Raw genomic sequence first — 72,089 nt, 5'->3', positions numbered from 1 at the left:
GGAGAATAAAGTGTAGTAGATGGAGAGTCTGCTCCAGGTAATTCATGTGCCTGCATTTAAGCCTAGTGTGACCACATAGTGTCTTCTGAATCAGGCGAAACTCTGCAAGGACTGGACCATTGCCTGGGGGCAGTAATGGCAGAGAAACACATGTGAAGTGACAATAACATTGCACCAGATATTCTCCACTTTGAGAGGCTGGGGATACAGTACAACTAAGAATTTTGGTCAGGTAAAAATTAATTCCTTCAAAAAAACCAAACTAAACTTATTTATCACGTTTTGAGAAAGGGGGATTCTGTTTGGAGTCCTTGTTATCACCTGCAGCTGCTGCTTCCTCCTTTCTGAATTAAGTCCACATGAGTCATCCCACCCAATCAGGGATTATTATTTGAATAATCAAATAAGGGAGAGGTTTTTTTGTGGGAGGGGGACACTGTTGAACAAAAAATGTAGCCACAAAAAGCAGTTTTGGCTCAGCCGTAGGTGATAGCGAGCATGGTTCATTTGAAAGCCCTCTTCCTCACTCTAATCATGGGGGAATATGATGAAGGACACCAAATTTGTGTGATGATCTCTTAACTCTTGTATCTGTGGCTCTGATGAGAATGGTGAATAGCACCCAATGAGGTCACTTCTTGAGCTGATTGTAATGAGACCACAAAATTGCCCAATTACCTATTCACACAAATGATTGTCAAAATCAGAGAGAAGGGGGGGAGGGGGAGCTGTGGAATTAATCCCCTCCGCTTGAGGGCCAGAAGTCACGCTGTGTTGGAGCAAAGAACTTCATTTGAAGATTTTTAAAAAAGGTACTTGCAGTGTTGAAACTGCCAAAGACATTCGCATAAAGAGAGAGGCTAAAAGTGTCGGTGTCAGAAACCCACCCAATGAATAGAGATCCAAGAGTCAAAGTTGTCTGGCCTTAAGCTTTTTCTGGGGAGGGGGTGAATTAGTGCGTTACTCCCATTCCCTTGACCAGATGTGATATCTCAGGGCACCCTGGTAAAGGGGTCTTGGGTGGAAGTTCCTGCCCTGAAGCTCGAGGTGAGCAGATGGGCTAGAGGACGTCCAGTGGTGGCTAGGAGAGGACCAGCTTAATTGACCTGCATCATGAGGTGGCCCTTAACCCAGGGACAATCCTGTTTAAATTTCAGCCATCAGGTGGGATGCTGATTCAGAATTCCTACCCAGTGCCTAGGCCAAGGCCTACCTACATCTGTAATCAATAAATTTGTGGCCAATTTTAACTCCAGAACATTGTTGCACCACTCCACTGCTTCACCTCTTCCCGTCCCTGGGTGCACTGCATCTGGGTCTGCAAACTCATCCAAGGAATAGAGACCGAAGAGTTAATTCATGATATGTAACCCTATTAATAAATTTAGTATCATATTACTGTCCTTGTTCAATGTACGCTGAAGATGCTTACCATAATCCAAATCATTTTATCCATGTGGTGGCAGCTGCTTAAATATTACATCAGCCTTGCGGACTCAACCTATGGAAGAACGACTCCACTCTTCAAATAGACACCAAAGAAATCCACTCTCTTCCCAATTAGCTGGGATGTTGAACCTGTGGTTTTTTCAGATGTTGTTGGAGCCAGTGTGGTGTAGTGGTTAAGAGTGGTGGACTTGTAATCTGGTGAACCAGGTTCGATTCCCCGCTCCTCCACATGCAGCTGCTGGGTGACCTTGGGCTAGTCACACTTCTTTGAAGTCTCTCAGCCCCACTCACCTCACAGAGTGTTTGTTGTGGGGGAGGAAGGGAAAGGAGAATGTTAGCCACTTTGAGACTCCTTTGGGTAGTGATAAAGCGGGATATCAAATCCAAACTCTTCTTCTTCTCTTCTTACAGCAACCCTCATCCCTGACCATTGGCCATGCTGCTTGGGGGTGATGGGAATTGTAGTCCACAACATCTGGAGATGCTACAGGTTCGCTATTGTTGTAGTATATCACACTTATGTTATAGGGACGTGGGTGGCGCTGTGGGTTAAACCACAGAGCCTAGGGCTTGCCAATCAGAAGGTTGGCGGTTCGAATCCCTGTGATGGGGTGAGCTCCCGTTGCTCGGTCCCTGCTCCTGCCAACCTAGCAGTTCGAAAGCACGTCAAAGTGCAAGTAGATAAATAGGTACCGCTCTGGCAGGAAGGTAAACGGTGTTTCCGTATGCTGCTCTGGTTCACCAGAAGCGGCTTGGTCATGCTGGTCACATGACCCGGAAGCTGTACGCTGGCTCCCTCAGCCAATAAAGCGAGATGAGCGCCGCAACCCCAGAGTCGGTCACGACTGGACCTAATGGTCAGAGGTCCCTTTACCTTTACTATCACACTTATGTACATTGAGTCAGGTTATTTGTGCTGACTGCTCCAATATGCAGTGTCTCTCCAAGTTTCCAGACAGAGGCCTTTCCCAGTCCTGTTATCTGAGATACTTTAACTTGAGGTGGCATGGATCATTCCTGAAACCTCAGTTGTGTAAACCATGTGTCCCAACATTAAGCTATGGTCCTTCCACAACACACTGAACTGAAAGCTACTTTGTGAAGCCTTTGTTTTTTGACCTCATATGTGTCATGTTGGATCATAGCGATATAATTTTCTTTCATATTCAGAGGAGCATGGCTGTTTTGAAAACTGAACAGTATGAATGCGGCCTCTCACAGTTATCCAAGTTATTCATGGGTGGGGATGTTTGTGAAATTTTGCCAAATATTCTCAGAGAGGGGAAATGTAATTTTCCAACTATTTGATGGGTGTCTGTGAAAAAGAAAATTCCCAGAAAAGTTATGAGAAAACCCCTTTTACAAAAATAAAAATTGGCTCACTTAATGTTGAATGAAATGCTATTGCTCATAATGATAGATAAAGGAAGCAGTGGGGAATAGGGTCCAAGCCCATCCCTTACTCCAACAATATCAAGATACTACAGGTTTGCTCCACAGTTGTGCTCAAAATCCCCCACCCTATATATGAGTGGATAAGTTGGGAGGGCCATTTCACTGAATATTCTTGAGTGGGGCCTAGAACTCTTCAGCAGCCTACGGTGATCCCACAACTGGATATTCTCAGAGAATTTCTAATAATATTATTTGCTGAGAAATTCTGGCTCATCCCTGCATATAGTAACAGTTTGGTTCTTGATAATCCAAGGTAAGGTCAACAGTTTGTACCACTCATAATACAGCTGATCTTTTATGTTATATCCAACTAAGTGATACTTAAAGTAGACCTGCTGAAATCAATAAATTTGTTAGTCATGAGAACAATAGTATATGCTGACAATTCTTGGAAAATGCTAAGAGGTGAAAATTGACTGTGCTATTGAAAGCACCTGGTGGTTCTTGAGATGTATTGATGGATATCATAAACAAATCATGGGAAATGTTCACTACTGGTAAATGATGGAAATGCGTATTAGATAAATACCAGAGCATTACAACATTTCCCACTGGTCTCAATAAAGCATAAGAATTGCAAGTAAATGTCAACATTCATTGAGTTTCTAATATTTTTCGCAAACACACGCTGTCCCTGGCTAACACCAGGTGATAATTAAAAACTCACAAAAATCTCCAAGCAGCTATAGTTTCTAACTTAGCTGGCTCTATCCATTAACATTTTAAGCTTCAGCACTATGCAAGTGCTTTGAATATGGTTTCCGTGGTAGAGCAATTGATCAATTACTGGAAGACAGTGTGTTTAATTGTAACCTTTTATTGCATTAACATTACCCAAGAGAAAAAGCAATCCTCGAGATGCTTCATTCCTGAAGTGTCAATCTAAACTGACATATCCCATTGTACAAAGACTTGGTTATATCCTCTTGGCACAGCTATAATTACAGTTAAGCTAGTGAATGCTGTTACCAGAGCAAAGTATTTTATTGTCAGCTCAGAGGCATTTATAATTGCTGGTACTTGTTTTGAGGCTAGTGGGAACCCATCAAAAGGCAATGTTGGTCTACATTGTACCTCACCCAGCCAGCAGATAGCTTTTCCATGGACAGCTGTATTTGTAGTTTTGATGCACAAACTGAGAGAGATGCCAATAATGTTTAAATATCTCTTACATGAAGAATGCTTCTTTCCCCCTAAGATACTGGACTCAGGAGTTGCAGTATGTAAATTATCAACAGGTGTCTACATTTTCTCTAGCAAGGTCAGATTCCATCTAATATAAACACACCGCGACCAAATGAGCTTTTTCTCCCACAAGCTGTTTGAAACGTCCTGTCAAGACCGCTTACAAAAATTGCTGTCTTCCGCAGATGCACAGCTTTTGCCAAAGGCTCTCCCCTTACTAGAGATGGACTTTGTATTAATATGAAGCAGGCTTGTAAGGCCAAAGTGTAGATGCTGGAGGAAAAAACCCCTCGCTGGCTTTAATGCTCTTCATAATACAGAAAACCTTTCTCGTGAAGCCACCGAGTTATATATAAATTGCTAAGCTCCAACTAAGTGGTTGGGGAAAGGTCTGTTCATTTGCTTTCAGTGCTTTTCAAAATTGACCCATGACATCTGTGATCCAGCTATCTCGAGAATATGCAGTGCAAGTAGAAATTCACAAACCTGGTTTTTCTCCATTGCCCAGGGCTAGTGGCTAAGAGGGAGAATGGTCAGTAGACAGAGCTGTTTGCTGGCTTACACAGGTCTTCCAAGCAGCATGCCATAAACATGAGTAGGGCTTATGTCTTGCTTACTGTTAGTTTCTGTTTCCCTCACTGAGCAGCTGCTGGTAGTCACAAGACTATGTTTTCATTCCACAGTCCAGATACTGTTGGATTCCCACAGGAAAGGGAGAGACTGGATGTGACGTTTACTGTTTTCCTGTTTCCTTTGTACTGTCGTTTCTTTGTTGGAGTTGCTCTCTGCTTCCACAGAGACAAGATGTATATTTGTATGTTCTTGGTATAGCTTAGAAATAAAGCTTAGCAATGTAGCTATACCTGCCTCATCCTTTCATTGCGGACTCTGGATTATACTCTGCTGGGCTCAAGCCAAGATGAGCCGTATCAGCTCGAGGGCCGGAGCTGACTTTGATTAACATGCTAGATCATATTCTTGTGATGAAATTTCAACTCCGCAGCTAGTGAACCCACACTAATACAGGAAAGAGAACAAGAACACAGGATATCTGGGTGGGGGTAGCATTATTATCAATTTACGATGGGGTGAAAGGTTCACAGGCTATGAAGGACTTGCTCACAAATTTATTGACATTTGCACAACTTATGATACCTAGGAAGTGGAAGGGGCAAGCAGAATATAAAATGGAAGAATGGAATAAAGAGGTGTGGGATATAGCTATTAATGATAAATTAACATGTGCCGTTAAAGTAAGATGGGGAATACGCAGGAGAAATGATTTTGAGGAGATATGGAAGGTGTGTTTGTAGAATTTGTACTGTTAAAACAGAAAGGGGTCAAACCATTGCAAGAAGTGTTGAAATTTTGGAGGTTGGATAGTTGCAATGGAATGGACTCGGTGGTGGGGTGCACATTTTTATTCTTATTTATTCTTATTACTTTGTCAAAAAAAGAAAAGAATAAAAGAATATGGGAGGGGGGGAGGGAATGAGTAGGTAGAAGAGAGGGGTAAATCATGATTCTTTCCCTCATATCTTGAAATGCTATTCACCTTGGAAATGGGAACAAAAGTTGTCCCGATATCCACTTAGTGTCAAGAGAAAAGTTTAATTAGATCCTCACTCCTCAAGCTTATCTCAGGCTTGTTGCATGTTAGGGCAAACCAGTAAGAGGTACAGTCAACCTGACTTTTTAAGGCTAGCATCTTGTGACTTGAGGCTACAGTGAGATTGATTCGATTTTACCTACGGGGGGGGGACCACAGATGCTCATTTTTAACATTTTCTTTTAAATTTTAAAAGTATTTTATCAAGTTGTGGCCCCCAAAACACTGAAATATATTTAAGTGGAATGCAATCACGTACATGTAGATTCAGATTTAAGTCTCGTTGTGTTAAATGATTCAAGATGTTCAGTGTCTGTGCGTCTTTACCAGCTGTTGCCTGCAACCTCCGGCATGGTGCAAAAACTTATGGCAGCAATTGCAATTCTCACCCACATTCAATGAAAACTGAAAGAACTGTGTCCCTTCGTAATCAGTAGTTCCCAAACTTCCAGGGACCACCTGAAAATTGCTGAGGGTCTTTGCTGAGACCATGTAATGATTTTTATGCCTGAGGTAATTGTACCAGACGTAGTGTGATTTTTTAATTATATATTTATTGCTTTTATTTCTTGCGTTGCATTTTATTGCATTGCAATTTGAATTCCACAGACTGGGAGACAGCAGCTGACTCCAGGAGACAAAGTGAATTTCATGGCCAAGTGGTGATTTTCATCCTGATCTCTCTAGTCCTGGTTCACTTGTATCCTTGTCTGTTATTGCACATTCTGGGGGGAAAAGAAATGAATATCACGGGAGTGGATTGCTGGATAATGGTTTCTGATAGATATGGAAATCTATGGAGTCCTGTGTTACACCTTTAAGACTAACCAGTTCAGGCCACAATCCTGTACATATCAGGGAGCAATCCTATGAAATTCTGTGGGGCTTGTGTCTGAGAAACGCACAATTTCCACACTAGAAATTGCGACAGCAGAGACCCCTTCTTTACCTAGGGAAGACCCTTCAATGCCAAGTATTATTAAAACTGCAGTGTGTTAAATGTCCACTGTTTCTTTGCAAAGGAGGAGGATATGGAGAGAACCAGAATAGATGGAAGCCACAAAACTGTTCTCTCAGCCCAGAAGCAACAGTTATAGTAGGAACCCCTTCTGAATCCAAAGTAAGACATTTTTCAGTTTCATTGGGCGCTTTTTGTAAAACAGTAACACTTAAGGGAGGAATATGCTGAGAAAACCAGAATCTGGGCATGCACCTGTGAATTGTCATTGACCACACACCCCTGACAATCTAGCAGCCCTACCAAGTCTAGTGGACATCAGATGCCACTGCATTGTCATATAGAGGAAGTAAAAGGTTTGCTTCATGCTTGCAAAAGTTGTTGTTGTTGTTTAGTCATTTAGTTGTGTCCGACTCTTCATGACCCCATGGACCAGAGCACGCCAGGCACTCCTGTCTTCCACTGCCTCCCACAGTTTGGTCAAACTCATGCTAATAGCTTCAAGAACACTGTCCAAGCATCTTGTACTCTGTCGTCCCCTTCTCCTTGTGCCCTCCATCTTTCCCAACATCAGGGTCTTTTCCAGGGAGTCTTCTCTTCTCATGAGGTGGCCAAAGTATTGGAGCCTCAGCTTCAGGATCTGTCCTTCCACTGAGCACTCAGGGCTGATTTCCTTAAGAATGGAGAGGTTTGATCTTCTTGCATTCCATGGGACTCTCAAGTGTCTCCTCCAGCACCATAATTCAAAAGCCTATCCTGATTCTATGTAGCCCATTCAGCTAAGCCTTTAGATATGCAAGGCTGAGATAACAGAACTTCAGTGCTTGAAAATGTGCCATTTGAGCACAGAACTACTTTTGCAATTTTGAATTATGGTGCTGGAGGAGACTCTTGAGAGTCCCTTGAGAGTTTTCCAGTCTTCTTTAAACGTATGTTCTTCTTGCTCTCATTCTGTATGTTAAATCTGCAAGTTGTGCATATTCTGTCAACTTGAATTGCCAATCCTCTTTAGTTGGGACCTTGTTTACTTTCCATTTTTGGGCTAACCAAACATGGGCTGCAGTCGTTGTGTACGTGAATAACCATTCTTGGTATCTTGGGATTTCAGTCTGGGTTATTCCCAGCAAAAAGGACTCTATTTTTTTGGGAAGGGGGAGTATAGTTTCTCACTATATTTACTTCCAGGTCAGTGCAATGTTAAGGTTTTTTCTTCTTCTTTTGGTGGATTTTGTGGGTCTGCTTCTGCCTAGAGGGAAATGCAAAGCTTGCTGCTGCTGTGGTTGTAGGCTGCAATCTTTCATGTTTTAATAATGCTGATTTTAGAGCAATCGATTTCAATAGCGGTTGTGTAACTCATTGCTTTCCAGAGTTAATGCCACATTAGGTTGCATTGGTCTCTTCTTCTAGTGATGGTAATCATTTCTGTTATAAAGCACCTCTGGGTGTTTACATGATTTGGTATCATACAAATTTGTTTGTTAATGTGGCGCAGCATGACAGCGAGATGCAGAATGCATTCATATGGAAGAGGAGACCAGATGGTTTGGTAACGATGTCTGGAAAATTTTTACTTAACGCTGTCAAAAAGGCATCTTGGCGAAATGAAATTATGGGGATATTTTGCGCAACTGTTGGCAATGTCACCTGCAACGTGTTTTGGAATATAGATATATTACACAAGTCTCCCACAAAGAAAACCATTTGATTTACAAATATTGAAATTGTGGCTAGCAGGACACCTGTGTAATCTCACATGTGCCTACTCAGAAGGAAGTCCCATTAAGTTCAATGGGGTTACCTGCCAGGTAAGTCCGCTCACCTTTTTGGTGGATGGCTTTGTGGCCTGACCATTCTGTTTGTCTGTGTGTTTACTCATCTATTAGGGAACTGCATGTCATGGAGTCTTGGCACATGAGTATAGGATTATAAGAAGAACCCCTGTTGCACCAGGACTATCTGGTCCAGCATCTTGTTTTCTACAGTGGCCAGCCAGACATGTCTGGGAAGTTCACAAACAGGACATGGCAGCAGTAGTTGTTGTTTGCAAGCAGCTGGTGCTCAGATGCATACCGCCTCAGAAATGGAGGACTGCAACCTAAGAATGTCTGCCATAATGGCCATGAGACACAATGAATCACTTTTTATTTGAGGGGCAGAGGGATTTGGATTATAAGATAATCAACCATATGTTGATGGTAGAGCACATTCATCCATAAAGAAGGTCTCAGGTTCAAACTTTGGGCAACGGGTTGCGAAAGATGCAGTGGAACCCTCCCAATGAAAATGCCAAGCATTTTATTTTCCAAAAAAAAAAATTCACCCTCAAACTCTCAAAGCCCCACACTCTTTCTTATCTCACACACAATTTACGCACCCTTCAATTTACAGAGGTGTTTCCTTCACTCTCCTGTTTTCTGGCGAATCAGCTCTCTGCACCATTCGGCCAATCCCAATCCAAAAGTATAGCTATGGCAAAGAGTTGCCTCTCACATTTTTCTAAGAAAAATACGCACATAACTGACTGGGCTGTGGGAAATTCAACCCAAGTAGGAAAACTGTTACTCCATCTGTTGTTATGAGGCCTGTGCAGCAGAGCTACTATAGCAGATATGGAAGGAACCCCCCAAATATACGCCACCATTTGATGTTTGATTTCGTGTCCAAAAGCAAGCAGCATAAGCAAAAGCTATACACAAATGGAAGTTCCCAGCAAGCTGTGCTGGAGTGTAAATAGGCCTGTGACATACAACAATTCCACACGTCTGTTCTCAAGGTGGAACGGAATATCCTAACAATGGTCACCAAATTTCTCTCCACAATGCCCCTGGCAATGCAACATCCCGCTGCCCTGACTCAGCAGCTCACCTGAGGCACAGGTGCTGCACCCAGCTCTCTGTGAACAGGCCAGCAGCCTGGAAGTGCAGGGAGGGAGTAAGAGAGACACAGCTTGGTAGAAGACCACAGTTAGATATGACAAAAAGTGATGGGAATTGCCACACCAACTTGATGAAAACGGGGTTTTGTTGGGATGAACAGTATTTAGCAATGCTAAAAGATGATAGAACAAAACAGCTCTAAGATAATAAAATATCCATATATCAGCAGTGGTGGAGCAAGCCGATTGGGCGCATGTTCCCTGCACCCAGGGGCAGGGCCAGCCACCTGCGGGGGCAGGGCTAGCCATCCATAGGGCAGGGCAAGCTCGGGCAGGACACTCCGCGGGGCCTCTGAGGTGTGATGGCCTGGGATTCGGACTCAGAGGCTGAACCTGAGGAATCCCAGCCTGCGCAGGAGTCCCCGCCTCCAGAACCAGCTGAGCCAGGGCTGGGGCTTGAGCCTGAAGGGTCCTCACCTGTGCTGGATCCTCAGGTGCAGGCACCAGCTGAGTCTGCTCTGGCTCCTGAGGTGATGGAGGACCCATTGCCTGCAGGTGCTCCACTCCCAGCCCCGTCAGGGGAGGCTCAGGTTGCCTCTGGGTCCGGTAACCCTCCAGCCTCTCCTGAGCTGCAGAGGCTCAGGGAGGAGAGGCGGAGGGAACTAAGTTCCTGCAGGAGGAGTGCTCGCCTCCAGGCCAGGAGAGGCGAGTCACCTGTGGACTGGGGCCGCCCTATGCCTCTGGGCAGATAAAAGCCAGCCAGCCCCAGTCCTAAGTTGCGGGAACAACATTGTTGGTAGCCAGTTCCTGCCTGCACCCTGTCCTGCTGGATCTACTGACCTCGCCCGACTTCCTGCTTTGGACCCAGCTTCAACTTTGACGAACGACCTCAATACTGCACCCTCAACCTCGGACTGGACTCGGACCATGCCACACGGAAACCCATGGGACCACCACACGAGGAGTCTGCCTGCCTCCTCCCATTCAGCTGCCCTACAACTGAGGGGGAGGCGGCAGGTGGACCGTTTGGGGCAGCGAGGAGTCTGCCGTGCCCAAGACATTGCGTCACTCCTAGGAGAGATGCATGGCTCAGGCTCACTGCAGGCCCCATGGTGAGTGACACCTGGCATTTTGGCACCCCCCCTCTGTGGTGGCGCCCGAGGCAGCCTACCCCCATTGCCCCCTTCCTCCGCCCCTGTATATCAGTCATCTGAATTGAAAAAATATATACACACAAATATATACTAATTAAGGAGGTGGCGCAAGAAAACCCTGATATGCCACCTGGCAGTGCCATCACTTTATAGTATAGGGGCTACCAATCTTTAAAATAAAGTGCAGTGTGGCTCATTTACATTTTAACTAACCCAGAATGCTTTCACTGCAGAAAGAGTAGGAGGTTCAATAGCTTATTCTGACTACCACCTCCAACCTTATCTGGAGAGAGCTCTTGGCACTGCTATTAGTGCCTTTGTTCCTTTCCCATGGTGATTTTAGTTTGAAGTTGTGTCATCATGACACTGCAAACGGACAACAAAATGCAGCCTTTTATGCCAGCACACAGACCTGCAAGCTCTTGATGTGTTCTAGGATGGGCAATTTTTGAAGATGAGTGTATTTTTCATATACAGCAGGGAGGCTGCGTATAAATCGAAGCTGCTTATCTTTCTTTACAACTGATTTCCCAGACTTTGCGGGCGCTTGTTTTCCTGGCATTTGATGAGCGATAAGCTCCTGCTACCTGCAGAATGCAGAATAAAAAATAATAAAGCCAAACTCTCACCTGTGCTGACCCTCGAAGTAATTGCAGCGCACAACATTTCCTGCGGTGATTAATAGCTGTGACAGCTACCATTTGGCTGAATAGTTAATACGGGTAATAAAGAAACAAACAATTGCCACTTCTGCCATCTGCGATCCGGCATCAATGTTTTATAGAACCAAAGCTGTTTATGAAGGAGCATCTTTATTTTTTATTTTTTTAAAGGCTTCTTATTTCTAAGGCTAGCCTACTTAGCCAAAGCTCAAGACCACTGCAAGCCAAAGTTTATTAACCGTTACTTCTGCTGTGTTGCAGAAAGAGGGTGGGGTGGCAGGGATAACAAAGAACTCAACAAGTATGTTGCGATTCTAGTTTTAAGCTTTTTCTTTCTTTTCCAGCATTTTACCTCAGCCCTCTTTATTGTTAAACTCAGCTCACTGTGTGATAGAGACATGGATGGGGGCGGGGCCATAAAAGAGGGTGGGGCTGGGGAGGAGTCACCTTCAGCACAGGACCCAGATGACCTCATTTCCATGAGGGCCTAGAACAAGGAAGAACAACCTATGGTCCTCTATATGTTGTTGGACTTCAACTCCCATCTTCTCTGTTCATTGGTCATATAGGCTGGGGCTTATGGGAGTCCAACAACAACTAGAGGGCAATGTGTTTTCTTTTTTCTTTTCTATAATTTTTATTAAATTTTCTGTTTTACATTTTAGAATATTCATTTAAACAACCTTAAAATATCAACTTCCCTGCTTCTCTTTCCATGGTTCATTTTACATAGCATAAATCCCGGCATATTTTATATAAACTAAACCATTCAGTATTCCATTATTGCATCCATCAAAACTTATTGACACTGTTGAATTTATCTGAATGCTGCCAAAGTTTTCAAATGTATACAGTTTCCCCCCCATATACAGTGGTACCTCTGGATGCGAATGGGATGCCCTGTTCGCATCCTGAAGCGAACGCAACCTGCATCTGCGCGGGTCGCAATTCGCCACATCTGCCCATGCGTGTGATGTCATTTTGAGCATCTGCGCATATGCGAGTGGCAAAACTCGGAAGTAACGCGTTCTGTTACTTCCGGGTCGCCATGGAGCTCAACCTGAAAACGCTCAACCCGAAGCTACTTTAACCCGAGGTATGACTGTATTCAATAAACATTTTCCAATCTTCTTGAAACTTATGCTCTTCTTGTTCTCTTATTCTGTATGTTAAGTCCTCAAGCTGCGCATATTCCATCAATTTAAGTTTCCATTCTTCTTTAGTTGGGACCTCACCAGTTCCATTTTTGGGCTAACGAAACATGTGCTGCAGTGGCGCCATACAGAAATAACCTTTTTTGACACCTGGGATTTTCCATCTCCATTATCCCCAATGAAAAGGACTCTGATTTCTTTGGGAAAGTACTTTTAAATATTTTTTTCAATTCATTATGAAATACTTCCCAATGCTCCTTCACTCTTTTACAAGTCCACCACATATGATAGAACGTACCCTCAGTACCCTCATGTTTTCTACTACTCCTGCTTGTGAGTATGAGCAACCTCCTGGAGCTTATCCTACCACAATGTCTGTGGTCTTACCATCAAGCTGAGATTGTGAGGACTCCCCTCCAGAAATGGCCATTGAGCTACCACACCTAAAACATTGCTGGAGCTAACACTTGTAAAATCGGGAAAAGCCTCCTATATTTTTGATCGAGACTCAGCCGCAGCCTATCTAATGCCTTAGTGAACTGAAGCAGTATATAAGCCCTTATTTTTGTTTGAGCAACAAACCTGACTTCCCATGAGCTTGAATTAGAGCTGTCCAAGGTCCTGATCATCTCAACCTTTCTGCTTGGGCCTAAACTTGTTCCAGAACCAACCTAGAGCAGAAGAGAGGCAGAGCCATGGCAGAACCTGTTGAGGCTGGAAGGAAGCCTGAATTGCTTTTCAGTTCTCACTGTGGGCTCCTGGCAGTGCATGGCTATATCGGTCAGACCACTAAAATACCTTGACCCAGGGTCATTGGGCTATTTTGTGTAATCATTGGCAGATGGGGTGTAGGAAGTTGAGAATTACAGCTTAGATGAATAAATCATTGGAAAGGACTTTTATTCAGTGGTCCTGAATAAATGCTGATAAACACTCTGGTATGTTATCTGTGCTTTCTCAGAAAATAAAATGAAAATGAGAAAAAAGTGTAGCGCTGAATCTACACATTCTTTGAACATGGCCCCTGGGAAGAATGTGGTTTTGTCTTTATGAGAGGATGGAAATTGTTCTTCCCTTAAACTCCCTCAGGTACTCATGTTCTCTCAAATGAGAACGATACAATTCCACATATTGAATTGCACTCTTTTGAGGGGGGAGAAAAGGATGAGTGCAATCGGAAGGGATTCACGACAGATGTCGATCTGCAGTTGCCAAACTTGTCTCCATTGTGATGAAGTATAAAAATGTGCTCATTGACTATGGGGTTACTGTTTTGCATTCCAAAGGAAAAGGTCTGTGTCATCTTATCTGACTAGTCGCTTCTCTGTGAAAGAAGATGGGGAAGCTGGCCCAATGGAAAATATCCTTAAAATTCAAAGGTAGCATTAGCATATCACAATCTCCTTTCTGCTTAAGATGCCCTACAGGTTGAAAAAAATCCTATTTAGCCATGGAAGCTAGAGCAGCATGGGTTGTAAGCAACATCCTAAGGTCACTAGCTAGCAAATAAAGCAGTAAAGCAGCCACCAACATCATTTGGGCAACGTTTTCTACAGCACAGACTTAAGCGCATTGCTAACAAAAGTGCAGGCGCACACCCAAAGTGTGGTTCAGTGAGATCAGCCAAGGATATGCATAATAGCAAAGGATGTGTGGTCTGGAAGCCCAGAATTTTCAACACATAAGAAAAGTAAAAAGCAGGATTCATAACTGGAAGCACAAAAAAAGGAGAAGCCTGTCTGAATAGTATAGGTGGCATTGTTCAGCTGTACAAAAACAGCTGTCTCCTGAGAAATCTCTATGTGGGACAAGAAGCTACACTTAGAACTGGATATGGAACAACTGGTGAGGAGGAATTAAAAAACCTTTTAATGAAGGTGAAAGAGGAGAACGCAAAATATGGTCTGAAGCTCAGCATTAAAAAAATGAAGATCATGGCCACTGGTCCCATCACCTCCTGGCAATTAGAAGGGGAAGAAATGGAGGCAGTGAGAGATTTTACTTTCTTGGGCTCCATGATCACTGCAGATGGTGACAGCAGTCATGAAATTAAAAGACACCTGCTTCTTGGGAGACAAGCAATGACAAACCTAGACAGCATCTTAAAAAGCAGAAACATTACTTTGCCAACAAAGGTCCGTATAGTTAAAGCTATGGTTTTCCCAGTAGTGATGTATGGAAGTGAGAGCTGGACCATCAAGAAGGCTGATCCCTGAAGAATTGATGCTTTTGAACTATGGTGCTGGAGGAGACTCTTGAGAGTCCCATGGACTGCAAGAAGATCAAACCTCTCCATTCTTAAGGAAATCAGCCCTGAGTGCTCACTGGAAGGACAGAGCCTGAAGCTGAGGTTCCAGTACTTTGACCACCTCATGAGAAGAGAAGACTACCTGGAAAAGACCCTGATGTTGGGAAAGATTGAGGGCACAAGGAGAAGGGAACGACAGAGGACGAGATGGTTGGACAGTGTTCTCGAAGCTACGAACATGAGTTTGACCAAACTGCGGGAGGCAGTGGAAGACAGGAGTGCCTGGCGTGCTCTGGTCCATGGGGTCACGAAGAGTCGGACACGACTAAACAACTAAACAACAAAAACAGCACCATTCACATTGGGAGGGAAGCCTTCATTTGAACAGAAAAGGACTGTGTATGTATGTTACTTTTCAGTGACCACAGCATAGCAGAAAAGGAATAAACTCTCCCCCATGCCCCGGGTTCCCTCTGCAGCTTTTATTTACCTTTTTAAAAACATGCATGTTAATCGAATTCATACAGTTAACATTTCCTCTGGTTTGGCTCAGTGTGGCTTTTAAACTAGAGTACTGAAGCAGGTTCACAGGGTGCTGGCAAGTATGATTTGTTCAATCATTTGAATTTTTTGATCAGGAGTGCCCAAGTTCTTCAGTTCAGTCTCATGGTCTGAATTTCCTGGTTTCTGTTTATAAAGCTCTGCTGAAGTCTGGGTGAAGCAATTGCTGCAGCTCCTTCTGTTGCATACCATAAAACTAGGAAATGCTTGCCTGGTCTTTGTTAAATGAGTTCAAATCAACAAGTCAACAACAACAACGAAACACAGCCAAAGCCATAAATCATGCAAAATATGCATTTTGGCCTGTATTTAATATTGATTTACTTATTTCTGATTAGTTTAGCTTTAGTCATTTTCCTGAGTTCATACATGTTCATACATTCATCAAACAGAGAATGGCATCGTTTTATATTAACTACAGGAGACAAAACTTAGTCCTACTACAGTGGTACCTCGGGTTACATACGCTTCAGGTTACATATGACCCAGAAATAGTACCTCGGGTTAAGAACTTTGCTACAGGATGAGAACAGAAATTGTGCTCCGATGGCGTGGCGGCAGCAGGAGGCCCCATTAGCTAAAGTGGTGCTTCAGGTTAAGAACAGTTTCAGGTTAAGAACGGACCTCTGGAACGAATTAAATACGTAATGTCAGGGAACTGCCATCGGAAGAACAGGAGATGAAAGGGCTCACAGAGGTTGGGAGAGACTTATCAGCTGAGGAGGGAACCAGCAGGGGGAGAGAAGGAGCTCCAAGGGAAAGTGAGTCGGAGGGATGGCTCAGAGACACTTCCAGCGAAAACAATGGGGAGGTTTCAGGACCTCCTATAGGGACACCCACTCCTCGCCGGAAACTGTCGCGCTGAGAGTCCAGAAGGCGCGTTTCCGTTAAGGAGCTTTTATGCTGGAGGAAATTCCGTAAACGCCCACTGTCGGATTCTACCAGCGACTGACGGAGCCATGCTTAAGGAGCTCCGTTACAGACAGAGGTTTGTGGACTTAGCCAAACTCTGAGGGACTAAGAATTTCGCGCACAAGCAGCTCATCATCCCATCACACGTAACCAGAGGTACCACTGTACTAACATTTCACAGATTTAAATTGCACCCACACAATTTTTTTTTAACTAGGGATGTAAGAAGACAGCAATTTTCATTCCAACTTGCATTCATCACAATCAGCACTGTTTCCATTTTGCTGCTGTTCAGGTTCTGCCGAATGCATATATTCCTTTCAATGTAAAGGAAATATCTGTACAATATAAAAAGTAGTTAATTATATAACGTTTGCAGACATAACAACAGTAGCATTAACAACAATATGAACAACCAGCGATCATACTAGCATGACTGGTTTCTGTTCCTGACCACAAAAGAACACATGAACTGCAGCAATTTACACTTCCCTTTATGTCAGAATTATCTGGCATCTCTCTATGTAACACCCTCTGTTCTCAGAATCATTGCTAGAGCATACCTTGTTATGATTGCTGTGAAGCAAGCCAATCTAACAAGGTTATTGGGGAATATTCACTTGTGCAAGCTGGTCGTGTGATGTCAAAAACCCATGTTCTTGCTGCAACAGTTTTTCAACACTTAAAAACATGTTTATGGTGTATGTCTGCTACTTTTATTTTTAAGATAAAAGATGAATGGATAAACTGGAAAACATATATGCAGCACTTTAAACATATTTTTCGAAAATGTCAGCAGAACCCTGAAGAATGGTTGTGGGAAGAGAATTGCTGCCCACTGAGCAAGCATTCGGTTCGCTGATTTGCACATTTGTCATACAAATTGTGAAGCTAGATTCACACCATGGGTGAAGAACCCACAATGATGTCTCTTTTCATATTTCACCTGCCTTCACCCCTGGGATTCATAAATATACATGTGCTTTAGAAATGAGATGCAACCACCCCTCACTTAGAAATTTAGCAACTAGAGAGATCAGTGAAGGGGCTGAAATTTCAAGAATTGCAGCTCTAGTGCACGTTAACAACACACTGTCTCACCAGAGTGGTGCATACTCCGGTTATCTCCCACTTGGACTACTGCAATGTGCTCTACATGGGGCTACCTTTGAAGGTGACCAGGAAACTACAACTAATACAGAATGCGGCAGCCAGACTGGTGACTGGGGGCGGCCACCGAGACCATATATCACTGGTCCTGAAAGACCTACATTAGCTCCCAGTATGTTTCTGAGCACAATTCAAGGTGTTGCTACTACCTTTAAAGCCCTAAATGGCTTTGGCCTAGTATACTTGAAGGAGCGTCTCCACCCCCATCATTCAGGCCAGACACTGAGGTCCAGCTCCGTGGGGCTTCTAGTGGTTCCCTCCCTGTGAGAAGTGAGGTTACAGAGAACCAGGCAGAGGGCCTTCTTGGTAGTGGCGCCCACCCTGTGCAACGCCCTCCCACCAAATGTCAAGGAAATAAACAACTATCTGACTTTTAGAAGACATCTGAAGGCAACCCTGTATCGGGAAATTTTTAATGTTTGATGTTTTATCGCTTTATTATTATTATTATTAATATTCTGTTGGGAGCCACCCAGCGTGGCTGGGGAAACAATAATAATAACAACAACAACAACAACAACAACAACAACAACAACAACAATAATAATAATAATAATGTCAGCCCCAAATGACTTGGAAAAGTCCAGCGTGGACAAGAGTTTACCAGGGACATAAAGGTAAAGGTAAAGGGACCCCTGACCATTAGGTCCAGTCGTGACCGGCTCTGGGATAGCGGCGCTCATCTCGCTTTATTGGTCGAGGGAGCTGGTGTACAGCTTCCAGGTCATGTGGCCAGCATGACTAAGCCGCTTCTGGCGAACCAGAGCAGTGCACGGAAACACCATTTACCTTCCCGCCGGAGCGTTCCCTATTTATCTACTTGCACTTTGAGGTGCTTTCGAACTGCTAGGTTGGCAGGAGCAGGGACCGAGCAACAGGAGCGCACCCCGTCGCGGGGATTCGAACCGCCGACCTTCCGATCGGCAAGTCCTAGACTCTGTGGTTTAACTCACAGTGCCACCCGCGTCCCATACCAGGGACATATATCAGATATAAAAACTAGGAACAACAGTTATATACATAGGTGCCAACTCCTAGGGGCCAAGGCAGTTTTGCCACCCAAAATACTTTCTTTGAGGGGGCCGGGCCCCCTCAATGTTCGGAGGATGTTGCACAACATTGCATGTGTGATGTCAAGACATCACACAATGTTGCGTCGACCTCCAGATCCTCTGGAGAAGCTGGTGCCTCTGGTTATTTATGTCCTCCCCATTAGCAAAAACACAACACCATGTTAACTATTTAACAAAGGCAACTACAGTGGTACCTCTGGTTACGTACTTAATTCGTTCTCAAGGTCCGTTCTTGACCTGAAACTGTTCTTAACCTGAAGCACCACTTTAGCTAATGGGGTCTCCCGCTGCCGCCACGCCGCTGCCGCGCGATTTCTGTTCTCATCCTGAAGCAAAGTTCTTAACCCTGAGTGTGGCGATCACACAGGGTCCCCAGACGTTTGACGGTCTATTAATCCCTGTGCCACCGCTATGATCACTTCCCCGCTGCCACCAACCCGTTTCTCTCGGGTACACACCAAGTCCAGACAGTTGTTAACATTAAAACAAATAATCAAGTTTATTTTATAAGCATGAACAAGTTTATGGTTTCAGATAATTTTTCTTGTCAGTTTCTTAACCTTAGTTTCTATACCGGCCTATACCTTCCTAATAACTGCTAACTGATTATCCCAACTGTCTATCTGACTCCTCTTAACAGTTTATCTCACTCTCTCACATCAAAACTAGACCAGCCCACAGAGTTATCCTCCCTCTTCCTTTTCCAACTCCGAACTGACTTTTCAACAACTCCAACTCTAACTCTAACTCCTCCCCTTGGGTTCCCACTGGCCAATCACTTCACACTCATTTAACCCTTTCCTTATGACCCACCTAGGAAGGCAAACACCACACTGAGGTACTATTTCTGGGTTAGCAGAGTCTGTAACCTGAAGTGTATGTAACCTGAGGTACCACTGTATTCTAGTGCAGACAGGATATGTGGGATTCAGTTTTGAGTCCCATTCCAACGAGGCTTTTTTTGGTGTGGCCAATCACTGCAAACATCTGAATGTTCATTCGCATCACAGCATGCAGGAAATTAACAACGTAATGTCTGCTATTTTCTAATTTCTTCCTCCTCACTCTGCAAACGTATTCCCAGGTGCCTCATTCACTTTACAAGCAGATGCGAAGGCTCATAAACTCAATTACAGCCCAAAGGAACGAGACATTCTGAGAACTTTCTGTTGCTAAGGTAACCCACCCTCCATTGGTCGATGTTTACACTGAGTCTCCGGGTCTCTCGCTTTGGCAGTCGTGAAAATACATATGTAAGGAACAGAAGCAGAGAAACCATAAGGTATGGCAAACTTCTACAGCCACTAAGTGCTCCGGTTGGGAGCAGTAACTGCAGGACACAAATTCTGTTCATTGAAACTAGGAATCCATCTGCACTATGCATTTAATGCACTATGATACCACTTTAGACAGTCATGGCTTTCTCCAAAGAGTCTCCCGGGGACTCCTCAGCGCCTAGGACTTGCCGATCGTCAGGTCGGCGGTTTGAATCCCCGCGGCGGGGTGCGCTCCCGTCGTTCGGTCCCAGCGCCTGCCAACCTAGCAGTTCGAAAGCACCCCCAGGTGCAAGTAGATAAATAGGGACCGCTTACTAGCAGGAAGGTAAACGGCGTTTCTGTGCGCTGCTCTGGTTCGCCAGATGCAGCTTGTCACACTGGCCACGTGACACGGAAGTGTTTGCGGACAGCGCTGGCCCCAGGCCTCTTAAGTGAGATGGGCGCACAACCCTAGAGTCGGACATGACTGGCCCGTACGGGCAGGGGTACCTTTACCTTTACCTTTAGTAATAATAATGATAATGATGATGATGATGATGATGATGATGATGATGATGATGATAATGATAATAATAATAATAATAATAATAATAATAATAATAATAATAATTTATTATTTATACCCCGCTCATCCGGCTGACTTTCCCCAGCCACTCTGGGCGGCTCCCAACAGAATATTAAAATACAATAGTCTATTAAACTTAAAAAACTTCCCTAAACAGGGCTGCCTTCAGATGTCTTCTAAAAGTCCTTTGTGGCTTAAGGCCCTTGTATCTACAGGACCGCCTCTGCTGGTATGCCCCGCAGAGGACCTTAAGGTCCATGAATAACCATAGTTTAGAGGTCCCGGGCCCTAAGGATGTCAGACTATCCTCTACCGGGACCAGGGCTTTTTCAGTGATGGCTCCGACCTGGTGGAATGCTCTGTCCCATGAGACTAGGGCCCTGCAGGATTTAACTGCCTTCCATTGGGCCTGTAAGACAGAGCTATTCTGCCTGGCCTTTAATTTGAATTCAGCCTGATCTTTTATTTCACTTCTCTTCCCTCCCTCTTCCCTTTTATGAAGATCACCCGCTCTGAGACCCCACAGCTATTTCTCCCCTGGCCTCCTCGCTGGCCCAAGTAGGACCAATTCAGCCAGCTAGCCCTGGGGATTATCTAATGCTAATTTCCCCTAAATTGGTTTTTGAATTTTATTGTTATTCATGTTTTTATACTGCATTTTATGCTGCTTTTATAATTAAGTGTTTTAAATTTGTTGTTAGTCGCCATGAGCCCTTTGAACCAGGAAGAGTGGGGTATAAATAAAATACTATTATTAATATTATTATCAATATTAATATTAAAAGTCTGGTAGTTGTTTATCTCTTTGGCATCTGGTGGGAGGGTGTTCCACAGGGTGGTCGCCACTACCGAGAAGGCCCTCTGCATGGTTCCCTGTAACTTTCTCACAGGGAGGGAACTGCCAGAAGGCCCTCTGTTTCTGTTAACTGTTTTTGGCATGTTTGCATTCAACCTCCTAGACTATCTCCAGGCCGACAGCAATGGCCAGTAAACTACTGCAGCCAAGTAACCATCAGCCTGACTACCCAGTTGTTTCTATCTAGACTATTGGATGTTTATTTTTTGCTCTCATAATCAAAGCCTGAAGAAGAGCTGCATGTAATCTGAAAACCTGCTTCCACTGTTAAAGAAAACTAATTGTCAGGAACTGGGCAGAGGAGGAATGGTAGAGACCTCCTCCCCATCCTGACCCTTCCAGGGAGGAGGAAGAGGAAGACAGTATAGATTTGCAACAGGGGTTTGCGGGAGGTAGCAACTCAGAGGCGGATGAGGGGTGAAATTGGGGGATAATGGGAGAGGAGGAGCAGGCAGAGCAGCAGCTGGCTGGCACATTGTCATTAGAAAGCATTCCAGACCCTCCATCCCCCAGAACCTGGTGATCCTTAAAAGTAGGAGAGCAAAGAGCTCAAAGACAGAGGGCACACTGCAGCACCAGTAGAGGAGGTGATGAGAATGACGAATGAGGAAGTGGGAGAGACAGATGGTGGAGATTCACTCTGGACAACACCATTATCCAAGATGCTGGCTTCTATAGCCTCTCTCTGTAAAGTCTGAAATAAAAAAAGACTGTATGAAACTTTTCCTTGTCTTTATACTATTCTGGGCAACCAGCCAGGAGCCACTGACAGCATCCTGACAGCAGGGAGCAGAGAGCAATAGCTATTCAAACTACCTACCTTCAAGTGGGAGATATGGGGCTGGTGGAGATTCACTTGGGACAATCCAATTATCTGGGTTCTATAGCCTCTCTCTGTAAAGTCTGAGATAATAAAGGCACTGGCGGAGGAAGGTGTGTGTGTGGGGGGTGCGGTGGACAGCAGGTGTCGGCCATGAGGGTGGGTGATATCGCCACACCACCCACCCCCACTCACTGCGAGGGCGGCGCTCCTAGGCGCTCGCTGCACAGGTGGTGGGCCGCAAGGGATGATGCTGCCACGGGCAGTTAATGGCGCCCCCCGACGCTCGCTGCGCAGGCAGCAAATGGGTAGGGAAGTTTTCCGCGAGGGCGGCAAACGGCACCCCCCCATGTTCACCATGCGGGCGGTGGTCAGCTAAGGATGCTCGCCATGCGGGCAGCTAGCCTTGCCCCCACACCGCTCCAGGTGCCGGGGCAGGTAGCTCCGCCCTGAATAAAGGACTATAAGAAAAATTGCTCCTTGGCAACCAGCCAGGAGCTGTTGACAGCATCCTGACACCTAACAGCAGAGGTGAATGTTGTTCAAACTGACCTAAAACATAAGGTCAGTTTGCATGAAATGGCTTACCCACTGTAAGAAGGGGACTCTGTATCAGGCATATTTCAAGAATACGCAAACTCTTCAGCTGTTCTGGTTAAATAGGCTGCTGTTTGCTTCAGCAAACAGCAAATGGCACGCAAATTCATGAAATCTCAAAAGCAAAGAAATTGTGTGCAAAAAAACCCAGTCACTAAATTAGTGGGTGAGTGATTTATAAGTACTAGACTTACAAGCACTCTTCTCATAATTAACCCTCTTAGAGGCGACACAGAGAACTCTAATGGCACCATGAGGCGTTCTCCTGTTATTGTTTTGATGCTAAATACACAGCAGATAATTCTGTGTACCTATTGCATCGTAAGTACCAACTTATTCCTATTTGCATCATTTCTGCCTTAAAATACAAACACACCTCTCATAAACCTAGGTGTGGCCTGCACATGTGACAGAATTAGGTGGCAATGGTATGGTAGAAGAATGGGTGGGAAGACAGTTTTGAAAGCTCCTCTGTGTTAGAGTAAGCTTCTTGAAATTGGGCAGCAAAACGTGGGCTCATCTAAAACCTTTCTCTGTTAACTACTGGGGTGGGGGGTTACCTGCAAGGAGGCTTTTCCCGTGCAGGAACATTAAAGCACAGCACCACTGTCTCTGCAACCTGAAATGGCACAGTCGACGTTGCCACGTCAAGCTGCTGCAAGTGAAGACTAGGTCATGAGTTTGTCATAACTGCAATCAAAATCTATGTCAGACCAGAAAAACAACAACTGTGTCCCCACAACATATTCTGAAGGACAGTTTCCACCCCCATCGTTCAGCCCAGACACTGAGGTCCAGCTCCGAGGGCCTTCTGGTGGTTCCCTCACTGCAAGAAGTGAGGTTAGAGGAACCAGGCAGAAGGCCTTCTCAGTGGTGGCACCCGCCCTGTAGAACGCCCTCCCATCAGATGCCAAGGAAATAAACAACTATCTGAAGGCAGCCCTGTTTAGGGAAGTTTTTAATATTTGATGTTTTATCGTGCTTTTAATATTCTGTTGGGAGCCACCCATAGTGGCTGGGTAAACCCAGCCAGATGGACAGGGTGTAAATAAATAAATAAATAAATAAATAATAATAATTATACTCTCTTCACCAAAGTTGGGGTTTTTGTTTTTCACTGAAGATATAGATGATGTGATGGAAACTGTCTTGCAAATCACAACCTGCAAACAACAGGTTTTGAAAGAAAAGTTTGAAACGCCGAAGCAAAATTCTGCCTTATTATTATTATTATTAAACATTTTATTTAGGCGTACTTACAAACAAACAAAACAATAAGATACACACACTTAACCACAAAATAAACCGAAAAAGTAAGGACAAAAGGAACATAAAATACCACACCTGTGTGACTTCCTTCCACCAGCTCTCATCATCTTTAAATCATTTAAATTCTTATTTACATTGCATATCATTTATCACTGTAATTACTTCTTTTATGGTACTATTATAATATAACACCAGGTCATCCTTACAAACTTAGTCTAAACATATCAGCATGTTATCTTTAGAGCAGTGTTTGTTCATGTAATCTTCAAACCATAACCATTGTGCCCTTAATTTCTAGTGTGGTTGGTAATTCTGCCTTTTAATTTACCTTGACCAAAAAAAAATATTCATCAAAAACCCATCTGGTCCATAGGATTCCAGCTGCTTCTCTTTATGCTACCATATCCTTCTTTGAACAGTATTTAGACCTCTGATGTTTCTGCACAAGGGATCTCTGATCACAGATTTGCCACATTTTTCATAATCTGCAAGGTGCTACAGACCCATGATGCAATGTAGCTGTGACAGGACAATGCGTCTGCAAGCTGAGCAGCACTGAAATATTTCTATGTGCTCTTTCCTACCCCTAAATAGAGAAAAGAAAATATTTTTGAAAGGTTAATGGAATGGAAAAGCATAGTGTAGTTAGTAGGAGAAGGAACGGCAGCAAAGTGACATTTAAATGAGGTTTTAATCTGTTCACCATGGAAGAATTAAAACTTGTATTGTTATGCTTTGCTTTAGATTTCTTTTTGTGCATTTAGTTATTATTTCAGGCAAGCCTCCTACTTCCATATTGGCCACCAAGCTATAGAGAAATTACGATGAAAAAAACATCATATCCATGGTAGTTTCACTCTCATTTATCTGCAGTTTGCTTTTTATAACACGTCCTTCTTCCAAATGATTGTTTCTTATGCCTGCTGGCCATGAGGTTTATAAGGAAAGTGAACTTTATATTCATTTTGATTCTCCTAGTTTTCACCTTCGCTGTGGACAAAAAAATCCAACCTTAAAATGCCTTGGGGGAAAGAACAATTTCAAATTGTGTTGATACGTTATCATCCAACATTGACTTTTGCCTCAGATAAGGAATGATCAGTGTTGCCAGCTCTGTGACATTTCTCAAATTCATTCACAATTATGGAGCATGCATGCCCACACACACACACACACACACACACACTGTTTCCATATCTAAAACCAGGGTCTCTCCTTCCATTTAATGATTCATAAGCCAATTTTATATGTACTTAGCAAACTGATGGTTACTTGGCTGCAGAAGTTTACTGGCCATTGCTGTTGGCCTGGAGATAGTCTAGGAGGTTGAATGCAAACATGCCATTCTGATGTCATGTGTGATGTCACAAAGGGGATATGCTTTAAGTCTTGGTAAAGCCAGAAACAGTTAACAGTCAGACTGCATCTCAGCCCTGTCAAGATGGAACTCTATAATAGGTGATGAATATTTGGGGGATATATTAACTTTTACTATTAGGGGAAAGTTTTAGATTGGTTTGCCAGCTTGTGCCCCATCAAGTTGAGGCCAATAGATATACATTCACAGCCCTGTACCCATCAAATAATCAACTATATGTGTGACTTTGGGACTGATTCATACAACCACATTTCCTTTATCCACTCTATAGCAGCTTTTTCTCTGTATTTGAAAAAATAACGAAGGAGAAGATAAGGAACCAGAAATAATATTTGGAGGAGTATGGTGAGGATCTAAGCTTTACAAGTGAGGGGGCTAGGAAGATAGCTTTGTGGTCCAGCATAGGAATGATGGGTGCTTCATATTATTGAATTCCTGTTCCACAAAAAAGAAGTCTTCGAGCTCTTTGCTCTCCTACTTTTATGGCTCGCCGGGTTCTGGGAGATGGAGGGTCTGGAATGCTTTCTAATCTTCCTCTCCCATTATTCCCCAATTTCTCCCCTCATCTGCCTCTGAGCTGTGACCTCCCGCAACCCCCTGTTGTAAATCTATATTGTCTTCTTCTCCCTTCTCCCTGGAAGGGTCAGGATGGGGAGGAGGTCTCCACCATTCCTACTTCTCTGCCCAGCCCCTGACAGTAGGTGACTTTAAGAACGCTATTATCTCTCTCACACACTCAAATCTACATTATTGGGATAAAAAAAAATACTAAAAGGATTTGCTTTGAACACTCTCAAGTTATTTTCATTCTAAATAGTAGAATATTTCAAATATAACAATGCTAACAACTGGGAAAGAATGTTTGAGTTCAAGTGTGCCAACTTGAATAAAATATTGAGGGGGCTAGTTAAGCCCTGCCCCACATACTGTATTTTTTGCTCTATAAGACTCACTTTTTCCCTCCTAAAAAGTAAGGGGAAATGTATGTGCGTCTTATGGAGCGATGGCAGGCTGCGCAGCTATCCCAGAAGCCAGAATATTTTTTTTCTTGTTTTCCTCCTCCAAAAACTAGGTGCGTCTTATGGTCTGGTGCGTCTTATAGAGCGAAAAATGCGATGATTGATCACATGATGCTGTGTACACACACCATTTGAATGGCAAAGTTCAACAACTTAGGGGACTCTCTCCCCCAAAAAAAAATTTTATTGGGGAGTCTGAAGACCCCCTCGGCCTCTGGGAGTTGGCTCCTATGTTTGAGTTGGTAACTGTTAGGTTAATTGATGTCTTTAGGTGGATTCCTTCAGAAAGATTAAGGATCTTGACTGCATATTTCTATTTCATATATATGTATATTTCTATGTGTACTAGTTAATAAATCAGAATAATGTATTAGCATTGGTCTTAGTGGCTGCTCCCAGTCACCAGTCTGGCTGCCGCATTCTGGATTAGTTGTAGTTTCTGGGTCACCTTCAAAGGTAGCCCCACATAGACCGCATTGCAGTAGTCCAAGCGGGAGATAACCAGAGCATGCACCACTCTGGTGAGACAGTTGTTGGGAAGGTAGGGTCTCAGCCTATGTACCAGATGGAGCTGGTAGACAGCTGCCCTGGATACAGAATTGACCTGCGCCTCCATGGACAGCAGTTTTACCTGTTCTGTTTCTTGCTGTTTCTTACAGTTCCTTTATTTCTTGACATGGGCTTCCACCTTCCTCGCATCCTCTCTTGAAAACACTCAAGCATTCTGGACAATGACTCCCATATGGTGGCATTTTTAGGAGCCCCTAGGATACCAAAAACAGAAGCACCACTCTGGACAGAACGGGACTTGAGTCAGACAGAATCTATAAGACCTCCCACACTTTTGACTTTTGTATGATCTTTATCGGAAGCCATCAACTTGAAGAGCAGCATGTGTGTTTGAAGTAAGAAGTGCGCAATAATTTCATCTGCAGGCCAAAGCACGGAGTGTTCTTAGGAAGACATTTGAAAATGTAAATGTCAGGAGATGAATAATTAGATGGAACATACTGAAGGCTTTTCCTGTGGATTAATGCTATAGTATTGCGGCTGATCTTGTTTCAAAATATAGCCAGTATTGTAAGTCCATCAAGCTGTAATTAAACAATGAACTAGAGAATACCAGGGTATTATTTAACTATTGTTCACTCTGCTCCATTAAAAAAGTCACTTGCTTAAAATCATGAGTCGTTGCAACATAAAACACAATCCCAGTAAAGAGAGATAAAATAATAGAAAGAATCCGAACCTGATACAGTCAAAAAGGAAAAACAAGAGTTCAAATCTAAATTCACATGGGGCAAATGGTCTGCAATCATGGCTGCCATATTTCCTTACATGATTTAAACTTGCTTTATAAATAGCAATTTTCAGAAATAAATAACTATAGCTTGGAAAGAAACCCCTGATACAGAAATCCAAACCATGTGGTTTTTGCAGAAAGAGAATGTATTTAACTTTTTAAAAATCTAATTTGTCAGAGCGGCAAGCACATGTAACATTGCCTTATGTAATATTTGTTTGTCTTTGCTAGCTAACACTTGACATATTTTTTTCCAAATTAATTCCTAGGCATAATTCTGGACAGGATAATGGAAATAAGTCTTTCTCTTGGGGATTTATGTAATAGACAGGGCTATAAAAGCAATCTGCAACATCCTCCGCACACTGTGAATTTTTAAAAATGCATTTTCCCTCCCAATAACTGGAAAGTATAGTTTGAAAGTGTTGAACACTATGGGCGTTCCTTGTAGCACAAAATGCTGAATCATTAAAATACGAATTCATACCATGACTAGGTTTTACGAACCCACACCACTCAACTGTACCGAATTAAGCATGATATCAAGTATTCACAAAAACTGCCCCAGTGTGATGGCCTGGGAATCTGATTCAGAGGCTGAACCTGAGGAATCCCAGCCTGCACAGGAGTCCCCGCCTCCAGGGCCTGCTAAGCCAGGGCAGGGGCTTGAACCTGAAGGGCCCGCACCTGTGCCGGATCCTCAGGAGCAGACACCAGCTGAATCCGCTGTGGCTCCAGAGGTGATCAAGGACCCATCACCTGCAGGTGCTCCTCTCCCAGCCCTGCCAGGGGAAGGTGAGGTTGCCTCTGGGTCCAGTAACCCTCCAGCCTCTCCTGAGCTGCAGAGGCTTGGGGCAGAGGCGAAAGGAACTAAGTTCTCGCAGGAGGAGTGCTCGCCTTAAGGCCAGGAGAGGCGGGTCACCTGTGGGCCAGGGCCGCCCTATGCCTCAGAGGAGATAAAGGCCAGCCCACCCAGTCCCAGGTTGCAGGAGCAACATCGTTGGTTACCTGTTCCTGTCGGCACCCTGTCCTGCTTTCTGCCAGAGTTCCTGACCACGCCCGATTCCCTGCCTTGGACCCCGCTTCAGCCTCGGACCGGACACGGACCACGCTGCACGGTAACCCCCCCCCCCGGGACCAGCACACCTAGCTTCTGTTTGATGTCTGTGATGTCCTGCTTTCACCACCTCGCCTCTGCCTTCTCTAGGACAGCCAGGGTGGCTTCTGCCATAGGCTCTACCGCACACTTCTGGATACAGATATACCACTTTCAGCAGCTGTAGCAAGGCTGAGTAAGCCGTAAGAACAGGCCATGAGAAGGAAGAGTAGGCTGCTAGAAGCCCCAGGACTAGCTGCAGAGAGCCGGCCAAGGTAAGGCCACGGAGATGCAATGAGGTCGAGGGTATGTTCTTTCATATGTGGTGGACCTGTTAAAGGGTAAAAGAATATTGGGAAATAATGTATAATGAAATGAAAAAAAATGTTTAAAAGCACTTTCCCAAAAACAACAACAACCCAGAGTCCTTTTCGTTGGGGATAATTCAGATGGAAATATCCAGGGGTCAAAAAGGGTTATTTATGTATGCCACTACGGTGGCCCGTGTTTTGTCAGACCAAAACTGGAAAACGAGCAAGGTCCCAACCAAAGAAGAATGGCAACTTAAGCTGACAGAATATGCACAGCTTGCGGTTCTGATGTATAGAATAAGAGGACAATAAGAACATTAGTTTAAAGAAGATTGGAAAATGTTTATTGAATATATGGGGGGAAATCATGTACACTTGAAAACATTGGCAGCATTCAGATAAATTCAACAGTATAAATAATTTTTGATGGAAGTAATAATGGAATACTGAATGGTTTAGTTTATATAAAATATGTAGGAATTTATGCTATGTAAAGTGAATCATGGAAAGAGAAGAAGGAAAGTCATTGATATTTTAAGGTTGTATAAATGAATATTCTAAATTGTAAAACAGAAAATTTAATAAAAATTTTACACACACACACATGAAAAGAGTCCATGGATTGGGGGGTAGGAAAAAAACCAAGCAGTTCAGTCAGGGCAAGCGAGAGAAAGAGTCCATGGATTGGGTGGGGGTGTTTGATGGCTAAACTACTGTTTTCAGGATTCTTGGGGTAGTAGGGAAATATGCTTTAAATGTGTGGTGTGTACAGTGGTACCTCTGGTTGCGAATGGGATCTGTTCCGGAGCCCCGTTTGCAGCATGAGCAGGACGCAACCCGCGTCTGCACATTTGCACATGCGCGGGTCGCAATTCACAGCTTCTACACATGCACGTGATATCATTTTGAGCGTCTGCACATGTGCGAGCAGTGAAACCCGGACGTAACCCTTTCCGGGACTTCTGGGTCGCTGCAGGACGCAACCTGAAAAGACGTAACCTGAACCGAACGTAACAAGAGGTATGACTGTACTCCATTTCAGTTGCCCTCAGGTTGTCAGGTGACCCCATCTGCTTGCCTACCACTGTTGTTTTGCACATGCAGTTACTGGTAGCTGTTACTGGTAACATTTGCTTCATTGGTTGCGGGTGGCGCTGTGGTCTAAAACACTGAGCCTCTTGGTCTTGCCGATTAGGAAGGCCTGCGGTTCGAATCCCCGTGACGGGGTGAGCTCCCGTTGCTCTGTCCCAGCTCCTGCCAACCTAGCAGTTTGAAAGCACACCAGTGCAAGTAGATAAATAGGTACCACTGCGGCGGGAAGGTAAACGGCATTTCTGTGTGCTCTGGTTTCCATCACGGTGTCCCGTTGTGCCAGGAGCGGTTTAGTCCTGCTGGCCACATGACCCGGAAAGCTGTCTGTGGACAAACGCCAACTCCCTCTGCCTGAAAATGAGATGAGCGCAGTAACCCCATAGTCGCCTTTGACTGGACTTAACCGTCCAGGGGTCCTTTACCTTTTTACATCCTCACTATCCCAAATAACAGAGATTGGCTTGAAGTGCAGTTACCTTCCATTCACTCCTCCTGCTTTGCAGCTTTGGAAAGAAAGCTGACCTGAAGAACCCGATTTCACTCACTGTTTCATAATCATGGGGTCGTGATGGTAGGGTGTGAGATTGTAGCAAGATTTCATGTTCACCAGGAGGAAGAAATATTCCAAAATGTTGATGATGGAAGTAGAAAGCTATTGTTGTGATAGTCATCAACTATCTTGTATTTTATTCAGATGTTTTATCCTATGCTTCTTCCTTTGTCCTTTTAAAAAAAAATGCTAACTGCTATTTTATTTATATGTTGTTGTTTTTTTATCCTGGTCTGTGACCGTAATAAAGTTCATTCATTCAGGCACACATAAAAGTGGGCTCTCTAGCTTACCCTTAAAGACAATCTCTCTGTTTTTCTCTGCTTGTCCTGGCTCTCAGCAGGACCACTTCTACAACATGCCACCACTTTCTTCAACTTTATTTATTTATTAAAAACAAACAAACATGAAATACAGATGTACGTAAAATGACTAGCTAGTGTTCCATCTGAAGTTTAATTTGGATGGTTTATTTCCTGACAGAACCCCTATGTACATTTTATAGACGTGGCAGCAATTTATTCCGAGACTGTTTCCAAATAAATGGCAAAAGTTCATCTTGGAATGCCACCAAACCTTGGAGTAAGTTACATAACATGCCTCAGCTGATCATAAAGCATAAGATTTCTTAACTCCGTATACGTACACAATATATTTATCCTGCTAAACTGTCGGTCCTCAACACAGCAAGGCAATAATTATAGCTTTCATTAAATTATGCTAGGAATCGCACAATGAATTACACAGCAGGCTACGGGGTATAAAACATCTTGGTACCGCAGCAATGAACCAGGAACTAGAAGTCTTTTCATCCTGAGATCTGGCTTGCTATTGCTTTCATTTAAGGTCCTGACAATGGCAGAGTCCATTAACTATCCAGTTGATTGTCAAGTCAAAGCAATATAATCCACTGGGTTGTTGTTGCTGTTGTTGTTTTTAAAATGTGGTGGTGGTTGCTGTATTGTACAGGTTGCAGCCTCCAGATTCACACCGATGTTGCAAAACCTTGGATGCCCTGCGCATGCATGGGAATTTTAGGTTTCTGTACAGTGGTACCTCAGGTTACACACGTGTCAGGGAACTGCCATCGGAACTAGCGGAGGAGGCGAGGCTCCACAGCGATGCTGGAGAGGGGCCAAGCAGGGAGAGAGTTAGGTCTCCGGCTGGGGAAGAAAATCAGCGCAACACCAGGGATAGAGGGGGGCCGATGGGGGGAAGCAGAGAGGAGGCTCCAGGACTCTTCGCAGGAGACCAGCGAAGAGAGCACAGGTCCTCCGCTGCCCACACCCACCCTGCGCAGAAGACTTCCGCGCAGGGAAAGTAGGCGGCGACTTGGCGTCAAAGAACTTCTTTGCTGGAAGAGGTTCAAGAAACGCCCACTGACGGATTCTGCCAGCGACTGAACAGCCATGGAGTGGATGGCTGTCCAGCGAGAAACGGTTTAACCAGGCAACCTAGCCCAGAGCGGCGGTAACTTACGCACAAGCAACCCCTAAAGCCATTACAACACGCTTCAGGTTACACACGCTTCAGGTTACAGACTCTGCTATCTCAGAAATATTACCTCGGGTTAAGAACTTTGCTTCAGGATGAGAACAGAAATCGTGCTCCAGCGGCGCAGCAGCAGCAGCAGGCCCCATTAGCTAAAGTGGTGCTTCAGGTTAAGAACAGTTTCAGGTTAAGAACAGACCTCCGGAATGAATTAAGTTCTTAACCCGAGGTACCACTGTACATGCGTTGGCCCTAATTGTTTGTGTGTGTGCCATTTCAGTCAGCATGTGATGTGCAGCGTAAATTAATAATGCAGAGTTTTTAAAGAATAAAAGCTTTGCTTAGTTAAAATAAACTTCTTCATAAACAACATGGTTCCAAACAGTTCAATTGAGATTACATACTGACTCTGTTCACAACTGAAACAGACTGACTCTAACTGACATCTTACAGAGAACACAAAGTGAAACTGGCTGCTAAGTCATGTGTCAGAGTGACTCAACAGTTAGCAGTTAGGCCTGAAAAACTTTACTAGGTCCAAATGATTGTGCAGTCCCAGCACTTCCCAGCCTGCTTTGCTGCTTCTGCTCTCATGTGTCTTTGTCACATGACAGCATGGCCAGCCCAACACATTTAGCTGCTTGAGCCAAAGAACAAGATGGCACCAAGCACCCTGATCCTATTGTACAAACAGATGCTGACAAGGCTGGCATTATAAGTCTTAGTTCAAGACTGGAGATGGGATGGAATCCTCCATGACACATGAGGGCAGCAGGCTAGCTTAGGGGGCACAGGTCAGGAGACACGGTCCTTTTCTTCGGTACCTTGCAGCAGCACCAGAGATTGTCAAATGAACAGAGCAGCACATGTGCTCAGAAAATGTGTGCTGAAGCTTATGGCCTAAGCTGGCTGCCTCTCTGACTGCTCCTTCCATCAGGGGCCTTGTGCAATGTGATGTGTTGGGAGGAGCCAACCAGGCAAGACAGCCACATAGTCCAGGCCAACAACATGCAAAAATAGCTGCTGCTGTGGTATCAGATGTGGAGGAACACGTTTTACCATATGTGGTGGGAATGTAGAGAAGTTAAAGAAAATTTGGAAATGATATACAATGAATTGAAAAAAATTGTGCATTTGTAAAAAAATCACAGAGGCATTTTTGTTAGGAATTGTAGGACAAGACCTGCCAAGAAAAACAAAGAATCTATTTATGTATGCTACAACAGCGGCAAGAGTCTTGATAGCACAAGGATGGAAGAATGAGGAAATCCCAACGAAAGAAGAGGGGCAAGAAAAATTGATGAGCTATGCAGAACTGGCTAAATTGACATACAAATTGCGGGACAAGGACAACTGTGACTTTAAGGAAGAATGGGAACTTTCTACAAATTATCTAAAAAGACATCGAAATGAACTGGACTCCTTGGCAGGTTTTGAATAAACATGCACAAATTTATTGGTTGATAACATGATAGATAGACAATGCAAGGATATGTATAATTTTATAACATGCAGAGAATAATATGTGCAGCGAAATCAGAAAGAGAAGCTGAGGGAAGTCCCTGGTGGGGGGGAGGGAGGGATGGAAGGGAGGGAGGGTGGGAAAAAAGGGGGAAAATAATGTATGTGGTTTGATAATTTGTTATGTTGAAATTCCTTAATAAAAATATTTTAAAAAAAGATGTGGAGGAACAAGCAGGGGGCTTTTGCCATGGTCTCTGCCATCTGCTTCCTGAAGCAGCTTTCTCACACTGCCACACTGCGGTCCTTCCTGTTCTCATGGAAAGAGTTGTAGGGGTGTCTGGAAGAGTACAATCTCACTACAAAACCCATTTCCAGTGCGCACAGGAACCTAGGAAAACCAGCTGTACTCTGGCTGTCCAACACTGGCCAACAAAAACAACCCGGTGGGCCTGAATTACTTGCAAAGTAGAAATGATGGAAGTTGTCTAACGCTGTGCACAGGTGAACGGCATCTTACCAAAAATGCGAAAACTCATGGGCCATGCAGAATTAGACAAATTAACAGGAAGGATTTGAAACCTGCGGGACCAGAGATTCTTAGAAGATTGGAGCAAATATTTGAATTATTTAAAAAGCAATTGTAATGAACAGAGTACGCTAGTAGGACTGCAAGAAGTTCTGTAAGGAGGATTATGTGAACTATTGCAAGGAAGACTATGAAAAGAACTATTAGTTAATGATAATTACAAGTAATAGAGAAATTAAGAAATGCAGAATAAGTGATAAAGAACGGAAAATCTTCAGAGGTAGTTGATGGAAGTTTAAAATATTGTATAAGATAAGAATTTATGTTAAATGATTGTTGGAAATGATATGTTAAAAAATCAATAAAAATGTATATATAAAAAAGCGAAAACTCTTGGATGCATTCGAAACTCTTGGATGCCTTAAGCCTTATATAAGGTCCATATGGACATCTTAAAAGGTATTGCGCAAGCCAGTCATGCAAGGTGAGTATGGTCAGGCACCCAACATCTGAAGGAATATGACATGCCAGGGCGGGTTTGAGGCTTGCTGTAGTTTGTGCCATCATAATGCTTCCTTTTCTAACTCCAAATGAACTTGAAGAATCCCTGAAATGCAATTGTAGCTGTATAAATCATATCGATATCGTTATTGCAGGTTTATGCTGGTGGAGATCAGAGCAGAATTCACCTATAAAATCAGGATATAAACTTGTCCATACAGTAGAGCGGAAACCTCTCTATTAAAAAATAAATAAAATTGGATGCAGGAAAGAGAAGCTGTAGAAGGTTGCTGGGTTAAGGGATTTCGTTTCAGTCTGTCTGTGAGATTGCATTGCCCGTCTTCTGAAACACAATCCATTGTACCTTAGACTTCTGAAAGCTATGGCAATTAGATTGTAGCTGCCTCGATGCAGAGTGACTTGACAATGAATCATTTGGACGCTTGAAAGAATCAGCATTCCAGACAGAGCATGACTGCCAACAGACCTTTTCTTACGCAATAAAGACCCTTTGTGTGTTTTGAGCAATATCATCCGTCCTAAGAAGAGGGTTATACCAGTTCACCTTGGTCTTCAGCTATCAATCACTGCTCTTTCTGCATAAACTCTTAAGCAGAATGACCACTTTTAAAACTTGGGTTGCTAGTCAACTACTGTACTTTTTACCCAGAGGAAACCCAGTGAAATTAATGGACCTAACTTCACCATTATTGTCTCCCTGCTTATTTAACTTATATGCAGAATTCACCATGCGAAAGGCTGGGCTGGATGAATCCCTAGCCGGAATTAAGTTTGCCGGAAGAAATATCAACAACCTCAGATATGCAGATGACACAACCTTGATGGCAGAAAGAGAGGAGGACTTAAAGAACCTTTTAATGAGGGTGAAAGAGGAGAGGGCAAAATATGGTCTGAAGCTCAACATCAAAAAAACCAAGATCATGGCCACTGGTCCCATCACCTCCTGGCAAATAGAAGGGGAAGAAATGGAGGCAGTGAGAGATTTTACCTTCTTGGGCTCCATGATCGCTGCAGATGGTGACAGCAGCCACAAAATCAAAAGACGCCTGTTTATTGGGAGAAAAGCAATGACAAACCTAGACAGCATCTTAAAAAGCAGAGACATCACCTTGCCAACAAAGGTCCATATAGTTAAAGCTATGGTTTTCCCAGTAGTAATGTATGGAATTGAGAGCTGGACCATAAAGAAGGCTGATCGCCGAAGAATTGATGCTTTTGAATTATGGTGCTGGAGGAGACTCTTGAGAGTCCCATGGACTGCAAGAAGATCAAACCTATCCATTTTGAAGGAAATCAGCCCTGAGTGCTCACTGGAAGGACAGATCGTGAAGCTGAGGCTCCAGTACTTTGGCCACCTCATGAGAAGAGAAGACTTCGTGGAAAAGACCCTGGTGTTTGGAAAGATGGAGGGCACAAGGAGAAGGGGACGACAGAGGACAAGATGGTTGGGCAGTGTTCTCGAAGCTACCAGCATGAGTTTGACCAAACTGCGGGAGGCAGTGGAAGACAAAAGCGCCTGGCGTGCTCTGGTCCACGGGGTCACGAAGAGTCGGACACGACTAAATGACTAAACAACAACAACAACAAACTTCACCATGTCAATTGATGTCACTGGGCCCTTCATAGCTACAGACTTAAAAATGAAAGTTGACAGTCTAGGGCTTCTGTTGGCTGTGAGACCCATTTCTACCCCCTGTACTCAACTCTTGGTGTCTCTGCCTATAGTTATGAGCATTGCAGAGCCCCCAAAGAGCATCAGACTTTCTTGGAACACAGTTTGAAAACCACTGCCCTGAATCTCTTTGGGTCATGCTTTATTTTTGTGAAATATTCTGTGAAATGATGTTCTCATTTCTTAATTAGTCATGGCAGATTGCTTTCCCCCTAATTTTGATTGATAATATTGCCAGTTCTAAGGCATTTTTTCCTGGTTGCCTGTTCAGTTTCTGCCAAGTATTAAAAAACCAGCAGCTATTTAACGATCCACTGTTGATATTCAAGAAGATGAAGCTTCATTATTAGCCACTGCAAACAGTTTTGTGCCAGAGCCGGTATCATTGAAGCTCGCTGTTCCTGTTTTTTTGTTACTTCTTGTTTATGCAGAGTTGCCAATACATATCTTATGAGCAATTTATAACTTCACTTTTTTAAAAGAATACTTTGAGTGAATCCATATTTACATATATCAATCCAGTCTTTGCAGATCTGTTATCCAGCTAGAGAATTGATTCCTTCAACTGATTAAAGGTGGATTAAAAGATTCCCTCCCCATAATGCCTTTCCACAGCTACATCTTGTTGCATAATGCTGCTCTGCCTATGTGTACTGTCAGGGAACTGCCATCGGAGTCAGAGGTGGAGGGAAGGCTCCAGAGGGATGCTGGAGAGGGTCCCAGCAGGCAGAGAGGCAGCCCATCTGCTGGGGAAGGAAATCAGCGTAACACCAGTGGAGAAGGGGGCCAGATGGGGGAATCGGAGAGGAGGCTCCAGGACTCTTCACCGGAGACCAGTGGAGAGAGCACGGGTGCTCCGCTGCCCACACCCTCCCTGTGCAAAAGACTTCCGCGCAGGGAGAGTAGGAGGAGACTTGGCGTCAAAGAACTTCTTTGCTGGAAGAAGTTCAAGAAACGCCCACTGACGGATTCTGCCAGCGACTGAAACAGCCACGAGGTGAAGGGCTGTCCAGACAGAAAGGGTTCAACCAGGTAACCTAGCCAGGAGTGGCGGCAACTTACGCACGAGCAACCCCTATAACCATTACATGTACCAAGTATTTGGTGTTAAAGTCAAAAGTTTAATGTGCATAAAATGTTTGTTTGCATTGAAGTTGAAACTTGTGTAAAGGTTTGCGTTTGAAAAGCAGAGAAGTTTGCATTTAGCAAGAGGTTCCAGCTATGGGATCAATGAGAGAAGTTCCGAGACAGTGTCAAAGGACTTAAAGGACTGAACCACATAGCCTGCTAATTGAATGCAGTGTGTTACTTTGTAATTGCACTCAGTACCATTTATATGTAACTTGTTTTAAGATTGTATTGCAGTACAGTGGCACCTTGGTTCTCAAATATAATCTGTTCTGGAAGTCCATTCCAAAACCAAAGCGTTCCAAAACCAAGGCGCATTTTCCCACAGAAAGTAATGCAAAATGATTAATCCGTTTTAAAAACAACCCCTAAAACAGCAATTTAACATGAATTTTACTATTTAACGAGACCATAAAATGAAAGCAATAAACAATGCACTGCAGTCACACAATCAATCAATCACTCGGTAGCTGAACCACACAGCCACAAAACAAAAACAAAAAAGCCGCAAAAACAAAAACGCAAAATAAATAGCAAAAACAGACAGACCTCAGCATAACACTCAAAACGGAGCATGTCCGGCTTCCGAAAAATGGTCGCAAACCAGAGCACTTACTTCTGGGTTTGCAGTGTTTGGGTTCCAAGTTGTTTGAGTACCAAGGCGTTTGAGAACTGAGGTACCACTGTAAAGTTTAAAAACTCATTATTAGAGTGGAAAGCTGATTAATTTCTGCACAAGGTCCAGATCAGGGATTCCACTGAACAACTCTAACTAAAGAAAACCAGGCAGGTGGAGGCGGCCTGTGCTTCTTCAGAAGAAGTCCCATCTCTCTGTTTCAAAAGTATTACCAGGGAAAAAAATGTTTCATCACATATTTTCTTCTATGACTTTGGTTTTCTGCAGTATAACTCCAAAAGGTAAAGGTTGCCTTTCATAATAGCGAAAGTGTCTGGATGATTTGCAAGAGCAACGCTAGACTCATAAACTGTAAACTCCAGTACTTTAAAGCGTGCCCTAAAACTAGCAGGTAAAAAAATTAATCAAGAAGATCATACTATTCCTGTCAAGCCAGAGGCAAAAAACAGTAACAACTAAAACGAAAAAATACAATGGGCCAAAGATGTGGTCTAGCTTGTATTTTACTTCTACATCAGGTTGGTAGGATTTTAAACACTGTGAAGGGAAAGGAAGAAACACTGTCAACGCAAATGTTTTTAGACAGTCACTAGGTAGCCTACAATATTTTTGATGGAGAGGATCCAAACTCCCATTTTCACAGCCTAGTTCAGTGTTTGTCAAATTTTGTTATAGGGACCCTTGAGTTTCTCAGAAACTGATCAGTGGCTTGGGCATTTTATATTGTATGAATAACTCATCATTTGAGGGGCTTGTCTCTCCTTGTTTATTACCTATAAAACACAGATCTTCAAGGTGAAATGATGGTACAGTCCATAAAGTCATTCTGGGATGGGAATGATTGCTTCGTACAGTCATACCTCTGGATGAATACGCTTCAGCTTAAATATTTTCGAGTTGCACTCCACAGCGACCCGGAAGTAACAGAGCGCATTACTTCCGGGTTTCACCACTTGCGCATGCGCAGATGCTCAAAATGATGGCACGTGCATGCGCAGACGCGCAGTCGTGTCTTACGTTTGCTTCAGGATGCGAACGGGGCTCCGGAACGGATTCTGTTCACATCCAGAGGTACCACTGTATCTTCTGATCCCTTTTGGTCTACTTCACTTACGTTACTGTACTTTGCTCATTTTGTTTAAATGTCATGAGGCATTCCAAGACCCCATTAATTTCTGATGAAGTAAAAGAAAAAGAAAAAAAAAGGATTTGCTGCCAGGTTTTTTTTTTTTTTTTTTAAGGCAAGCAAACTTGAGGCTCGTCTATATATATTGTGCTGTGTTTCGCCAGTAACCGGAATCTTTATTCATAAAGGTCTAGCCTGGGATGCAGAGTATTTCTACAGTGTTTTCGCTTCCATGCTAAGTGATAAGTCAAAAGTACAAAAGTCCGCCTGTGGAATTCTGCTTTCTCTGTGCCTGCCAGCGTGCTTGCTCAACCTAGTCAGAATGTTTGTGAGACATCAAGCTTCTTACACCAAACCTCAACTTAAACAAGTTATGGTGCGTCTTGCCAGATGCAAGGTGGTTCTTTAAAAATGAGATTCAGAAGCAATACAAAGCACAAGTGAGTGAGAAGATTAAAGATTTTATTATAAATAGCAAGCAATATATACATACAGTGGTACCTCGGGTTAAGAACTTAATTCATTCTGGAGGTCCGTTCTTAACCTGAAACTGTTCTTAACCTGAAGTACCACTTTAGCAAATGGAGCCTCCCGCTGCCACTGCCACACAATTTCTGTTCTCATCCTGAAGCAAAGTTCTTAACCTGAGGTACTATTTCTGGGTTAGCAGCGTCTGTAACCTGAAGCGTCTGTAACCTGAAGCGTCTGTAACCCGAGGTACCACTGTACCAAGCATGCACTTCAATCTGCCACTTGGAAGTGTTAGTTTCTGTTTGCCACTGTGCAGTGCTTTGAGTCACAAGACTCTGTTTACATTCCAGAGACATTCCAGGCTGTTGGAAGTCTCACGGAAGACGGGAGACGGATGTGATGTTTATTGGTTTCCTGTTCCTTTGTTTTCCAGTTGCTCTCTCCTTTCACAGAGAGAGCATGTTTATTTCTTTTCTGTCTGCATAGTTAGGAATAAATCTCTTTGCAATGTAGCTCAGATTTTCTCGGCTCCTTCCCTGCGTGCTGCATACTCTGCGTAATGGGGGAACGTGCTTGGAGCCTCATCAAAGGCTCAGGTCATTAATCACGTCGGAGGACTCGACCGGAAGAGTTGCTCGGTCGAACGCAAGTCCGACAGGAAGCCCTCAAGAAGCGGTGAAGTGACTCCCCCAGGTAGCCTCAGGTTGCACAGCCGTGCGGTTAGATAAGTCCATGCACGAGCTTACCCAGAACTCTGCCCAAAACCATCCAATTTATAGATAGCTAGATAACTAGCTTGTGTGGCCTGGCTACATGCAGATCAGTCATTAGCCACCCCTCCCAATGCCTCACTTTCTCCAAACAATGTCCACCATCAAAGAAGGTCCTCATCACTATCTCTTCCTCCTAACTGATTAGGACATTATAGGTTGTTCTCATGCCAGCAAATAACTTAAGAGACAAGGAGAGTGGGAAGAGGGCAATTGAGTCAGATCACTAACTCCTCAAAATACAATTTATCTTCTGGATAGATTGCCCATACATGGTGGAAAGCTATAAACTGGATGATAAAACTATTACATTAACCACTGAAAGTTTGGACAAAATTGGTCATTTCTCCAGTATCATGTTTTGGGATATTTAAAGCATTCATGTTGTGATGTGCTTACCTTCCCACCTCCAAAACACCCCATTTGGGAGGGTGTTTTGCTAGCTGCTGGAGATCCAGCTAATGGCTCACCTGCCTGTCCGTTGAGTGGGAAGACGTTCTGCACCAGTGGAAGTCCATATCAGCCATCAGAGCTGAGTGGAGAGACATCTTGGCCCAGTCTATCCCTGCCAGTCCAGCATAGGGCTTTCGGAATTCTTCTGCCCATCATTTATCAAAATTTAATTTCCCAATTCGTTATTGTTGGGGCTTCTTTCTTGGCTGTAGCTATCCTGATTCCTTTTAGCTGTGCATAGTTAAGTCTGACCTGGCCATTCCATTTCTTTCCCTCCCCTTTTGCCCCTCCTTACTTTTCCACTCACTGTGGGTTAAACCACAGAGCCCAGGACTTGCCAATGAGAAGTTCGGTGGTTCAAATCCACACGACGGGGTGAGCTCCCGTTGCTCGGTCCCTGCTCCTGCCAACCTCGCAGTTCGAAAGCACGTCAAAGTGCAAGTAGATAAATAGGTACCACTCTGGCGGGAAGGTAAACGGCGTTTCTGTGCGCTGCTCTGGTTTCGCCAGAAGTGGCTTAGTCATGCTGGCCACATGACCCGGAAACTGTATGCCGACTCCCTCGGCCAATAAAGCGAGATGCGTGCCACAACCCCAGAGTCGGCCACGACTGGTCCTAACTGTCAGGGGTCCCTTTACCTTTACTTCTCCACTGCCTACAAAACAATCCCTATATTTGCTCTCACTCCTGGCATTGACTGCACATAGCTGCTGATGCCACACCCCGAAATAATGCAAAAGGGGAGAAACTAGTTGTTCAAGGTGCAACTATTATGGTTTTCTTAATAGCTCAATATGTTTTGGAACTGAGGTTCCTACTTCAGGAGCAAGCTTCAACTTCATTGTGCCAGATAAGCAGCAGCATTTGTGCAAGCCGCTTCAGATATTCTGTCAAATTTTTTAAGTCTGGGATTACTCTTGAAGAGGGAACCTCAGTTCTGAAATGATATGAGCCATAATAAACCTTAATAGCTGGCACTTTTGAAAACGAGTTTCTCCTCTTTGCTTTATTTCTTGTTTCTGTGTCTCTCCCTTTTTGTAATGCCACATTAGAGATGGATGAATATGTCAACTTCCATTTCTCATATTTCCAGTCATCAGTTCACCACATTTCTGCATCAATTTGAAAAGAAATCCCTTGTGAAAAATCATTGGCATTATAGTGTGCATTTCTGCTAATATACACATTTCTGGCCAGCATTTTTGTGTAATGCAATACGTGGTTATTTTGCATGCTATTTTCATGAATATATACATGCAAGCATGCATTGCATTACACAAAAATGCTGGCCAAAAATGTTTCTGGAACTGCAAATTGGGGAGGTTCACATTGAAAGGTGAACTGAATTTCTCCCCCACTCCCCGCCACGCGCCAAAGGGGTGTGCCGAATTGTATAACTCTGCAGAGAATTTTTCTGCAGCCAACTCTATGTACAGCAGCTATCTGCATGCCGCTGCAAGGAATTGAAAAGTACAACATGCCACTTCTGTCACCATGATGCATACTGCTAGCACATTCAACAGTTACTGTGCCAGACATAGCTGCGTAATGCGCCTCTTATGTTTTTGCAGGCCTTTTGTCTTTTCGGTGTCATCTAATCTTGTCTCTCCCCCTCCCCCTCCCCTTCTTACTGTGTCCAAGCATATGCCAAATAGACTGGAAACAACCTTATGTTTCCCTACAGGCTTGGTTCCTTCACCACCTTTATAAAGGTGAAGAACTCCTCAAGTGGTTAAAATATGCTATTTAGACTCCGCATATGCATGGCTCATTATGTCTCTCTTGACGACTTTTGTCAGCAAGCCGTTTCTGTCAATAATTTTCCGCTTCGCTGCGCTGTTCATTAAAATTCCATTATAGGGCATTTGAGGTTTGACAGATCTGGGAGCTGTCATCTAGTCAACTAGACATCACCAGTTTCCTTTCAAATCTGATATTGTCATCTTGATGGTGCTGAGTAATTTCCGTTCTTTTCTTGCTCAATAGCTTGTCCAGGGCAAAGAGCATTGCTCTTTCCTGTAAGCACGGTTGCTATTCAATGGTACCCAATAACAGCACTGAGGGCAGCAATTGGGTGCTGTTCTGAACTGTTCTGCCAATGGGGTTGCAAAGTAGCCAGAAAACTGGGCTCCCAGGTTTCTGGTTTTTCATTTTGAGCTAGCTGCAAGATGAGCAAAGGGCAAATAATAATAATAATAATAATAATAATAATAATAATAATAATAATAATAATAATATATTTATACCCTGCCCATCTGGCTGGGCCTCCCCAGCCACTCTGGGTGGCCTCCAACTGAATATTAAAATACAATAATCTATTAAACATTAAAAGCTTCCCTAAACAGGGCCGCCTTCAGATGTCTTCTAAAAGTCTGAGAGTTGTTTTCCTCACTGACATCTGGTGGGAGGGCGTTCCACAGGGCAGGTGCCACAACCGAGAAGGCCCTCTGCCTGGTTCCCTGTAACTTGGCTTCTCGCAGTGAGGGAACCGCCAGAAGGCCCTCAGCACTGGACCTCAGTGTCCGGGCAGAATGATTGGGGTGGAGACACCCCTTCAGGTATACTGGACCAAGGCCGTTTTTAAATGTTTTTAAAGCTGCACACCTTTTGTAAATAGACAGGACTTATGTTGGGCTCCCTTTCTAGACCTTTCCTCATTCAACTCCAAAGCCAGACAAAACTGTTAGTTCCACCCCAGGCTCAGAATGTGTGATCACAAGAACAGGCAACTCTATTTGCCAAGCTTCCGATTTAATGCCTCCAAAATTAATGATGGAAGTAGCTGGAATCACAGAGAGCTTAGAACCTTAGCTAGCAAGTGGCTTTATTGGAGAGCTGTCATGCTTAAAGCGTCCTATGATAGCATACTGCCAGGCCTCCAGATCCATGCAGATTGTTAGTGAGCTTAAACCACAGGTAAGCAATCCTGAATCACATCTTTCTGAAAACAAAGCCTGGTGGAATCTACACACATATTAAAAACACTGTGAAAATGCTTTCAAAAAAAGTTTTGAAAAACACATAGAATTTTGCATAGCTCACTTTCGCCATCTAGTGTCACATTTGTGTATGATCCTTTACAACACATTTAACACGTTTTATTTTCAGCTGTGTAGCTGAGTCCCCTGTATCATCTTTGTTTATCTCAGGGAGATGGTTATCTTCAAAACTGTGTAGATAAAAGAGTGCACTACGGCTGGTAGAACTTACTGTATCGAACAAAACATCACCCGCAGGTCTGGCAATGTAATTCATATCAGTGAGTGCAAATTGCCACAGGATGCCATATTTAGTACTTGCGCAAAACAACAACTTGCCTAAGCACATGTCTGAGGAACCAGAAAACTGCAATCTTGATGGAGCAGGGGCAAATGTAACTGGTTTCAAAGCATTTCAGTTCAAATAATCTCAGCATCTCTGTATTATGAATTATTGTAGAAGGGATAACAGCTAATCTCTTTATAGATGTGATACCTTAATCCCACACGGCCTTGACAAAGCCAGGCATCACTCGGTACTTCGAGTGCAATGTTTCTGAGCATTCCATCTTCCGTATACTATAACTGATACATTGGCTACAAGTACCCTTTGGTTCACAGCAGAGCATCTAAGGAGGCAGAAGCCAAAATATTTTGCTTTAAGACTTTAATATCTCTGCTCTGACAGTCGCTGTAAAAAATATACAATCTTTGTGATTAACTGCATCCTCTAGGGATGCAAACTTGTCTGAAGTGCCGTTCGATGCTTGAAAAAGTGTGTGGGGTGGAGTGGGGGTTTGGCTGTATCTTTTAATTAGCACACAGTGTTGAAATATATTTCACATCATTTTTAATTTGTATGCCATCTTTCCACCTTCCTGCACTCAAGGCAATTTACAGCCTGCATGAATTGCAAAGTAAATGAAAACCAGTCATCCTAGAACAATTCAAAATGGATCTAAAAATAAACAATTAAGGCAATTCAAGAATCTGTCTGCATATCATATTTACCAGAGAAAAACACAATATCAGCAAATGACAATAGAAGGAAATCCCCCCCCCCAATCAATTACAATAGATGATTAAAATGTAAGCAACCAAGACAATACATGAAATGCAACTAACTATGGGGAAAGATCTATTTTGCAGCTAGGCCATCTTATGTGTGTTGTGTGTTGGAGAAGAGAAAGTATGAATTGAGAGCTCTTGTATGGCAACCAAGAAGTGAGGTGGTTCTTGTCATGATGAGATAGTACCACCTAGCAGCCCAAGATTTTACTTTCTTGGGCTCCATGATCACTGCAGATGGTGACAGCAGCCACGAAATTAAAAGACACCATCTTCTTGGGAGAAAAGCAATGACAAACCTAGACAGCATCTTAAAAAGTAGAGACATCACCTTGCCAACAAAGGTCCGTATAGTAAAAGCTATGGTTTTCCCAGTAGTGATGTATGGAAGTGAGAGCTGGACCATAAAGAAGGCTGATCGCCGAAGAATTGATGCTTTTGAATTATGGTGCTGGAGGAGACTCTTGAGAGTCCCATGGGCTGCAAGAAGATCAAACCTCTCCATTCTTAAGGAAATCAGCCCTGAGTGCTCACTGGGAGGACAGATCGTGAAGCTGAGGCTCCAATACTTTGCCCACCTCATGAGAAGAGAAGACTCCCTGGAAAAGACCCTGATGTTGGGAAAGATGGAGGGCACAAGAAGAAGGGGACGACAGAGGACGAGATGGTTGGACAGTTTTCTCGAAGCTACCAGCATGAGTTTGACCAAACTGCGGGAGGCAGCGGAAGACAGGAGTGCCTGGCGTGCTCTGGTCCATGGGATCACGAAGAGTCGGACACGACTAAACGACTAAACAACAACAACAAGCAGCCCCAGACAAGAACCAGGACAGAGACAAGAGTCAAGGATTCACGGTGCATGCACTGCTCCTGTAAGGAAGCTAGCATGCCCATCTTGGGCTGATAAGGTAATTGGCTCTCGTCCACTGATTGTTGTTAGTTATTCTGCAGGGGCTTCTGCCTTCCCCTCACTGGTAGTCCTCCTACTACACACAAAGAGGACTCAGCTACATTAGTAAAGAAACAGCGATTTGAATGCACTATAAACATGCAACACCAGATGGCGGCAGAGAGCAGGAAATTTTAAAACGCGATTTTCCATAGAGATTTTTTTCTTTTATTAACATGATCTAATTTCTGACTTAATTATAGTACTGTTCCTGCATTTAGATCCACCCTGAGACACCGCTATCACTGCTAATTCAACTAAGAAAATGCTTTGGTTAACCAGTTGCAGCAGGTCAGTAATTTAAGTGTTGATGAAGTGCGATGATTTCCCATGATGGCAGTCTGTGAACCATGACAAGCAATCCAGAAATGGAACTAATGATACATTTTAGAAAAATGTAATAGAAACTGCCAAGGCTTACATCCAGAAACTTGCTTTTTAAAAGATGCTATACAATGTAGCAAAAGGTTGCTTTTTTTGAAGAATTCATGAAGACTAAAACAATACCTGTTCAAGATTATCTAGCAGGCATTGCAATTATTTCTAAATTAAACAGAACTAATAACTCTGTTCTTGCACTTATAGATTGATTTTCAATTGAAGTATGCAAAGTTAATCATAGAACTGTGCTGAAATTTTCAAGAACTTCTTTAAAAGTCATTGGATGGACAGACAGGTGGAATAGACACCATTACACAGGCGGACCTTATGCATGAAGTGACTAGAGAATGATCTGATCCACTGGGTCTTCTGCTTTGTTCGTTTGTTGAACTTTATGAGTTACTTCTGTTGAAATTTGATAAAATGAATAGCATACCTTATTTATCTAAGAACACAGCCGGTTACGTCTCCTGTGTTTATTGAGCTTAGTTCCCTTCATACAATGGGACTTCCCCTTCTTGCCCTATACTTATCTCTTCCCAAAATCTGCTCAAGTAGTAACTAAAGTAAATTAGAAATGGCTGTATGGGAGGAGCGGAATCACTTTTGGGTGTGGCCAGCGGGGAAAGGAAGCTAAGGGGTACCTGAGTTGTTTCGGTTTTGTATAGCTTTCTATAAGCACACTGTTAAGCAAAGCTTGTTCCTTCTAATCTAGTCTCTGTGGGTCATTTGAAACCTTGCAAATGATACAGCTCAAGAGGTTCCCCCAATGCTCTGGAGCAGATTTTGAGGATGAACTTGGATGGGGCTGAGGGAGGGTGGGAGTTGGGGGGACAGTGATCTGACACTGAACAACGGTGTCAGATACAACTCCTTGTAACAACAGTTTTTATGATGGTGCTGGGAGTTTTGTGATCTCATGGACAACCTCTGGCTCACTTGCTGTCCGGAGTACAGGCCCCCAGCTTGATAACACAGTAAGCGTAGGTAATTAAAAAGGAGGATTTATTGCAAAAACAAACAGATAGGTCTGGACAGCTCTAACACAGCCGCTAGCATTATCACTCAAGATGACCCTTCTGAAGACTGCTTCCTGTGTCTACAGAATATATTGAACTGCACCTTACGTCTTTTGTTTTGCTTCCTGTCTAGAAGCCCTCCTATTCGCCGACTCCTAGGACTGCTTGGATCATCTCCAGCCCCTTCCGTTTCCAATAAACTCTCTGTGTGTCTGTTCATGCCTATTTGAACATCCGGAGAGCTTTGGTTGTGTTCCAGCCTGCTCTTAGCCACTGCCTCCTCAGCCGGCCCGTCAAGGTCAGGAAGAGCCAAAGGTTGCAGCTGCCGACTCTCCCCTGTCTGACTAACATCAAAGCAGCCTCCCTGTTCTTGGCTGCTTTTTGCAGTTGGCTGCAAACCTTCGCTCAGAGCTGGCTCATTCCTGACACTTGCTTAATAAAGTGGCTCTTGTGAATGATCCAAAATATGCACAGTGTAACCTTAGACCTATAAACTCACCTCAATTCCGATTGCAACTTTTTCTTGGTACATCGTCATTTTATTATTTATACCCCACCCATCTGGCTGGGTTTCCCCAGCCACTCTAGAAAATTATGCTTGCTTTTTCCAGTTCACAGAAGAAAAGCTGAACTCTCACTTGAGCTCCCATTTGAGCAGCGTTCACACACAACTAGAACACTTCTGTATAGAAACTTGTGGAAATGCAATGGTGTGAACTGATTTTCAGAAATTGGTATCTTCTACGCAGTACTAATGGGCTGTCTAGCCCATTTGATACTACCTGTGTACATGGAAAATCAGTGATGAATTTGAAATAGTACCCTGGAATTATGATAAGCTTCTTTGTGCTTTTTGTGCAACATTACCTAGATGAATTTAATTTGGGGCAGAAATGTCCTCCTTGTTAGAGACACACTGTAATAATAGCACCAACATAAATGACAGAATGAACTGTGATACCTGAGCGTATCGTTTCGCTTCTAGTTAGTGTGAGATTTTATAAAGCTTCATGTCTTTCCACTTTAAAAAATTTAGGCAACGCTTCTCAAAATGACAAACTACATCAGCAATCCTGTTTTCTTCAGTAGGCTATATTTATTTTATTTCAGCACAGTGACAAAAGAACTGTCAAGTGAGAGGAAGCCTCCTTTGGATAGTTTTCCAGAGCATAAACCGCTTCAGGTTTCTTTGTTGAAAGAGGAGTATGCTGAAGAAAGGGAGCTGTCATTATTCTGCATTGACAAATTTAGGTAGCTTGCTGTTTTAATCAGGACTGGCATTTGAAAAAGAGTTGTGCCTATTAAAATGGATCAATTCACTTTTATGAATTACTAATGAGGGAAACTCATTTTTTATTGTAAACTCCACATTAATGGTACATTTAGAATGAGATCTTAAGGAAGTTTTAAACAGGTTTACATTGTGGATGGCAAATACAGGATGAAAGAGTGCAAACAGTATGTGAGGAAATTGATATGGCAAGGCCTGCCTTATTTTATTATTTATGGGACTTATTCATCATGTTATACCAAAGTTTCAAGGTGATTTAACAATGACAGACAATGCAATAAATTACATATAAAAAAATAGAAACAACAACACAAGTGGTCACATAGTAATCAAACTCACTTCTCCCCAATAGCATTACGCATGCATGTCTTTATTATTAGTATTTATTACTTTTACATAAAAGTTATACACCATAAACATTTTCACACGTTTTTTTTAAAAGGGTTCTTTCAAACCTTGAGACCTTCTTCCTTCCCTCCATAGGTTCCAATTCTAAATTTTATTCCTGCATCTTTTACTGTAATTTATCTGTTATATAATCATAGTATCCAAAATCCATATTACATTCCAAGTGTCATTGTATTCCTGCCAATGGTTTCAACTGTTTACAGTGACCTCTCAAATATGTTAGAAAGTTATTCCAGTCTTTTTAAAAATACTTGGTCTTCCTGGTTTCTGATCTTTCCCATCAGTCTTGCCATTTCTGCATACAGTGGTACCTCGGGTTAAGTACATAATTCATTCCGGAGGTCTGTTCTTAACCTGAAACTGTTCTCAACCTGAAGCACCACTTTAGCTAATGGGGCCTCCCACTGCCGCCGTGCCGCCAGAGCACAATTTATGTTCTCATCCTGAAGCAAAGTTCTTAATCCAAGGTACTATTTCTGGGTTAGTGGAGTCTGTAACCTGAAGCGTATGTAACCTGAAGCATATGTAACCCGAGGTACCACGGTATTCCATAAGCTTCATCTGCCACTCTTCTCTGGTCAGTAATTATGCATGCATGTCTATGACTTCTGTAGATTCTGCTTTAAACCTGACCCCAAGTATTTTACTTCGGATATGAGTTTGTGTGTCAATGCAACACAGGATCCCTATAGCGTAGGTTGGAATCTTCAAGATTCAATGCTGGTTGTTTCGCATCAGATCCTTCATCATGCATAAGGAACAGTAAGTGGTTGACAGCATGTCGTCAAGTATCTTGATGGCCATGAATGGCCACGACAGCCTCACAAAAGCAACCATTGTATGCCCAAGTGGCCACAAATTTGGTATTTTCTGCATTTTGTATCTTTACCCATGGGTCTTCTTATTGTTTTCTTCCTGCTGAAACTTTACTGCCTCATGAACTTTTGCTTTTGAGTTGATTCACGTTCCCCGCCCCAAACAATCTTCTCTGTCAATGTGTGCACATACCTTCCCATTATTTGCAGTCTCACATGACGCTGATCCCAGCTGGCATTTTACCTCAGATATGACTATTAATATTTATTAAATTTATACACCTCCCTTCATCACAAGACCCCAGGACAGTTCCCAGAATAAAATACAAGGCAAAACATAAGTAAGTAATTAAACCAAGACTACAAAACAATACCCCGCTCTCCTTCCACAGACATATTTAAAAGGCTGTTGGATATTAATCAGCCAAAGGCCTGGTTGAAGAGGAACATTTTGGCCTGGTGCCTAAAAATATATAATGAAGGTGCCAGGCGAAAATCCCCAGGGAGAGCATGCCACAAACAGGGAGCCACTGCAGACAAGGCCCGTTCTCGTGTTTCCACCCTCCAGACCTCACATGGAAGTGATATACAAAGAATGGCCTCAGATGATGAATGTAGAGTTTGGGGAGGTTTATATGGGGAGAGCATTTATATGGGAGAGAGTTTATATGGGGAAGTTTATATGGGGACGCAGGTGGCGCTGTGGGTTAAACCACAGAGCCTAGGACTTGCTGATCAGAAGGTCAGTGGTTCGAATCCCTGCGACGGGGTGAGCTCCCGCTGCTCGGTCCCTGCTCCTGCCAACCTAGCAGTTCGAAAGCACATCAAAGTGCAAGTAGATAAATAGGTACCACTCCGGCGGGAAGGTAAACGGCGTTTCTGTGCGCTGCTCTAGTTCGCCAGAAGCGGCTTAGTCATGCTGGCCACATGACCCGGAAGCTGTACGCCGGCTCCCTCGGCCAAGAAAGCGAGATGAGGGCCGCAACCCCAGAGTCGGTCACGACTGGACCTAATGGTCAGGGGTCCCTTTACCTTTACCTTATATGGGGAGAGGCAGTCCCCATTATCTCTCATATGGGTGAATTGTTGCCATTCATCTCTATGCAGAAAGGTAAAGGCTTCAAATTTCTTCCCCAAAAGAGTACAGCTCCCATCAACCGTATTGAAATCAGCCAATGGTCAGGGATTATAGGAACTGGACATTCAAGACTGAAGAACACTGCACTGTGAGACTTTGTTTAGTTAAGGACAAATCCTGCCCTGATACTGAGTAGCCTGGTGCTCCCTGACAAAGAACTTACAGAGAAACACACTGCATCCTTTTGGGGTTACACAAACCCTCCATTTACACATATGCCACTCTTTAATAACGACGGGAATTTTCTTATTACTATAACAGACAAGGTTATCACCCAAGAACGTCTCAATCAATGGCCACAAAACTGTCTTTCCTCCTCTTTATCCATATTAAAAAAACCGGAGGCACAAATAACTCCTGCACTTCCCATGGGGCTGCAATGAGCTTGGAGGTGGTTTGCAGAAATTCGTTCGAAAAATCGCTGGATGCTGATCAAAACACAGCTGGCTTCTGTGATTCCTTTCTGCAAACTGAAGGCAAATATCCAAGGTGTCACTGTGGCAACTGACACCTTCCAGATGGTGCAGATGCCTGTGGATTGGCAGGGTGCTGTTTAAGCACATTTACGCGCGGAACAGCAAGTGAAGAACAAGCGAGTTTTCTGCCACCATGGGATTTTGCTCCCAGCTTGAGGCTCCGTCTCTTGTTTCATACAACATGGAGCAGATGTGGAAACTTCTGCTTTCCATGAAAGGCTCAGCCAATTGCAGAAGTTCAAACACCTAAGGCATGGGAAGAACCCTGGGTTGCTAGGTAGAACAAATGGCGAAGAATATATTATCCTATATAGGTCAAGGTCAAGGTAAAGGACCCTCTGGATGGTTCAGTCAAAGGCGACTATGGGGTTGTGGCGCTCATCTCGCTTTCAAGCCAAGGGAGCTGGCATTTGACCACAGAGAGCTTTCTGGGTCATGTGGCCAGCATGACTAAACCACTTCTGGCACAGCGGGACACTGTGATGGAAACCAGAGCGCACAGAAACACTGTTTACCTTTCCACTGCAGGGGTACCTATTTATCTACTTGCACTGGCGTGCTTTAGATCTGCTAGGTTGGCAGGAGCTGGGACAGAGTAACGGGAGTTCTTCCCATCACGGGGATTCGAAACACCAACCTTCCTAACCAGAAAGCCCAAGAGGCTCAGTGGTTTAGAGTACAGCGTCACCCACGTCTCTTTTGTCCCATATGGTTTCCATGGAAACACTGAAGAGCATCAGTTGAAAAACACACATACCACCACCAGCAGCAATAGCTAAGGCCTAAGGACACAGTCCATCATTGTCCCACCAAAGACTTGATCAGTCACCACTGCCTTTTAAAATAATATTATTATACATCAATTTTCACTTATTGCCAGCTGCCTTGAAGGCCTACTGTCAGGGAGTCAAGGCAGGATATAAATATTGTGAATGGATAAATCATAAAGAGGTATTTTATCCAAATTACAGATCTGAACAGTTTTACCTTTTGGAAAACACATTTACTTGTTTGGTAAGAGGGAGCTGTAACATGAAGGTAAAGGACCCCTGGATGGTTAAGTCCAGTCAAAGGCAACTATGGGGTAGCAGCGCTCATCTCATTTTCAGGCAGAGGAAGCCGGTGTTTGTCCACAAACAGCTTTCCGGGTCATGTGGCCAACATGACTAAACTGCTTCTGCCACAATGGGAAACCATGCCAGAAGCCAGAGCACACAGAAACACTGTTTACCTTCCTGTCACAATGGTACCTATTTATCTACCTAAACTGGCATGCTTTCAAACTGCTAAGTTGGCAGGAGCTGGGACAGAGCAATGGGAGCTCACCCCATTGCAGGGATTCGAACCGCTGACCTTCTGCTCAGCAAGCCCAAGAGGCTCAGTGGTTTAGATCACAGTGCCACCCACATCCTTGCAAGAGGGAGCTGTGATTGATACTTGAAGCATTTCTCATGGTGGTTGTGTTTTTTTGGCCTCAGTAAAACCAGAGGTGGCGGAAAATGAAAACATTTGTAATTTGCACCCCGGCTAATACACCACCACATTTGTATGAGTTCCGATTGAAGGCAGGCACTTGCTTTTGCATAGTTACATAGTTACATAGACTGATGTATGTAAAACCAGGAGTCTATGTACCGGTAACTTTCATAGGAAAAGCAAGAGCCTGCCTTCAATCGTAACTCCAGAAATGATCTGGGCTTTGATATTATTGGGGATGATGATGGAAGAGAATTGTTTATTTACAAGTATATGCTGAGTTCTGTCTGAGGGGCATCTCAAAGACTAGTTTGAGAGATCTGAAACTTCTGCTAGGGAGGACAAGCCAAAACAGAAGCACATTCCTTTGATTAAAGGGAGACTGCTTATTCATTTCCCAGTATCTGAGGATACATGGACTGAACAGTGAATCTGCGGAGCCCTTAAGACACTGCACAGCAATTCTGTTGAAACTAACAAGAATGAATGAAATCAGCATGAACAGAATATTAAAAACTCATGAAATCTGCCCCATTAACTTCAAACCTCCTAAAGTTTATTCCAAGCACATTAATGTCTCTCTAATGCAAAGTGGTAATTAGATTAATACATTTTTAGGTATGTGTGTTTCTGCTGGGGGGAAAAAACCCCAAACCTCAAGATTTATCATTCAGGTTTGTACATTCTGGACATCAACAGTCCAAGTATAGCAATATATCCAGCCTGCTTGCAGATTTTAATGCAATGCTAATAGCTAATGTTACACTGAACCAAAGCTGTTGTTCTTTCTTTGGGTGTGACTCACACTTTTATTTCATCCTGAGGATTTGGCAATTTTACTTATTCCTGCTAGGTGCTATTGTGGCAAAGACACGGACCTAGAAAACATATGAGGGTCAGAAAACCCATCTGCAGACAAGCAAACAAAATGCTGCAATACAGAAGATCCAGTAACCAGCAGGGATTTCTGAACCAGTAGGCTACACCATCCAATTGGTCAGTTGAAGCCCTCAAGAGAATATAGAGAGCTAGACCTCAAGCCAAAGGGCAACCTCTTTAAAAAATCTGTTCTTCACTAATGAGGTGAGGTTTGAGGCAGTCTCCAGGCCTCACACAATATATATAGGGTTCAATTCTGATCTGAGGGGGGGGGGGCTGTTGGAACAAGCTGCCTTTCCAAGAGCTGTCCATAAATTGCCCATGCCTTGCTGCTAATAGTGTTCCTTTGCTAACCATTCATCCCTTTTATAATACAGTATTAATTTATTGGAGGATGGTTGGCAGCTAACAGATTGAGGTTGAATCCTGACAAGACAGAAGTACTGTTTTGGGGGACAGGGGGCAGGCGGGTGTGGGGGATTCCCTGGTCCTCAATGGGGTAACTGTGACCCTGAAAGACCAGGTGCGCAGCCTGGGAGTCATTTTGGACTCACAGCTGTCCATGGAGGCGCAGGTTAATTGTGTGTCCAGGGCAGCTGTCTACCAGCTCCAGCTGGTACTCAGGCTAAGACCCTACCTGCCCACAGACTGTCTCACCAGAGTGGTGCATGCTCTAGTTATCTCCTGCTTGGACTACTGCAATGCGCTCTACATGGGGCTACCTTTGAAGGTGACCTGGAAACTGCAATTAATCCAGAATGCGGCAGCTAGACTGGTGACTGGGAGTGGCCGCCGGGACCACATAACACTGGTTCTGAGATATCTGCATTGGCTCCCAGTACGTTTCTGAGCACAATTCAAAGTGTTGGTGCTGACCTTTGAAGCCCTAAACAGCCTTGGTCCAGTATACCTGAAGGAGCATCTCCACTCCCATCATTCAGCCCGGACACTGAGATCCAGCGCCGAGGGCCTTCTGGTGGTTCCCTCCCTGTGAGAAGTAAGGTTACAGGGAACCAGACAGAGGGCCTTCTCGGTAGTGGAAACAGCCCCGTGGAATGCCCTCCCACCAGATGTCAAGGAAATAAACAACTATCTGATGTTTAGAAGACATCTGAAGGCAGCCCTGTTAAGGGAAGTTTTTAACATTTAACACTGTATTGTTTTTAATATATGATTGGGAGCCACCCAGAGTGGCTGGGGAAACTCAGCCAGATGGGAGGGGGATAAATAAATTATTATTATTATTATTATTATTATTATTATTATTATTCCACAATGAACATCTTATTTTCCTCTTAAGGTGTCCTCTTGAAAACAACAATCCAGACCAGACTTCTTGTTCACTGTGTACTTCCTCAGAAGTTTTCTTTCTGGTCCAGAGTGGGAGAGCATTCTGTTTCACATGGATAAATCCTTATGCCAATGGAGCCAGTGATTTATTGCTTCACTTAATACAGCCCATAGTCTATCCCGGTTTAAGGCAGTGTCTTACGTTCCTGTTTCCTGTGAGATTTTATGATATTTGCAATTAAATGTGTTTGCAGTTAAACATGAACAGGAGCCAAAGTTCTTAGGTTGATGCTGCAAAGAGAACAATACAGACCCCCCCACTCAATTCTTTGAGAAGCAACACATTTGTAATTTTCATCACATTACTTTTAATGAGCCGGGCTAGTTGTGAGCCAGAATCAGATTCGGTTTGTGGCCTACAGACCTGTGGTGACATAAATTATTTCTTATACAATAGGCTCTATTATGAATCTTAGAAAGTTGTTATTAATGAGAGCTGGCTAAGGGCTAGGATAGCTTTAACCATGCTGCCTGTAGCTGGGATCAGCTGATACTGAAACAGCTCCTGGGGGCTAATTCTAGTGAGCAAATGGAAGAGTCTGGAGATGAGCTGATCATCTTTCCTTGGGCTGATGTCCAGAATACCCAGAAGCCACCAGCATATATAACAGAACAACTTGCCCTTGATGGTTGGGAGTCAAGCAGCTACTCTCTCCGGTAACCTCAATGCCAAAAGATTGCAGATTATTATTTTTATTATTATTAATAATATATTATTTATACCCCACCCATCTGGCTATATTTCCCCAGCCACTCTGGGCAGCTCCCAACAGAATTAATGATGATGATGATGATGATAATAATAATCATAATGTGATAATAAAACATCGGACATTAAAAGCTTCCCTAAACAGGGCTGCCTTTGGATGTCTTCTAAAAGTTATTTCCTTGACATCTGATGGGAGGGCATTCCACAGGGTGGGTGCCACTACTGAGAAGGCCCTGTAACCTCATTTCTCTTAGTGAGGGGACAGCCAGAAGGCCCTTGGAGCTGGACCTCAGTGTCTGGGTTGAACGATGGGGGTGGAGACGCTCCTTCAGGTATACTGGGCAGAGGCTGTTTAGGGCTTTAAAGGTCAGCACCAACACTTTGAATTGTGCTCAGAAACGTACTGGGAGCCAATGAAGGTCTTTCAGGACCGGTGTTATGTGGTCTCGGCAGCCGCCCCCAATCACCAGTCTAGCTGCCGCATTCTGGATTAATTGTAGTTTTGAGGTCATCTTCAAAGGTAGCCCCTTGCAGAGTGCATTGCAGTAGTCCAAGAAGAATTTATCATATTGATATGCATATAACTTTTTCCAGCATCTGATGAAAATTTCCTGTGCTGGAAAGGCCCTCATGTATGCATGCCAAATTAGGGCTAGGATGGAGTGGTGGCAGCAATAATGGCTCAAATTTGGGATTCACTGTGGTCACACCCACACATTGAAATCACATTCAATGCACATTTAAAGCACATGGACTCTTGGGAACTGTAGTACATTAAGAGTGCTGCAAATTGCCCCTTGGTGAGAAGGAACCTACAGTTCCCAGAATTCTTTGGGGGAAATCCATGTGCTTTAAATGCAGGTTGAAAGTATCTGGTGTGGATGTGACCTAAGTGTGTGGACCACTCCAGTTACAAATAACAGTGGAAAGTTCTCCCCCCCCCAAAAAAAAAAACAGAGTCCTTTTTGCTGGGGATAATTAAGGCTGAAATTCCCAGGTGTCAAAAAAGGTTATTTATATATGCTACTACTGCGGCCCATGTTTTGTTAGCCGCAAAATGGGAAACGAGCAAGTTCCCAACCAAAGAAGATTGGCAACTTAAGTTGACAGAATATGCACAACTTGCAGACTTAACATATAGAATAAGAGAACAAGAAGAACATACGTTTAGAGAAGATTGGAAAATGTTTATTGAATATAAGGGAAATAATTGTATACAGCTGAAAAAGTTGGCAGCATTAAGATAAATTCAACAGTGTAAATAAGTTATGATGGATGCAATAATGGTATACTGAGTGGTATAGTTTTTGTAAAATATGCAGGGATGTTAGATATGTAAAATGAACCATGGAAAGAGAAGGGAAATCATTGATATCTTAAGGATGTAAAATGAGTATTTTAAACTGTAAAACAGAAAATTAAATAATATATATATATATGAACAAATAACAGTTGACATATGATTTGTTAGTCTGGATTTATTCAGGTTTACCAGACTAACAAATCAGGTGTTTCAGGGTTTGCCTAGCTCTACCCAGAGATCAGAATAAAACTCATTCGGGTCATTGAGTTGTGAGTCAAGGACCCGCCACCCGCTTGAGGATAAGAAAGACACAAGGACGCAGTATATTAGGTTAATGGGCTAAAAAAAGGCCACAACTTTATTGATTACAGCATGTGACTTATATTGGCTTAGGCATTGGATAAAATAACAGAGCGTGACTCCACCCCCTCAGGGAGAAGTGAGTCTATCAAGGGTTAATCACCAGTAGGAGGAGTTCGTTGATGCAAATACAACTGGAAGCTCCCCCTGTTGTCACCGGGGGTCGTGCCATGGCCCTAGCCACCAGCAAGGGCGTCGGACAGGATCCACGACTGCCAGATTCCTTTAACGCAATACCCAAAAGTGGAGGGGCAGGTAATGGCCACACCCTGCCCTCCAATACACAAACATATTCCAATGCCTAACTGCTAATACCCAAAAAGTTGTGACGATTTGCTACAAGGTAGGTGAAAAACCAAGTGGCTAGTGCCAATTTGCCAGCTGGATAAAAATTCCTACCAGGCCCCTTGGACAACCAAGGCGACCAACCACAGGTCCATAGCAAGGTCAAAAACATAGAAATGAACTGAAGGCCCAAAAAACCTTGAGAGATTATTTCGAGATAAATATGAATACTACTGTTGAAAAAAGAGTAATCTGGGACGCAAGCAAAGCGGTTATGAGAGGGTTTCTGATACAACAGAATGCAATAAAGAAGAGAACCCAAAATGAGAAAAAAGACAAAATTTTGGAGAAAATAAAGGAAGGCGAGAAGAAACTGAGAGCAAAACCAAAGTCGCAAGAGATTTTGAGAGAACTAAAGTTACATCAAGTACAATATATGAATATGGTGAATCAGGAAATAGAATGGAAAATTAAACAGATGAGACAAAAGACATTTGAGTCGGCTAATAAATGTGGGAAATTGCTGGCTTGGCAAATGAAAAAAAGACAAAAACTCAACACTATAATAAATTTGGAAGTGGAAGGAAAGAATATACAGAACCCAGTGGAGATTAGAAATTGTTTCCAGAGGTATTTCAAACAACTATATACACAAGGGTCACAGAAAGAAATTGATATAGATCGATTTTTGAAAATAAATGGACTACAAAAAATCTCTCAAGAAAACAAGCTAATACTGAATTATAAAATAACTGAACAGGAGGTAGAAGGTGCCATCCAGAATATGCAATTGGGTAAATCTCCAGGGCCGGACGGCTTAACTTCAAGATACTATAGATCCTTGAAAAATTGGATAATACAACCACTAAAGGAAGTTTGTAATGAAATTTTGGAAGGGAAAAAAGCACCAGAGTCGTGGAAGGAAGCTTACATTACACTTATACCGAAAACTGAGTCTGAGAAGACACAGCTTAAGAATTACCGCCCCATATCTCTGCTTAATGTGGATTATAAAATTTTTGCAGATATTTTGGGTAAAAGATTAAAAAAGTATTAGTGGAAGAGATACATAAAGATCAAGCAGGCTTTCTCCCGGGCAGACACTTGTCTGATAACACGAGAAATATAATTAACATTCTAGAAAAATTACAAGTGAATATTAATACCAAGGCAGTTTTGATATTTGTGGACGCGGAGAAAGCTTTTAACAATATTTCCTGGAGTTTTATGAAGAAGAACCTACAGGGGATGGGGGTTGGTCAAGGTTTTGGAAATGGTATAAGTGCAATATATTCTGAACAAAAGGCCAAACTAATTGTTAACAATGTGGTGAAGGAGGAATTTAAGATAGAGAAAGGGACACGACAAGGTTGCCCAATTTCCCCATTGCTTTTTATATCGGTCCTGGAGGTCCTCTTAAATATGATTAGAAGGGACCAATTGGTTAAGGGTATACAAGTCGGAGCCAAACAGTACATTACAGGAGCCAGAATCTAGTACTAAAAGAGTATTGGAACTGATTCAAGAATTTGGTCAGGTTGCAGGATTTAAGCTGAATAAGTTAAAAACTAAGGTTTTAGAGAAAAATCTAACAGTGATTGAGAGAGAGAGGTTTCAGAAGGAGACAGGTTTAACATTGGTAAAGAAAGTGAAATACCTGGGGGTTAATATGACAGCTAAGAATGTGAATTTATTTAAAGATAACTATGAAAAATGCTGGACGGAAGTGAAAAAAGATTTAGAAATATGGTCAAATTTGAAGCTTTCATTGCTAGGCTGTATTGCTGTGATAAAAATGAATGTATTGCCAAGAATGTTGTTTCTGTTTCAAACACTGCAAGTTTTGGATAAAATGGATTGTTTCAAGAAGTGGCAGAGAGATATTTCTAGATTCGTCTGGCAGGGCAAGAAGCCTAGAATAAAATTTAAAATACTAACGGATGCAAAGGAAAGAGGTGGATTTGCATTGCCAGACCTTAAACTTTATTATGAATCAGCCTCATTTTGCTGGCTGAGAGAATGGCTGCTTCTCGAAAACACAGACATTTTGGACTTAGAAGGTTTCAACAACGTATTTGGGTGGCATGCATATCTGTGGTATGATAAGGTCAAAGCACATAAAGCATTTAAAAACCATATTGTCAGGAAAGCATTGTTTAATGTCTGGACAAGATATAAGGAACTACTTGAAAATAAAACCCCAAGGTGGTTGTCACCGATGGAAGCGAAGGCTCAGAAAAAGCTCAATATGGAGGCCAAATGGCCGAAATATTGGGAAATTCTGGAACAAGAGGGAGATAAATTGAAATTGCAGAGCTTTGAAAAACTAAAAAACAAAGTGCGAGATTGGCTTCATTACTATCAAATAATGGAGGCATACAATTTGGACAAGAAAATTGGCTTCCAGGTGGAAAAATCAAAATTGGAAACAGAACTGTTAGATCCCAAAACTAAAACTCTGTCAAGGATGTATAACTTGCTGTTGAAATGGAATACTCAGGATGAAACGGTGAAATCTGCTATGATTAAATGGGCACAAGATGTTGGACATAATATTATGATGGCTGACTGGGAAAAGTTATGGACCACAGGTATGAAGTTCACGGCATGTAATGCCTTAAGAGAGAATATAATGAAAATGATGTACAGGTGGTACATGACAGTCAAGCTTGCAAAAATATATCATTTGCCCGATAATAAATGTTGGAAATGTAAAGAAACTGAAGGTACATTCTTTCACCTTTGGTGGACGTGCCCAAGGATTAAGGCTTTCTGGGAGATGATCTATAATGAAATGAAAAAGGTATTTAAATATACCTTTCTGAAGAAACCAGATAACTTTCTCCTGGGCATGGTCGGCCAATTGGTGCTAAAGAAGGATAGAAGTTTTTTTATGTATGCTACAACAGCAGCAAGAATACTTATTGCAAAGTATTGGAAGACACAAGATCTACCCACCCTGGAAGAATGGGAGATGAAGGTGATGGACTATATGGAACTGGCGGAAATGACTGGCAGAATCCGAGACCAGGGAGAAGAGTCGGTGGAAGAAGATTGGAAGAAATTTAAAGTCTATTTACAGAAATACTGCAAAATTAATGAATGTTAGAATGATGTTGGAATGAAGTTAAGTGGTTTTAGCAGTAATGTTACAAAGGAGTATGTAAAAATGGATTGTTAACAGGTGAGAATGTAAAGTTATAATATATTAAGATAAAGGATTAAGATAAAAACAAAGAGGGAAAGGATCTGCTGAATTAACTAACTGAACAGGAATACAAAAAAGGGAGGTGTGAGGAGGTCAGGGAAACAAGTAAATGAAAGACAAGACATGGAAAGATTGATTTGTTTTTAATTGCTTTTATTTTTCTGTATTTTGTATTTTTTTTTCTTTTTTCTTTCTTTTTCTTATTTTTGTAATCTTTTCTGAAACTTTAATAAATATCATTTTAAAAACAACAACATAGAAATGAACTAAAGGGAGGGTGGGTGGGTGATATTTGTCACAGAACAAACCTCAAATGAAATCCATGTATGGGCAAGACATTAGAAGAGGTCCCTAACAGAAAATTTGACCATTGGTTTGAGAGACACAATTTGGCATGGCTATGACTTACTAAGTACCTCCCATCTATGTATTGTCAGTGAGTGATAAGGATGCTAGAGATGATATGAAGCAATCTGAAATTCTTTCACTATATATGGTTGGGTGTGGGAGGGAAGAGATGCTGAATGGCTACACAAGACTGATATTTCATAGCTTTGTTTCAATGTAGGGATTGTATATTATTAATGTCGCACAGATATTGCATTGGTGCTGCCAAATCTAATTGCATTATTCTTAGTGGGCAAATAAACCAGGAAGGATGCTAAGACACAGATAGAGCCTGACAGCTTTTTAGAAATCAGTGTTTGCAACTCTCTCTGTTCCAAGTTCCATGAGAATAGATTCTGGATGGTATGCAACTCAGGCTTGTTTATAGGCCTCGGGAGATGGTGTGGTTATGTATGAAGAGATGATTGCATAATTTCACATATATTGTATAATTTATGCTACGATGAATGCATTCTCTTTAATGTTCCCAAGATGTCTTGGATGATCCAAGGGTTATTTCTGTCCACCATGAAGATGCAAGGAGACTACTGTGGCAGCTCCTCCTGTTTAGAGACGCCAAAGCTGTGGAGAACGCAACCATTTTCTATTCTGCAGTGCAAAAAGAATAAAGAATCCCGCCATCTCTGAGAAAAGGAACTTCTGAATGTTCCTGAATCTTTCATGATAACGCTAGTGTGAAGAAGGATGTTTTTGGTGCGGGAGGTATCTCAACTCCCATTTCTCATGGAAATAAAACTGGAAATAGCACCCACATTTTAAAGGCAGCATGCTACTTTTGTTCAGGTCTCTGTCTTCAACGACAATACGTATTCATGGCTGACAGTCTTCTTCTTTGGCAATCACTCGTAGCGAAGTAAGATTGTCTTCCATAAACAGGGTTATAACAGTGAGTCCGTAAGTGACTGTGGAGGCCAGTTCTGGATCCACACGTCCTTCCACAGTGGGGACATAGGTTTCCGGGTGGGAGTTGATCATGGTGAGGGTTTGCCAAGGGTGCCTTCCTTTTAGCATGTTTCTCCTGAGTTTGAGAGTCTTCAAAGCCCATGACACCTTTGTTCTCAAATTGGACTGCTCGCAGCCCAGTGTTTCCCAGTTGTTGGTGTTTATACTACCTTTTTTAAGATTTGCCTTCAGAGAGTCTTTAAACCTCTTTTGTTGACCACCAGCATTACACTTTCCATTTTTAAGCTAGGAAAAGAGTAGTTTCATTGGAAGACGATAATCAGGCATCCGCACAACATGACCAGTCCAACAAAGTTGATGTTGAAGAACCATTGCTTTGACACTGGTGATCTTTGCTTATTCTAGTACACTGGCATTAGTTTGCCTGTCTTCCCAAGTGATGTGTAAAAATTTTCGGAGACACTGTTGATGGAATTTTTCAAGGAGTTGGAGATGGCATTTATAAGTGGTCCATGTTTCACAAGCATACAGTAAGGTTGGTAGTACAATAGCTTTGTAAACAAGCATTTTGGTTTCCCTGTGAATGTCCCGGTCCTCAAACACTCTGCACTTCAATCGGGAGAAAGCTTCACTCCCAGAGCTCATGCAGTGCTGGATTTTGCCATCTATGTCGGCCCTTGTGGAAAGATAACTGCTCAGGTAGGAGAAATACCATTAGGCAGAGTGAGATGTCTGCCACATGTAAAAGATTTGGGGTCCCACTTTATCTATTTTTACCCTGGGGACACTTTCAGGTTGATTTTCTTCCTGAGGCACCATCATCTTTTTGGTGGGCAATCTAAAGAAGGCAGAGACGGGCGAAACTGTCAATTTTGGCTTCTCTTGGTTTAAACATTTTTCCAACCTTAAATTTGGTTCTCAACACTTCCACATCAGTTTGCACATTTTCTTATTGAAAAAAAGTCCTCGTGAAAATTTAACCTAATATGCACATGTTTGTACAGTGGTACCTTGCGTTACAGATGCTTCAGGTTACAGATGCTTCAGGTTATAGACTCTGCTAACCCAGAAATAGTACCTCTGGTTAAGAACTTTGCCTCAGGATGAGAACAGAAATCATGCAGCAGCGGCGCGGCGGCAACAGGAGGCCCCATTAGCTAAAGTGGTGCTTCAGGTTAAGAACAGTTTCAGGTTAAGAACGGACCTCCAGAACGAATTAAGTTCTTAACCCGGGTACCACTGTAATGTGATTCTGCCTAATATGCATATCTTTGCAGAGCATTGCCCCGTGATATAATATACATAGAGGAAAGCTGGGGGGGTGAAGTCTTCCCTCTGGTCCGCTCCTCAGGTCATGTCCCCAAGCTGGCTACAATCACAGGGGAACGCCAGCAGTCAGTATGGCCGGTGGAAGAGGAAGTGGCATCCTCACCGTACCAAATCCGGATGTGTGCCAGAGCCCACACCAGGCTACAACCACCACCTGCCCAGAGCTGCAAGCAGGAGTGTCAGCTTGGCCCTGACTTGCTGGGAAACTGTGTACGTGCAGCTACTCACACAGAGTCAATTAAGATTTGGCAGACAGCCAGAAGGCAATCTGAAGGAGTAAGTCTGCCTGGTGATAACAGAGACATGCAGACAGCTCCCTGATTGGTCAAGCTCTCTCAAGGGAGTGATAATTAATGGCCTACTAACTGGAATGTGTGAGTTCAGAGGTTCAGAGTTCTGTGTCAGTGTAGGAGTTGTGAGTCATGTCAGAGAGAGCTAGCTAAAGATCTGTGTTCTGTTCCTGTAAATAGTCCACTGTATATAATAAACACCTAACTGTAAGCTCCTGGTTCCTGCTTCGTCTATCCTGTCTGCAGCCAAGTTGCCAATTGCTTCCGTGGATTCTGCATGTACTCTGCTAGGTCTGGCTAAGGTCCTGCAACTAGTCCGAAAGCTGCAAAACACCAAATAGGTGTTGCCAATATGACTGTGGGTTCCTGGGGCCATGGGTGCCATGCAGCATGCATGGTCCTGGCACTGAAATTTGTCAATACCCGGTCCCTTCGTGGGAAATTTTGTGGGTGCTCAGGTGCCCCAGGGAGCTGGCACCAACGGCTGCAAGCTAAGTGGCCATTCTCGCCTTGTTTCTTTCCTCTTGGACATGTAGGAATACAAAATGCTAAAAACAAAAGAAAGAAAGGTAGCGTGGGAACCAACTTTGCCTTGTAGCACTACAGAGCAGATTAGACGATATCACAGTGGTGTGCTGATGGGGGAGCAATGCTTTTAAAAGGAAAGTTTGCGGTATAATATACGGCAAACAACAGGGCCCCCGCCCGCCGCCAGCAGAACTGTTTGAATACCTCTGCAATTTAACTATACAAAGTTGATAAGGAAATAGCAGCATCACTGAGAGGGTTGTTTTTTTTTCCCCACTTGCATGTTTCATGTTTGTTTGGAATCTTTTTAGAAATCTCCTTGCCTCTCGAAAGAGCAAAGGAAACCACGTGGCGCTGGCCCCAGGCTGAGACTCTGAACTGCAAAGCATTCGCGGGGGAAGAGCTCAGCCGCTCCAATCTTTGATCTAACTACACACATCTATTGTAGAATGATAAAAAATCATTTCTGTCCTTAGGCAGGAGAACAATGTAGCCTTAGGAAGAGGCTCTGCCTTTTTCTTTCCCTCTTTCCCTGGGAGATGAAGCCTTGCATCTTTCAAGGTGAAAGAAGATTTCCCGTGCTTATCATGCATTATGAAAGCCACTGATGAAATACCCTTTTAAACTGTATTTGAAATTGGGTGTGGGGTTTGACAACGTGGATTGGATTTTTCTTCCTGATGCTATTTTTGTGCTCTGTAACAGCTGAAGTGTTTAACCGGCGGTTATCAATATCCAATCTATAGGGTCTAAGGGTTGTATTATTTTTATGCTTACTCACAAATATTTTCCTACCAAATAAGGCTTCCTAGGACAACTCTTTGGAACATTTAAATTACAGGATTATAGTGGATTTAGTTGTCATTGGCAAATTCCTTATCCCACACAGTTAAACTATAGAATTCAATTCCCCAACTAGTGATGGGGTAGAAATATGTTTTGATGTGCATTTAAAAGGCAAGTCTACCAAATTTCTGACATGATGTAATAACCTAAACGCAGCCATCCTTCGAAAGTAACACAAATCCCAATTTTGCAATGCGGTTGCGTGGCAAGTCCCCTCCCCCATGTGAAATGAAGACACTGGACACATTATTTAAGGTTAATGGGCATAAAAAGGCCACAACTTTATTGATTGCAGAATTGAAAGGTATTGGCCTTAGGCATTGGCTCCTATCGACTACCCGGCATGGAGACCGGGAAGGGTTATCCACAAGCCGTGGGAGTCCTGTTGAAGTACTCCAACTAGGATCCCACGGGTGTCACCGCTCTGGGGCATGCCGGAGGCCCTTACCTCCCTAGGTTTCGGACAAGGCAACGCCCCCCGGAGTCCTCTACCGGACTACCCTTTTCATTGGGGGAAGGTGATGGCGCTTCCTTCCCCCCATTCATTTGCATAACAATTCAACCCCCTGCCAATGTCTAACCGCCAATACCGCGAAAGTTGTGACGTTTGCTACGAGGTAGGCGAAAAAACCAAAAGGCTAGAAGTGCGCCAAATTGGAAAAATTCCTACCAGGCCCCTTGCGGCGACCAACCGGAGTCCATAGCAAGGTCATAGCTAGCTAAGCCTAAAGGGTGGGTGGGATGGGAAAAAACCGCTCAGCTGGAAAGGGGAAAGAGGGCGGTCCCCGGGCGTGCCTGGCCTTAAATAGGCTAGGCCCCGCCTCCCCAGCCCGCCGATTGGCGGGCAGGGTCGAAGGCATGCCCGGGGATTCCCTGTTCTCGTGCAGGCAAAAGGCCAGCCCCCGTGTGTGGGGGAAGGGTTAACCCGCAACCCCCTCTCCTCCCTAAGCTCGGAAATGGCTTTCTCTGATGAAACCAAGTTTGCCAAATTGTATACATCCCATAAAAACATGCTTAAGAATTATATGCTAGTGAAAATAACATACAAATGTGCATATTTTAGATGAAACTGTTTGCAGAAATGTGCACATTAATCCAAATTACATACAGAAATGTGTTTATTGGGAGAAATTCGCACCAAAGTGCTGAAGAATTTTATTTATTCATTTAGCAAGTTGCTTTAAAAATATGACCTGAATTTAAGATGGTATTCAACTCTGAGTAGGCTTGCTAAGATGTATAAGATGAATCAGATAAGCGCTGGAGATGCAAAGAGGTTGAGGGAACGTTCTTTCACATGTGGTGGACTTGTAAAAGGGTAAAAGAGTACTGGGAAATAATCCATAATGAATTGGGAAAAAAAATGTTTAAAAGTACTTTTCCAAAAAAAAAACAGAGTCCTTTTTGTTGGGGATAATTCAGGCTGAAATTCCCAGGTGTCAAAAAAAGAAAGGAAAGGGTTATTTATGTATGCCACTACTGCGGCCAATGTTTTGTTAGCCCCCAAAAGAAAAATGAGTGAGGTCCCAACCCAAGAAGAATGGCAACTTAAGGTGACAGAATATGCACAGCTTCCAGACTTAACATATAGAATAAGAGGAACATACATTTAGAGAAGATTGGAAAATGTTTATTGAATATATGGGGGGAAATTGTGTACAGCTGAAAAAGTTGGCAGCATTAAGATAAATTCAGCAGTGTAAACAAGTTTTGATGGATGCAATAATGGAATACTGAATGGTATAGTTTTTGTAAAATATGCAGGGATTTATGATATGCAAAATGAACCACGGAAAGAGAAGAAGGGAAGTTATCGATATCTTAAGGATTGTAAAATGAGTATTTGAAATTGTAAAACAGAAAATTTAAGAAATATGTATATATGACCTGAATTTAGTATTGGTAAAATGAGGAACTGAGAGAACTGGAACGGTCAGATCCTTCTACCATACACAAGAGGTAGTGATGGCCATGGACTTGGATGACTTTCAAAGAAGACTAGAGAAATTATTAGAGGATAAGGCCGTCAGTTGCTAGTAGTCATGATGACTCTGTTCTGTCTCAATTGTCGGAGGCAGTATGTCTCTGAATGCCCATTTCTGGCAACTACAAGTGGGAAAGAGTGTCGTGGCCCTCAGATCTTGCTTTTGGGCTTCCCCCATAAAACTGTTTATCCTTCCACAAATCTTATGTTTCCCCTGAGCCTGCTTATATCTCCTTCTTCAACACGGGTGGTTCTGTTTGGCTACAGAAGAAATGGGACTTGCACCCTGAACTTTGGAAACAGAGGCAATGTTTTTATTTATTAGACAATATTGTTCTTCCAAGAACAATTTCTGCATATTTCTCATATCTGGGCTGTTTACATGACCACGAACTACTTAGCTTCATCTGGTGTGTGCCTTCGAACCATTTTCTGGGCCCTCTGTGCAAGAAACCGCCCACTTGTCTGCCTTGAAATTAGAATTAAGTAAGTTGGTTAGCCTAAATTTATCTGCAATGACCGCATAAAATGGGGGCGCCCTTTGCGTGGACGCGCGCAGCCCCTGGATCTGGAGCGGCTCCATGAGCACAGGCTTGGCTTTGCCTTCCCCCAGGTGGGATAGCTGGAGGTCTCCACCTACCTCAGTCAGTTGTCGAATCCCATCTGGGGGAAGTGTTGCCAAGGAGATCAGGCTAGGTAAGGGAGGGACTACCTGCCCACACAATAGAGGGAGGTTCTTACCTGGGAATCCTCACTTGGCTCCAGAGCTTCTCCCACCCTACCCACCCTCAGTTAAGTCTTATTTTGCAGGTTAACTTTTCTTCACAGGTATGCGGGCGCTGCTATGTCAAGGTCGCTGTTGAAGGGCCGGAAAGGAATTCCCCTGCATTGGCAGGTTTTGCCTTTCCTGTAGCAAAACGTCACAACTTTGGCGGTATGAGGCCTTGGGTAGAATCCTTTAGTCTATCTTCCTCTTTGCAGCGGCGATACCAGGGTTCCCCGTTAAAGGGGTTTCTGAGGGGAGGCTTTGACCATACGCCGAGAGGTCATCATTGCTCTCTCCCTGCGATGGCGGCATAATGGGGGCAGCTATCTCTGCTTGAACATATGTTCTCCAGAGCCGGCCCATCCCCCCCCCACACTGGATAACCCTGATGTTCCCTAGGTCCCCGGCTGGGGACTGGGGAGGGATAACGCCCAATGCCTGAGCCAAGGTCTACCCACATCTGAAATTAAATAAAGTTGTGGCCAATTTAATCCCATAGCACGTTGTCTTGAGTCGTTATTCCACATGACGGGGGGACCGCGCGGGATCTGGGGACTCCGCCTGTCCACGCAAATCTATTTACTTCTTATGTACTCAAGTTTTAATAGCTTCACATAAGGGGGAGGGGGAGGACATGGAATCTAGAAAATACTTTTAAAGAAAATTTCTCGGGTCTTTTTATAGTCTCTTATTTTGAAAGAAAAGCCCTGTTATTGTCATTCAGAGGCTGTTCAGGAGGTCTGAAGACCTAATAGTTTTAGGGGTGTAAGATGGGAGTCTTATTCAGGAAGCAACAACAGAAGCAATGTAAAACCTGTTTCAGGACTCCAAACAGCCCTTAAAGCAATCATCATTTCAATGACTTATTGATTTCTGGGATAGTTAAAAGTGCAGGGCACATTCTCAGACTTCAGCAGCAAATCAACATAAAAGATGTCCCGTCTTTTGATTATGAACAAACACTAGATAGCCTAACAAGATAACTAATCTGCACTAAAGGCAATGGTCTGAAACAAGTTTGAACATGGCAAAGGAGAGCTTTTTCTGGACATTTTTAGATTATTTCATAGGTTTTCCAAACACCACACAGTTGAAGTCCATGATGTGCCTTACGTACACAAAATGGGTTGTTGTCTGCATGCGTGTTCAAGCAGGATGGGCAGAAAATGCCCAGAGAACCCTGAGGGGAAAAAAATCTGTACCTGTTTGCAGTGGCGTAGCGTGGGGGGTGCAGGGGGGGCAGGCCGCACCGGGCGCAACATCTGGGGTTAGGGCAAATCCATGGGTTAGAGGGCGCAAATCCACGGGTTAGGGGGTGCAAATTACTTGCCTTGCCCCGGGTGCTGACAACCCACGCTACACCACTGCCTGTTTGTGGACACTGAACTTCCCATTCAACTGCTTGCTTAGTGCTGGCTAAACGCTTAGGACAGCTTTCACCAACCAGATGTTTTAGTCTGTAACTTCCATCAGCTCCAGCCAGAGTAGCCATTTTCTGTAATGTACTGAATTTCGGGTATGTTGCCCTCAGGGATATAAAAAGTCACCTGGTGTCATTGTGATATCAGATGGCGGACAGGAGGGTGCCAAACCTGGCCAGATCCAGTTACCCACTCCTGTTTAATCAGACACTGCCAGTTCAAACCCCATGATGATTATAATAAAATAATAATAATAATAATAATAATAATAATAATAATAATAATAATAATAATAATTTATTTGCACCCCGCCCATCTGGTTGGGTTTCCCCATCCACTCTGGGCGGCTCCCACAAAGACAAAAAATACACTAAGATGTCACACTTTAAAAACTTCCCTGAACAGGGCTGCCTTAAGATGTCTTCTGAATGTCAGGTAGTTGTTTATCTCTTTGACATCTGATGGGAGGTCGTTCTACAGGGCGGGCGCCACTCCCGAGAAGGCCCTCTGCCTGGTTCCCTGTAGTTTTGCTTCTCACAATGAGGGAACTGCCAGAAGGCCCTCGGCGCTGGACCTCAGTGTCCAGGCTGAATGATGGGGGTGGAGATGCTCCTTCAGATATACTGGGCCGAGGCTGTTTATCGCTTTAAAGGTCAACACCAGCACTTTGAATTGTGCTCGGAAACGTACTGGGAGCCAATGTAGGTCTTTCAAGACCGGTGTTATGTGGTCTCGGCGGCCGCCCCCCATGAGTGCATATGTGAAATTAAGGGATTTTATATGAATTTATATGTGGCCGATTTGCACATTAACAGCCATGAGCTGCCCTTGGTATTGGTCTTCCTAAACTTTTTGTCATTAAAATAACATTAAAATAAACAATTTTAATGTTTGGATCCCGTTTTTATCAGTAATAAATAAATAAGAGCCAATTTTTTATTGATAACAACGGGATCCAAACATGCATTCAAATTTAACTCCCCCCCCCCCCGAAGCAAATGAATAAATCATAGGTCTGCTTACTTAAATTTTAAGAAACCAGTGTGCAAAACCTTGATGTGCTCTTCAATCCACTTGTAGTCAGTCAAACACAGAGGCAAACTTAGACCAGTCTAAGTAATGTTTGCTATCTAGGGAACTGTCTTCAGCTCCTGATAAAGATCCCCTGGGCACTCAGGGATCTTCTGTAGCCTGGGGGCCTTTGTGCTGCCTGTCTCCAAAGGCAATCTCTTTCATCTTCATTCATAACAGTATTCAGTAATTGATCACAGGAAAATTCATAGCAAACATGCTGATTGTTTTATATTCAAAGTCTGCCTGTCAGACTTCTCCAAGATATTCCCCCCTGCCCCCATATTCCCCAAGTCCAGGGGTGAGGAAACTCAGGCCTGGAGGGGTCAAATACATCCCTCCAGCTCTATCTATTTGGACCCTGGGATTTCCTCAGGCCAAACCCCTCATCAGCTTCCTTGACTGTTTCCCCCACCTGCTATAATGGGCTCTTGAATGCTGATAATCGTTCTTGTTTGCCTGGGTGAAGGATAGAGATGGTTGCAAAAAAGCAGTCTGCGTAAAAACTAGCCTACTGTACAAAGGGAAAAATAATTTCATTGTCCTGCCCGCTTTTTACCTCTGGAGCTGCTTACCATGAGCATGTGGTCCCTGAAAGGTTGCCTGGAATGGAATCTGGCCCTTCATTTGTAAAAGGTTCGCCACTCCTGCCCTACTTAAAATCCTATTTCTAGTTTTGCTGTTCTATGATTCCATAGTGCACAAAACCCAAGAGCGGGGCTGGGGGTAAATTCTTTTGAATGCCAGTGGGGTTAAATTTCTTAATTTGGCCAACCGTTTCAGTGCCATCTCGTGTAAATAGGTCATTTGTTCTTTCTGACTGTTCTCCTTTTGGATCATTCTTGAACACAAGCAGTTAATCTCGAGGTAATATCCTATACAGGACATTGATAGATTACTATTGCTTCTCAAAATGAGCATCTAAAACTGTGCTTGTGACTTGGACTCATGCTATATGTCAACCAAGATCAGCAGATGTTTCTCATCTTGATATTTCTAGCGTAATGAATCGCTTTTTGTTGTTGTTGTTTAGTCGTTTAGTCGTGTCCGACTCTTCGTGACCCCATGGACCAGAGCACGCCAGGCACTTCTGTCTACCACTGCCACCCGCAGTTTGGTCAGACTCATGATTGTAGCTTCGAAGACACTATCCAACCATCTCATCCTCTGTCGTCCCCTTCTTCTTGTGCCCTCCATCTTTCCCAACATCAGGGTCTTTTCCAGGGAGTCTTCTCTTCTCATGAGGTGGCCAAAGTATTGGAGCCTCAGCTTCACGATCTGTCCTTCCAGTGAGCACTCAGGGCTGATTTCCTTAAGAATGGATAGGTTTGATCTTCTTGCAGTCCATGGGACTCTCAAGAATCTCCTCCAGCACCATAATTCAAAAGCATCAATTCTTCGACGATCAGCCTTCTTTATGGTCCAGCTCTCACTTCCATACATCACTACTGGGAAAACCATAGCTTTAACTATACGGACCTTTGTTGGCAAGGTGATGTCTCTACTTTTTAAGATGCTGTCTAGGTTGGTCATTGCTTTCCTCCCAAGAAGCAGGCATCTCTTAATTTCGTGGCTGCTGTCACCATCTGCA

General features: G+C 43.3%; 1 long non-coding RNA gene across 7 annotated transcripts; it reads left to right on the top strand.

Moving 5' to 3' along the window:
• The first annotated feature begins 18,942 nt into the window (after positions 1 to 18,942).
• LOC310767205 lies at positions 18,943 to 62,111 on the top strand. 7 transcript variants are annotated; one of them, XR_014550726.1, is made up of 4 exons: positions 18,943 to 19,747; positions 46,076 to 46,145; positions 53,712 to 53,941; positions 61,832 to 62,111. It is a non-coding gene; the product is annotated as an uncharacterized lncRNA (long non-coding RNA). The 7 variants fall into 7 exon arrangements; XR_014550727.1 differs by having other exon boundaries at positions 46,058 to 46,145; XR_014550729.1 differs by lacking the exons at positions 18,943 to 19,747; positions 46,076 to 46,145 and adding exons at positions 25,251 to 25,307; positions 28,757 to 28,920.
• Positions 62,112 to 72,089: the final 9,978 nt, after the last annotated feature.

Source organism: Podarcis filfolensis (assembly GCF_964270895.1).
Source record: "Podarcis filfolensis genome assembly, chromosome: 7".
Lineage (NCBI taxonomy): Eukaryota > Metazoa > Chordata > Lepidosauria > Squamata > Lacertidae > Podarcis > Podarcis filfolensis.
The sequence above is the reverse complement of the archived record's forward strand: the minus strand, read 5'-3'. Positions and strand labels throughout refer to the sequence as shown.